We start from the raw sequence: 72089 nt of genomic DNA, 5'->3' as shown, positions 1-72089 counted from the left end.
CTAAAAGTTCCTAGTACACGTTAATGTAATGCTGTTTGGTAACTAGTGTACACCAGCAATGTCCACGTGGGCCAGTTAATGCACAACACATCAGTGTGCACTAGAATTCACTCCCATCTGGGGTGGACTAACACACTGCGTAAACAAGCCCTGAGTCTGCGCATCCCACTGTAGGTGCCTCATCTAGAATTTACACCTCTCTAGTACAGACTAACACACCATGTAGACAAGCCCTTACAGTCAAAGAAAAAATCCTGCTGGTATAGGAAGAGATAGGCAGGGACCCCATTCCCTCTGCATGTCAGAAATATTAGCAGTTGCTGTGCTATGATTCTTGGGTGTCTGGCATACCTTTGCTGCCCTGATGAAGCTAGATGCAGACTATGAGAAAGTAACCAAAGAGTAACTGGATGACCATCTCATGGTGGCCACCTCCTAACAAGAGCTAAGGCTGAAGTGAGACGGCTACCTGCTGAAGACAAAGGAGACTGACTGGAAGTACGTCCCTACATGCACTGACTCCCTTTTCCTTCTCCTCCCAAACTGATGGCCCCTGCCCATTCTAAAACTGACGAACTGGTTCCTATGGGTAGGTGAAGACAGTGCAAACACTGGCACCGCCTCCTCCACCCATCAGCCACAAGCAGCAGAGCCGGGCTCTCAGGGATCTTTTGGGTTTATTTTGATGTACCTTTTCTCTTTGCAGTTTGAAAAATGTGATTCATTATTCCCTTCCCAAGCTATTCTGTGCTCACCTCTGTCCGCAGAGAAAACTAGGGAAACACAATACTGGCACCCACGGTCTCTCGTCACCCAGCAACATTTCTGAACGTTCCTCTGGACACTCCTGGGCTAATCTAGCGGCGAGGCACAAGGAAACCAGTGGGACTATTCAGGGGTTCAAGTGACAGGCTGAGATGCTTGGACAGTGTAGCAGGGCAGTCTGCCCCTTTAAGGTCCAGGGAGCAGTGGGCCCTGTTCTGGAAAGGGGCCAAGCGGGCAGGTGCTGGAATCATCTGACCCAAGCTTGACAGCACTTAATCGATTGGGGCTGATGATTCTCAGCCAGAGATATAAAGGAGGGCTCAGCTCCATGAGGCTAGGGCCAGGAAAGGAACTGGAGCCCACTCTCCTGGGGCTGCAGCAGAAGGCTGTGAGAGGGAGGGCAGAAAGCCCTGAGGATCGCCCTAGACTGGGGAAGGTCCAGCACATTGAGCTACCAGAGGCAGAAGGCCCCACAACCCTGGCTGAAGAATAGGACTGTTGCTTTTTGTTATTGTTCCACTTCCCTTTTCATGTGTATTACAGAATAAACAGAGCCCCCAGGAAAGGGCTACAGACTAAACAGGGTGTGGCCAGTTGTTCGTGCCATGCTCAGTCCACCAGCCTACAGGCAGCTTGGGTACCGTGGGGGGATATGCCAAGAAATGGAGGTTACTTGGTGTAACTGGAGAGTCTTTGAGATGGGTGGTCCCTGTCTGCTTCCCACATGTGGGTACATGTGTGCCCGAGTCCGGAGATTTTAACAAGCAGTGTCCATAGGTCTTCTCATGCTCCTGAGCAAGGATATAAGAGGCCGCGCGGTTGATGCCACCACAGTTTCTCTTCTCACCACAAATCCAACCAGATGTGCAGCAAAGGGGAAGGAGGGCGGGTAATGGAATACAGATATGGACCACACATCTCAAAGAACTTCCAGTTACAGTAAGTAACCTCCATTTCTTCTTTGAGTCCTGGTCCCTACGTGTATTCCACACATAGGTGATTGACAAACAGTGTTCAGACTGGAGGTGGGTTCAAGGAAGCCGGTGGCAAAGATGTGTGTTGTACCACAGATTCCACAGCTGCATCTGCAGCAGAGACCTGGACTAATGCATAATGTTTAGCAAACGTGTATAGAGCTCCAGATGTCTGCTCTGCATATGTTCTACATCAGGAACTCCTGCAGGGATGCTACTGTGGCAACCTGTTTTCTCATGGAGTGGGCCATTATATCACCAGGAGGTGGGATGTGAGCTAGCCTGTACCACTTGATAATGCAGCCAGAAATCCACTTAGAAATCCTTTGAGAGGTTATAGCTTAACCATGGGATCTCTTCAGAATCGCGATAAAGAGTCCTGGAGATTTTCTGATGGATTTGGTTCTTTGCAGGTAAAAAGCCAGTGCATGCCGAACATCGAGGAAGTGAAGTCTCTTTTCTTTGGGAAAAGTGTGTTTTTTTGGAAAACAGACAGGTAAGTGAATGCACTGGTTAAGGTGAAATTCAGAGACAATGTTGGGGAGAAATTTAAGGTGAAGACAAAGAGATACCCTGTCTTTCTGAAATACCAGAATGGGAGGGTCTGCCATAAGGGCTCCCAGTTTGCTGACCCTCCTGGCTGAAGTGATGGCCATTAGAAACACCACCTTAATGGACAGGTGGGACATGGAACATGTCACTAAAGATTCAAATGGAGGTTTAAGACGTTTTGACAGCATGAGGTTAAGACCTCCTTAGTCGTGTTGGTTTAATGCCTGGCAGGAAGGCCTTGATGAGGCCTTTCATGAATCGTGTTGTAGTTGCATGGGTAGAGAGAGTGCCCGGATACTGGAGGAAGGAAGGTAGTAATGGCTGCAATGTAACAAGCTGATTGAGAGACCATATTTCTTTAAAGACAGGAGAGAATTGGGATGCTTGAAGAGACTGGGTAAGACTGACTGTGCTGTACCTAGGTGGAGAAATGCTTTCCTATAGCCAAATAGCAGGTCCTAGTTGAATCTTTTCTACTCTAATCTTTTCTAATTATAGACTAGATGGGGGATGAACAAGAGTGCTCTACTTCTGAAGCCCATTCAAACATCAGGCTGTGAGGTGGAGTGAGCCTGGCTTGGGGTGTTTGATTTTGCTCCCGTCCTGCATCAGAAGTTCTAGGAAGGGGTGGATCTTGATTGGAGGGTGAGCTGAGATTGACAGAACCAACCCTGTGTGGGCCAGTATAGTGCTAGAATGACGCTGGTCTTGTCACCATGTACCTTTCTCAGGACCTGTGGAAGCAAGGGGATGGGAGGAAAGACATATCTGAAACCATTTGTCCATGATAATAGGAGAGGGTCACCTTGGGAGTCACAGCCTCTAGCTCCCCTAGAACAATATATGGGGAGGTTTTGGTTCATTTGTGATGCAAAAAGGTTCCATAGAGGTGTGCCCCACCATGTGACTATGTCTGTCAGAACGGAGTCCTGGATTTCCCACTTATGGTCTGCCAAGAAGTGCCTGCGGAGATTGTGTGCTAAGGAGTTGTGAATATGCAGGTGGTATGCCGCCTGAATAATGATGTTGTGCCTGATGCACCAGTTCCAAAGCCTGACTGCATACAGACAAAGTGGGAGAGACCTCACTCCTCCCTGTTTGTTTATGTAGACCATGGTGGTGATATTGTCTGACATCACTTGGATGTGCAGGGAGTGAATGAGTGGGAGGAAGATGTTGCATGCAAGATAGTTTGCCCTCAGCTTCAGTATGCTGATATGTAATCTGGCCTCCCTGGGGTCCGTGTACCCTGCGCACTATGACTGTTCAGGTGGGCACCCCACTCCAGAAGGGACGCATCTATTACAATGGTGACAGTCAGCGTGGGAGCAGAGAAGGAGACTCCTAATTGTACCTTGTTTGGGTTTGATCATGAAGTTGAAGGAGGTTATCATCCTGGTGGGAATGTCACCTTGGAGTTGGTGTGGTTTTTGTTGGGTGAGTAGACTGAATTGAGCCAGGCCAGCAGGCAACGTAGATGAAGCCTGGCAAAGGATGTTACATGAATACACACTGTCATATGACCTAAAAGCAATAGGCATATTCACACGGTAGTTTTTGGTTTGAGGCAAATCAAAGAAATCCAATTGCACATAATTTGAAACATTTCTGAGGGATCAAAGCTCTTGCAGAAACAGAGTCCAACATAGCTTCGATAAAGTGTTTTGTCCTTGTGGGGAATAAAACAAACTTTTCTCTGTTCACACAAACCCCCAGGGCTGCAAAGCTCTGGATGAGGAATTGAATAATCAACCTGACTGTTGAAAGTGTCCTACCAGGAGCCAGTTGTCCATATATGGAAAGACAGTGTGGCCACCATGAAGAAAACTTTCATAAACACTTGGAGTGCTGTCGCTAGACCAAAGGGAAGCACTAGAAGTGCTCCTGGTGCACCAAAAATCATAGGAACCTCCGGTGGGAGGTATGAATGTCTATATGAAAATGTGTCCATTGTGACACTCTCTACCTCTGGAGAACACCCTGCACACCCATGTTCATCTTTATAATATGATTGTGTGATTTCCAATGCAAAGTTTGTCATGTCGGGTGTCTTCAGAAGGCTCATAGTGCAGCATTGTTTTTATAGTAATATTATAGGTTGTAATTTCATGTATATAGTTATGAGGCTGAAAATGAGTCCTCATGGCTTAAAACAAATCCAGGCAAAACTCTCCAGGAGCAGACGGGCAGTTCACACCTCATCGGGGCATATATGGGACAAACCCAGCCCAGCCTCACAGGAACACAGGATACTGGCTTAGGCAGCAACAAAGGATCTGTTGGACTCTCGAGTGAGTCACTCCCCTTCCCTTGGTCAGTTTGGGACTATGCTCACCTGACTCTGAAAGGGGGGGGGGCAAAGCCAAGAGGGAAGAAAGGACATGATAAAAGGGAGAGATGTTTGCCATGCTCTCTCTCTTCCACCTCCATCTACAGACACCACCACCAAGCGACCGAAGTGCTGATCAAAGGGGAGAGTCTGGCTGAAGGGCAACCAGCCAGTCTGTGGTGAGAAGCATCTAAGTTTGCAAGGGCACTGAAAGTGTTAAGATCAGTTTAGGATGCATTTTGCTTTTATTTCATTTGACCAAATCTGACTTGTTATGCTTTGACTTATAATCACTTAAAATCTATCTTTCATAGTTAATAAATTTGTTTGTTTATTCTACCTGAAGCAGTGTGTTTGGTTTGAAGCATGTCAGAGACTCCCCTTGGGATAACAAGCCTGGTACATATCCATTTCTTGTTATATTGATGAACTCATATAAACTTGAAGCGTCCAGACGGCATAACTGGACACTGCAAGATGGAGGTTCCTAGGGTTGTGTTTGGGACAGGAGATATTGGCTAGTGTCAAGGAGATATTGGCTAGTGTCATTCAGTTGCACAATCCAAGCAGCCGCTAGTCAAAAGTGCTCACTCACTTAGCTGGGAGCAGCTTTCATGCTAGAAGCTGTGCACGAGCAGCCCGGGAGTGGGGTTCTCACAGCAGAGCAGGGTAAGGCTGGCTCCCAGAATTGAGGATTGGAGTGACCTAGCAGATCACTGGTCCAGACTACACCAGGGGAACTTCATAGTGGTGCAGCAAGCAGGGTGTATGAACAGCTTGTTACTCCAAGTGGAGTTCACACTTTAAGTACTGATATTTGTGATTTTAAGTGAGTCTTAAGTGCAGTGGCTAAGAATAGTCAGGAGGAGGTCACAGTTTTGTTATTTCCTGTTTGTTTATTTTGGGTGAGGGAAATAAGCACAGGGAAGCAGAAAAATAACTACCAGTGAGGCAGCTACAAAACTAGAGCTGACCAGACTGGAAGTGGTGGAGAAGACAAAGGACCGCGAGTTTCAAATGTGGCAGGCAGAAGTGAGGCTCAAAGAAGCAGTTACGGCCAGGCAAACTATGGGGGCAGAGGCAGCCAGCCAGAGGCCCCAGACCACAATGATTCCCATCACTCCAAAAATCCACAAATGGGAACATGTATGTCCTGTATACAGTGAGAAGGATGATATTGCTGAATATCTGATTACCTTTGAAAGGCTGTGTGTAATACATTAAATCCCTGATGATAAGAGAGTTCCTATCCTGATTGTGAAATTAATTGGTAAAGCTTGAAATGTATTCAATGGAATCCATATTGAAGATGCTTTAGACTATTGTAAATTTAAAGATACTGTTTTGTGAAGTTTTCAGATTACCCCCAAAACATATAGAATTACATTTAGGAATCTTAAAAGGGATATTGGGATGAGTAATGGGGAATGTGTAAACATCCATATCAAAAGCCACAAACCACATCCCCTCTTGAAGAGAGGGGGTTATTGATGCCAACATAACTATCCTGAATCTTGACTTCTGAATGAAAATATTGAGTTGCCGGAGATCCAGAATGGGTCTCCACTCTCTGTTCTTTCTGGGGACTAGGAAATATGGAGAATAGAATCCTCTTCCTTGATATTGAGGTGAGATGTGTTCTATTGCCCCTAAGTGTAATAGGGATTCCACTTCCTGTTGAAGAATTATCTTGTGAGAGTGGTCCCCAGGAAATGGGGTTGGGAGGAGGGAAGGAGAGGTACTCTGTGGAGTATCCCTCATGGATAATCTCCAAGACCAGGCCATCTATCGTGATTAGCTCCCAGTTCTGGTCAAAGAGAGTAAGATGGCCCCCAAAGGTGACAGAAGAAGGGGCAGGTGGTGTCAGAGATGGTAAGCAGGTCTTGACTAAGACATCAAAAGTGGCTCCTAGTAGTGGGCTGGGAATGGGTCATGGTCGTGGTGGTAGAAGGGGCTGAAAAATGGGGGTCTTTAAGTCTTCTGTCACTTGCAGTGAGGCTCAGCAGGATGCTGGTAGTAGAAAGCATGAGGAGGTGGTCTTGGTTTATAGGACTGCCTCTGGTGCCTCCTCCTTGGGGCAGGTGTGTAGATCCCAGGGAGCAGAAGGTAGATCTCGAGCTCTTTAATGAATGAATAGAGTCATCAGTTTTCTCATTGAAGAGGTTCAACTCATCAAAGGGAAGATCTTGGATAGTTTTCTGCACTTCCCCGGGAAGCCTGAGGATTACAGCCAAGAATCCCTCCTTATAACAATACCAGTGGCCAACCTTCTGGATGCCATATCTGCTGCACCAACTTGCCCTCTTTAAGAAGGGAGAGGAATTGTGCTGTCCTCAGGGGAAAGTTTGTCCTGAAAGACCACCAGCCCAGAATAGTTGTTGAAGTTGTACTTGGCTAGCAAAGTCTGGTAATTGGCAATGTGGAATTGCAAGCCCACAGAGGAGAACATCTTTCTCCCCAGAAGGTCCAATCTCTCGGTGCCCTTGTCTGACAGGATGGTCCTATTTTGTTCCGTATCAGCCTGTACCAGCAGAGAGTTAGGAGCAGGGTGGAAAAACAGAAATTCAGCTCCCTTTGCTGGGATGAAATAGTGCCTCTCGGCCTCCTCAGCCCCTGAAGCTGCAGGAACCTTGGTAAGGTCATAACAGGTATGGATGCAGTCCATAATCCAGGAAGAAATGCGTTGTGAGGAGACTGGAAGCTCCTTCATCCGGTCTGTTACCACTACAAACAGCTGATTCGACTTCCTGAAAGGCTTTGTACGCTCATTGTAGAATGGTTGCCTCTGTAGCATCAGGGGCAGGTCTATCTGCTGGTGACTGTGCAAGATGATGCCCTGATGTCATGGACCTAGAAACCCGGGAAGAGGTACCCTGGGCCTGATGGTAAGCCCAGGGGGTCCAGAAGGGCCATTGCATAGTGGGTGGCCACTGTGGCTTCCGGGTGGACTGTGCGTGTCTCCGGCGTTTATCAGACCTGTGCCTACTGTGCCATGAGTAGTAGGAGTCGCCCTCAGAGTCTGAGGATCCCGAGGGTGATGACCATGGTGATGCCAACGGTCCTTGAGCTGGCGGTCGGTGCCGAGAAGAGGAAGTTGGGGATTGGTGCCGTGGCGATCATGTAGAGGATCGGTGCCAGCTGTCCCGCGATCGAGACCGGTGCCACGAATCCGGTACTGGAGAATGGTTCCTGTGTTCTGGTGCCATGTCTCAGTGCCAGCCAAGAGAGGGTGACTGTGATCGGTGCTGATTCCTCGGTGCCAGAGACACAGATTGTTGCATTCCCTGCGCTGGGCGATTGTGTACTGAGGTTGGTGCCGGGGAGATGTTGCGGCGATGTAGACAGGAAATGGTGTCCCTGCAACGAAGAGAGCCTCTAGATGGCATCCGTCAGGGCGGTGCTGGAGGCTTCTCTCTGACAGCAAGGGGCTGAGGTGCAGTACTTTCTATCAGTTCCTTTGCAGCCTTGAAAGTGTCTGGGGTGGAGGGGGGTTCAACTCCTCCACCAAGCACTGCCCCGCCGGAGAGTCGCTGAGTGCCAGCTCAACGGTGACAATTGGGGCACCAGAGTTGATGGCACAAGCTCTTGCTGCTTGGAAGTTGAGTCCTTCCTCTGAGGCACCAAAGTCTCCTCAGATGGTCTTCTCTGAGGAGAGCACCCTTTGTCTGTCTTCTTATGGTGCTTGTAGGGCATCGGGGATGTCGACTGGTGCTGGGGCACCACTCCATGCTGCGATGCCGGGGATCTCCAGTACTGAGGATCTCTAGCACCAGAGTTGTTCCTCGGTACCGATTCGCGAACCGATGCCAGGGCACTCTGCACCGAACTCAGGCCCGGGACTTGACAGTTGGGTGCCACTGGACCGAGTGCGACTTCCATAAACAGCTGCTTCAAACTGAAGTTGCATTCTTTCCTAGTCCTGGGCTTGAAAGCCTTACAAATCTTACAGTGCTCAGACTGATGTGCCTCCCCTAGACACCTCAGGCACGAGTCATGAGGGTCACTATTGGGCAAAGGCTTCTTGCATACACCACAAGATTTAAATCCTTGGGCTTGAGGCATGCCCCGAAGCACAAGGCAGCGTGAGGGGAGAACGACCCACTCATCAAGTCTATCCTAACTACAGATAACAATAAATTAACTACAAAACAAAACTGGGTAGGACTAAGTAATAGCTAAGGGAACACTTGCAAGCAAGCGAAACACAGTTCCAACACCGCCACGGACAGTAAGAAGGAACTGAAGGGGGTTCAGGTCGGCAGGGTCATATATTGAGCGCCATGAGGGCGCCACTCCAGGGGGCTCCCTAGCTGACCTGACGGGTGCTGCTGAGAGGAAAAGTTTCTGACGACCACGCACACAGCGCCCGCACACCTAATTGGAATCAACGTGAACAATCACTTGAAGAACAATCGTTGCTAATCACAACTGTCACTATTGTAAAGTGTCAAAGACTGCTTCCCCACTCTGAACTTTAGGGTACAGATGTGGGGGCCTGCATGAAACTTCTAAGCTTAACTACCAGCTTAGATCTGGTCCGCTGCCACCACTCTCAATGCTAATTCCCTTCCCTGGGTAGCCTTGAGAGACTTTTCACCAATTCCCTTGTGAATACAGATCCAAACCCCTTGGATCTTAAAACTAGGAGAAATTAACCATCCCCCTCCTTCCTTCCACCAACTCCTGGTGGATCAAGATCCAACCCCCTTGGATCTAAAAACAAGGAAAATCAATCAGGTTCTTAAAAAGAAGGCTTTTAATTAAAGAAAAGGTAAAAATCATCTCTGTAAAATCAGGATGGAAAATAACTTTACAGGGTAATCAAACTTAAAGAGCTCAGAGGACCCCCCTCTAGCCTTAGGTTCAAAGTTACAGCAAACAGAGGTAAACTCCCTAGTAAAAAGGTACATTTACAAGTTGAGAAAACAAAGGTAAACTAACACGCCTTGCCTGGCTGTTTACTTACAAGTTTGAAATATGAGAGACTTGTTCAGAAAGATGTGGAGAGCCTGGATTGATGTCTGGTCCCTCTTAGTCCCAAGAGCGAACAACTTCCCAAACAAAGAGCACAAACAAAAGCCTCCCCCCCCTCCAAGATTTGAAAGTATCTTGTCCCCTTATTGGTCCTTTGGGTCAGGTGTCAGCCAGGTTACCTGAGCTTCTTAACCCTTTACAGGTAAAAGGATTTTGGAGTCTCTGGCCAGGAGGGATTTTATAGTACTGTACACAGGAGAGCTGTTACCCTTCCCTTTATAATTATGACACGCCCCCCAAATCACAGATAGTGTTGGACAGCCGGTTCCACACTGGCTGTGATTTCTTCCTGGAGCTCTAGGAGAAAACAGAGTTAATAAGACACATGCACCTTTAGACATACTACTGATTATATAAAAACTAACAATATGTTCCACATTCCAAGAACAATGTTTAATCAGTTGATTCTGGGAAACTTTCCCGGGAGAGTGCATCAGCCACTTTGTTAGAAGCCCCTGAAATGTGTTGTATTTCAAAATCAAAATCTTGGAGAGCTAAACTGGAGAGCTAAACCGAAGAAGTTTTTTGTTATTCCCCTTGGTGGTATGAAGCCACTGTACCGCAGCATGGTCTGTTTGTAGTTGGAAACGCCATCCCCAAACATATGGGCGTAGCTTTTCCAGCGCGTACACAATGGCGTAGCATTCCTTTTCGCTGATTGACCAGTGGCTTTCCCTCTCAGACAGTTTCTTGCTGAGAAACATGACAGGATGGAATTCTTGATCCAGTCCTTCCTGCATTAAACTGCTCCCACGCCCCGCTCGGACGCATCTGTGGTTACTAGGAACGGTTTGTCAAAGTCTGGGGCCCTTAGCACAGGGTCAGACATGAGTGTCGCCTTAAGCTGGTTAAAGGCCTTTTGACACTCATCAGTCCACTGAACTGCATTTGGCTGTTTCTTTCTGGTTAGGTCTGTCAGCGGGGCAGCGATTTGGTGTAGTGTGGTACAAATCGCCTATAATATCCGGCCAAGCCTAAGAAGGATTGGACCTGTTTCTTTGACTTTGGAACCGGCCACTTTTGGATAGCATCCACTTTGGCCTGTAGGGGATTTATCATTCCTTGATCCACCTGGTGCCCCAGGTAAGTCACTCTGTTTTGGTCTATTTGACACTTTTTAGCCTTAACAGTTAATCCTGCCTGCCGGATGCGCTCGAAGACTTTTTCCAGGTGCTCCAGGTGTTCTGTCCATGAATCAGAAAAAATGGCCACATCATCGAGGTAGGCAAGTGCAGATTCTCCCAATCCCGCTAGGAGACCATCTACAAGTCTTTGGAAGGTGGCGGGTGCATTTCGCAACCTGAAAGGGAGTACATTGAATTCATACATCCCTGCCTGGGTGATGAAGGTTTCAGAGTAGCAGCCGTGTTAGTCTGCATCCGAAGAAGTGGGCTGTAGTCCACGAAAGCTTATGCTCTAATAAATTTGTTAGTCTCTAAGGTGCCACAAGTACTCCTTTTCTTCTTTTTGGGTGATGAAGGCTGACCTTTCCTTAGCGGGTTCATCTAATGGTACTTGCCAGTACCCTTTGGTTAAGTCTAAAGTAGAGATGAATTGGACATGTCCCAATTTCTCCAATAGCTCATCTGTGCGTGGCATTGGATAGTTGTCAGGACGAGTTACAGCATTTAGCTTACGGTAGTCCACACAAAAGCGTATTTCCCCATCTGGTTTGGGAACTAGAACCACTGGAGATGCCCATGCACTATTAGAGGGGCGGATTATACCCATCTGTAGCATGTCCTGGATCTCCCTTTGTATAGCAGTTTGGGCATGAGGTGACTCCCGGTAGGGTGGGGTTCTAATTGGGTGAGCATTACCTGGCCAGGAGGGATTTTATAGTACTGTACACAGGAGAGCTGTTACCCTTCCCTTTATAGTTATGACATAAACCCTGCCCAGATCCTGCAATGTGAAGTGGCAAAAGGATGGAACACGTGGACTGCGACACCCCCAAGTTATGGTAATAAGGCAGGTAAGGACCTTAAGGGTCTACCCATAGAAAATTGTACCGCTGATCCCCCCATGGGAATTTGGCAGTGTTGGTATGTTGTGTATGGATGGTCATCTGGACATGTGTTTTGTCACGGAGGGCCCAAAAAACATAACCCTCTGGTCTCCTGGGGTGTTTGGGTTATGGGGTCCCACAATTAGGGCGTGATGTTACCATATGTTATCATAATGGTACCTGCACAGAGGAAAATCCCTGGATGTACAGTTGTTATGTGCACATCACACTGGGCATACAGTCTCCCTTGGGATGCTGGGTATGACAATTTAACCGCTTTGCAGAATGTAACCCCACAGGTAATATGGATGCCAAGCTGGAAGAATCCTGATCTAAGCTGGCCACAGCCTGGAGCCAGAAATACTTCCTGACAGGTGAATGCATGGGAGCCACTGTGGGAGCAGGTGCAACCAGTGCTTTTCAACGCGTCTTTCCAGTCCATTACTTGGGTGGTACACCCCAGAGAATGGTGTACACCCCAACTGCAGTACATACATAGAAGGGTTGAAGCAACAATTTAATTGGTGGGTGAGGGGACATACATGGAATCGTCGCTGGAAAAGGGATTTGTGGGCTGCAAGAAACACAGGGTTGGGAGTATGAAATCTGGGGGACCAGACTGTTGGATAACTAAGTAACTGATAAGCCAGAATGTAAAATTGCAGCAGCAAATCAATGAGCTATTAGCACAGCAACTGTCAGCAATCGCAATGGGATGGAAAAGGGCGGCAAAAGTCAACCTGTGGCTAACTCAATGGACAGGAAACCTCATGACATGGATGGAGGATGGCTTCAAAAACTAACTTGGGAGGAGGAGGTATGTATGGGGATTCAAAATGCTCAACTCTGGAGCTAGCCCCTGTGTAATAGTTACTGTTGTATCTTGGAATGGGATGGCTATTAAGGTGGTCCCCATGAGCCCTATGGGAACAATGAGAAAGGGAGGAGCTCACAGGGAACCACTGGGAGGTAGATGGGGAGCATAGAATGGTATAAAATGGACAATAATTCAGTTAAGTAATTGTTTGTCCAGAGAAAATATTTGAATGTGTCCCTCCTCAATGGCCATGGAGGAGCAGAATTAATGGTCTGTTGCAAATGGGGGCCATTAGGGGTGATATATATGGGGTATGGGGTGTTTGCTGGGAATGTACACAACACTTCAGGACACAATTTCACCAGCATCTGGCACAGTTACACACATCTACACGCTACCATCAGGACTATGGTGCACGTATGGATCTGTGTAACTCATTGCTGTGCACAATTGAACCAGTGCATACTACCCAATTCCATACCAAGTGGTCGAGCCGTTTTGGACAATACCCCATTTTTCTGTGAATATTTAGTGGACTTATGATATGGACAAAAGCATACAAAACCTGCAGGGGCAGCTCACTGCAATTGCCAACAACTGGACACATTTAAAATATACACTTCAGGATGGTGTTAACAGGGTTTTAACTCTGTCAAAGGAGAGAAAAGAAAGTTACTCACCTTGCAGGAATTGAAGTTCTTTGAGATGTGTGTCCCTGTGGGTGCTCCGCTCTAGGTGACGGTGCATCCTGGCGCTGTTGATCGGAGATTTTCGGTAGCAGTGCCTGGTCGGGATGCACGCACTCAGTTGGTATCTCCCGTCTCATTGGAATCTTCCTGAGTGCATGCATCCTGCATCCTCCTCAGTTCCTTCTCTACCGTGGAGAATCATACTAGTACTCCAAAGCAGAGGGGAGGAGGGCGGGGAGTGGAGCACCCACAAGGACACACATCTCGAAGAACTTCAGTTACTGCAAGGTGAGTAACTTTCTCTTCTTCTAGTGCTGTCCCTGTGGGTGCTCCACTCTAGGTGAATGTGTAGCAGTATCCACTATGGTTGGTGGTACTTTGGAGATGCGGAAGAGAGTAGTGTAGATAATACTGTATGGCCTACTATGGTGTCTGCCATGGTATCTTGCGTGAGAGCATAGTGTTTGGCAAATATATGTTCAGATGATCATGTAGCTGCTTTGCAGATGTCAGGAATGGGAACATTATGTAAGAAGGCTACGGATGTCGACATAGCTTGAGTGGAATGAGTTCTAATGCCTTCGGGCGGTTGAATATTTTGCGTGCAGTAACAGGATCTGATGCAGTCAGAGATCCACTTGGACAGACGTTGTTTAGAGATAGCTGTACCTTTTGATCTTTCGGTAATGGAGACAAAGAGTCGTGGGGACTTACGAAATGGCTTAGTCCTGTCTAAATAAAAGGCAATTGCTCGTCTGACTTTGCGAGTATGCAGGGTTGCCTTGTGCGGAGTCTTGTGAGATTTGGGATAGAAAGTAGGTAAGTATATAGGTTGGTTGAGGTGGAAGGTAGATACCACCTTAGGGAGAAATTTAGGTTGTGGTCTCAGAGTGACTTTGTCTTTGAAAAAGATTGTGTAGGGAGGATGGGTCATCAAGGCACTTATTTCACCTACTCTCCTTGCTGATGTTATTGCAACTAAGAAAGTACCTTCATGGACATATGGAGAAGAGAGGAGGTAGACAAGGGCTCGAATGGAGGTTTCATGAGAGCATGAAGAACGAGGTTAAGATTCCATGTAGCCGCCGTTGGGTAAATTTCACGGTAGAGGTTTTGCAGGCCCGTGAGAAATCATTTAATGTGGGGTGGGTAAAGAGTGAATAACATTCTAATAGGTCATGGAAGGTGGTAAGCGCCGCCAAGTGCACTTTGATGGAGCTGAGCAAAAGTCCATCCTGTTTTAGTTTCAGGAGGTAGTCTAGAATGTTAGGGAGGGTCACCATATTGGGCGTTAAGTGATTACGTGAGCACCAGAGGGCGAAATGCTTTCACTTCTGCAGGTAAGTTTTACGAGTGGAGTCTTTTCTACTGTGCAGGAGGACGTATCGGACTTGCTCGGAATAGGCTAGTTCATGGGTTTGGAACCATGAAGGAACCAGGCTGTGAGGTGGCGCTTTTGGAGCTGGGGGTGAAGAACCCATCAATTGTCCTGGGAAAGGAGATAGAATCATAGAATCATAGACTTTAAGATCAGAAGGGATCATTATGATCATCTAGTCTGACTCCTGCACAACGCAGGCCACAGAATCTCACCCACCCACTTCTGTATCAAACCTGTATCTGAGCCATTGAAGTCCTCAAATCATGGTTTAAAGACTTCAAGGTGCAGAGAATCTTCCAGCAAGTGACCCGTGCCCCACGCTGCAGAGGAAGGCGAAAACCCCCCAGGGCTTCTGCCAATCTGCCCTGGAGGAAAATTCCTCCCCGACCCCAAATATGACAATCAGCTAAACCCTGAACATGTGGGCAAGACTCACCAGCCAGACACCCAGGAAAGAATTCTGTGTAGTAACACATCCCACCCCATCTAACATCCCATCACAAGCCATTGGGCATATTTACCGCTAGTAGTCAAAGACGAATTAATTGCCAAAATTAGGCTATCCCATTATATCATCCCCTCCATAAACTTATCAAGCTTAGTCTTGAAGCCAGATATGTTTTTTTGCCCCAACTACTCCCCTTGGAAGGCTGTTCCAGAACTTCATTCCTCTGATGGTTAGAAACCTTCATCTAATTTCAAGTCTAAACTTCCTGATGGCCAGTTTATATCCATTTGTTCTTGTGTCCACATTGGTACTGAGCTTAAATAATTCCTCTCCCTCCCTGGTATTTATTCCTCTGATATATTTATAGAGAGCAATCATATCTCCCCTCAGCCTTCTTTTGGTTAGGCTAACCAAGCCAAGCTCTTTGAGTCTCCTTTCATATGATAGGTTTTCCATTCCTCAGATCATCCTAGTAGCCCTTCTCTGTACCTGTTCCAGTTTGAATTCATCCTTCTTAAACATGGGAGACCAGAACTGCACACAGCATTCCAGATGAAGCATACCAGTGCCTTGTATAAGGTACTAACATCTCCTTATGTCTACTGGAAATACCTCGCCTGATGCATCCCAAGACTGCATTAGCTTTTTTCACGGCCATATCACATTGGCGGCTCATAGTCATCCTGTGATCAACCAATACTCCGAGGTCCTTCTCCTCCTCTGTTACTTCCAACTGATGCCTCCCCAGCTTATAACAATAGTTCTTGTTATTAATCCCTAAATGCATGACCTTGCACTTTTCACTATTAAATTTCATCCTATTACTATTACTCCAGTTTACAAGGTCATCCAGATCTTCCTGTATGATATCCCAGTCCTTCTCCCAGCTTTGTGTCATCCTCAAACTTTATTAGCACATTCCCACTTTTTGTGCCAAGGTCAGTAATAAAAAGATTAAGTAAGATTGGTCCCAAAACCGATCCCTGAGGAACTCCACTAGTAACCTCCCTCCAGCCTGACAATTCACCTTTCAGTATGACCAGTTGTAGTTTCCCCTTTAACCAGTTCCTTATCCACCTTCCAATTTTCATATTGAGCCCCATCTTTTCCAATTTAGCTAATAATTCCCCATGTGGAACTGTATCAAATGCCTTACTGAAATCAAGGTAAATTAGATCCACTGCATTTCCTTTGTCTAAAAAATCTGTTACCTTCTCAAAGAAGGAGATCAGGTTGGTTTGGCATGATCTACCTTTTGTAAAACCATGTTGTATTTTGTCCCAATTACCATTGATCTCAATGTCCTTGACTACTTTTTCCTTCAAATTTTTTTCCAAGACCTTGCATACAACAGATGTCAAACTGACAGGCCTGTAGTTGCCCGGATCACTTTTTTCCCCTTTCTTAAAAACAGGAACTATGTTAGCAATTCTCCAGTCATACGGTACAACCCCTGAGTTTATAGATTCACTAAAAATTCTTGCTAATGGGCTTGCAATTTCATGTGCCAGGTCCTTTAATATTCTTGGATGAAGATTATCTGGGCCCCCTGATTTCGTCCCATTAAGCTGTTCAAGTTTGGCTTCTACCTCAGATGTGGTAATATCTACCTCCACATCCTCATTCCTATTTGTCATCCTACCATTATCTCTAAGCTCCTCATTAGCCTCATTAAAGACTGAGGCAAAGTATTTGATTAGATATTGGGCCATGCCTAGATTATCATTAACCTCCACTCCAGCCTCAGTGTTTAGCGGTCCCACTTCTTCTTTCTTTGTTTTCTTATTTATATGGCTATAGAACCTTTTACTATTGGTTTTAATTCACTTTGCAAGGTCCAACTCTACATGGCTTTTGGCCTTTCTAACTTTATCCCTACATGTTCTGACCTCAATAAGGTAGCTTTCCTTGCTGATCACTCCCATCTTCCATTCCTTGTAGGCTTTCTGCTTTTTCTTAATCACCTCTCTGAGATGCTTGCTCATCCTGCTTGGTCTACAACTCCTGCCTATGAATTTTTTCCCCTTTCTTGAGATGCAAGCTTCTGATAGTTTCTGCAACTTTGATTTGAAGTAATTCCAGGCTTCCTCCACCTTTAGATCCCCAAGTTCTTCCATCCAATCCACTTCCCTAACTAATTTCCTTAATTCTTTAAAGTTAGCCCTTTTGAAATCAAAAACCCTAGTCACAGATCTATTTTTGTTTATCCTTCCATTTAGTTTAAACTGAATTAGCTCATGATTGCTCAAACCAAGATTGTCCCCTACAACCATTTCTTCTATGAGGTCCTCACTACTCACCACAACCAAATCTAAAATGGCATCCCCTCTTGTTGGTTCAGCAACTACTTGGTGAAGGAATCCATCAGCTATCGCATCTAGGAAAATCTGAGCCCTATTATTATTACTAGCACTTGTCCTCCAGTCTATATCTGAGAAGTTAAAGTCTCCCATGATCACACAATTCCCATTAGTATTTACTTCATTAAAAACATTAAAAAGGTCTCTATCCATATCCAAATCAGATCCCGGCGGTCAATAGCACACCCCAAGCACTATCTCAGGGGAGGCTCTAATAGCTTTCTTCCCCAAAGTGATTTTTCCCCAGACAGACTCTGTCTTATCCATTCCATCCCTTCTTATTTCTTTACAGTCTACCTCATCATTGATATACAATGCTACTCCACCACCTTTGCCTTTATTTCTGTCTTTCCTAAACAACACATACCTTTCAATACCTGTACTCCAGTCATGACTACTATTTCACCATGTTTCTGTTATCCCTATAATATCCAGTTTCACTTCCTGCACCAGTAACTCTAGTTCCTCCATTTTGTTATCTAGGCTCCTCGCATTGGTGTACAAACATCTTAATTCTTGCTGTTTGGCTTCACTCACATTCTTTACCCGATTAGGCCCAGACATTCTACCATCAGTATCATCTATTAGAATTGTATCTACAGTACCCTTCCTCCATATGTCCATTCTCCTACCCACGACAGTATCCTTTCTTGCTTCGTTTTCTTCCCTCTCAATGTTAAAATCCGGCATGGAGATTACCTGGACATCTCCCATCTCCCCCCAATTCCTAGTTTAAAGCTCTCTTAATCAGTTGTGCCAGCCTCCATCCTAGAAGTCTATTTCCCTCCCTACTCAGGTGAAGTCCATCCCAAGAGAACAATCCTCTGTCCATGAATGCTTCCCAGTGACCATACATCCCAAAGCCCTTCTTATAGCACCACTGCCTGAGCCATCTGTTGATCGCCATAATCTTGTCACACCTTTGTTGCTCTTCTCTAGGAACAGGCAGAATCCCACTGAAGATCACCTGAGCCTCGATTTCCTTAAGAGTCTTCCCCAGCCTGGCATAGTCTCCCTTGATACGTTCCAGCAAGAATCTAGCCGTATCATTCGTTCTCACATGAAGGACAATCAGTGAATTCTTTCCTGCTCCCGTTAGGATCCACTTCAGTCTCAGGTCCACATCCCATATCTTAGCACCCAGCAGACAGCACACCCTTCTGTTCTCTGGATCAGCTCTGGTTACAGGCCTGTCTATTCTTCTTAGTAAGGAGTCCCCAATCACGTAGACCTGCCTTTTCCTGGTGATGGTGTGATTCTCCAGTCTATCCCCTGTTCCCTCTGGCTGCAAGTCCTCTCGATTCCTATTAACCCTTGCAATCCTCTGCAACCCATCCCGTATCCTCCTGGGGCTCAAGTTTGGTGTCATCGGCATTGACTCTTCCCCTCTCCTTATAGGGCTAGCTGCTCTTCTCTTCTTCCTTGCACTCTCATCTTCAGTGACCACCTGCTGTGCCCCTTCTTCATTTTCCAACTCTGCAAACCTGTTCCTGAGCTCTATTGCTTCTTCACTAGCTTGTCTTTTCCTCTGCCTGGTTCACTTCGTCACATGCGTCCACCATCCACTTTCCTCACCCAGCAGTCTCTCCCCAGAGTTTTTTGGTCTTGCTTCCATCTGCAAGTCTGAGCTTTTCCCTTCGGCCTCATCACGTCTTTGCTCCATCATCCGCTCGAACCCCCTTCTAAACTCAACCAGAGTTTCCACCTGCATCTCCAATCCTCAGATCTTTTCTTCCATCAGCTCTACCAGGCAGTACTTCAGGCAGACAAAACTCTTTTCAGGTACCCCCTCCAGGATCATGTACATGCTGCAGCTTCCACATCCAGTCCAGTAGCGTAGCTAGCAGAGTGCAGGGGAAGTAGCCACTTCCCCTCAGCACATTTCCCAAAAGCGGCACCTGCCGGGTTGGCGCTGGGGGCAGCATGGCTGGAGGAGCCACGAGAGGGGGGAGGGCGGCAGGTGCGGCTGGAGGAGCTACGGGGCCGGCTCCTCGCCCATCGCGCCCTACGCTCAGCACGGCCCCAACATCGCTGCAGCCACCTCCTGCAGTGGCTCAGGGCTTGGCGGCCAAGCGCTCCCCGCCCCTTGCTAATGCGCCATGGAGCGAGGCTCAGCCAGCGACTCACGAGCCGGAGCTGGGATCTGCCCACGGCGCGGGGACAGGATCGGCCGGGGACAGGCGGCGGCGCAGGACAGAAGGTGAGCGGCAGGGGTCCGGTGCCTTGCACTGGGGGGTCTGGGCGAGGGGCTTCCCGGGGCCAGGCCCGCAGGGCAGGGGTGCAGGCCACGCTGTCTGGACGGGAGACCCTGGCGGGGCGCAGGAGCCTGGAGCCCGGGGTGGGGGGGACGGGACCCCGCAGGTGGGGCCAGGCAGCGCAGCTGGCGGGAGACACCTGCAGAACAGGCTGGGCAGGAGAGACTCTCCCGGGACCATGGGGGGACGGGGGTATCCGCAGCCCCGGGAAGCCCGCGGGAGTCCTGAGCTGGGCCCCGGGGTTAATCTGGGAGGGAAACGGGAGGAGCCAAGGGGGGCATGGCCAGAGGAGGTGCCAAAAGGGGGCGCCTTTTTATGTTTGCTCCCCCTACACTTAGAACCTGGCTAAGCCACTGATCCAATCATCTTCACTGTGTCTTCCACTGCTTGGGTCACTACAACTGCTGCCTCTGTATCTGTCATAGGCTTCCCACCTAAATCCTGTACATCTGGGAAACACAAACCAACCCAAAACACCACCATCCACAGCAAAACAAACCCCCAACGAGCACCAAGACACTGCTAGAACACTGCACACTCCCTTCAGTAGCCTGTGTGTTCCTCTGCCTGCCTCTCTTTGTCTTCCCCCAAACTCCACCTGTAAACTCCCACTCAAACTCCCCTGTTTACAGCTCTGTTTGCTGGCTCCTGTGCTGCTGCAGTTGTCTATGCTGCTGCCTGACTGGCTGGCTACCTTTATAGGACTCCTAGCACACTGTCCCTACCAGCCTGGCTCTGCCGCTGCCTGATCTGGCCTGTTGGGGAGAGCCCTGGGATGACAGGAGGACATGCGGAGTAGGTAGGGATACCACGTCTGTCTTGGCCAAGCCGGGGCAATAAGGATGACCCAGGCCTTGTTGTCTACGATCTTCCGAAGAACCCTGTGTAGCAGAGGGATTGGTGGGAAGGCGTACAGGAGAGAGTTGTTCCATGGGATGAGGAACGCATTTCCTAGGGATGTAGTCCTGAGTCCTGCTCTGGAACAAAACAGGGGACATTTTTGATTCTGGGTTGTGGCAAAGAGGTCTATTGATGGGGTGCCCCAGAGGGAGAAGAGCTGTTGAAGTATTGTGGGGTGCAGCTCCCATTCGTGTTCTGTTGAGAAGTGCCTGCTGAGTGCATCGGCAGTAGTGTTGTGGCAGCCTGGTAGGTAGAAAGCGATGATTTGTATGTGATGTTGCATGCACCAATTCCATAGTTGGATGGCTTCCATGCAAAGGGAATGTGATCAGGCTCCTCCTTGTCTGTTGATGTAGTACATACATGCTATGTTGTCTGTTAAGACCCGAATAGATTTGTTCTTTATGAGGGGATGAAAGTGAAGGCATGCTTGCCTCACTGCTCTGAGCTCTAAGAGATTTATGTGTAGGTGCGTCTCTGATGCAGACCACCGGCCTTGTGCCCCGCGTCCCCCTAGATGTGCTCCCCAACAGATTAGGGAAGCATCCATGGTGACCATGAGCATTGGGGATCATTGCTGGAAGGAAACCCCCATGCAGAGGTTTTCTGGTCTTGTCCACCAATGTAGGGAAGCTATAACATTGGGAGGAGGAGTTAGCAGTGTCCCTAAGGGGTGTGTCTGTTGGGTTTGAAATTGGAATTGAGCCAGCCCTGAAGACCTCTCATGTGTAGCCTGGCATACTGAACCACGAAGGTGGTGGCTGCCATGTGACCAAGGAGCTGTAGCCAGATTCTTGCCTGTGTCCTGGGATGAATAGAGAGCATGTGTATGAGCTGTGTGATAGCGAGGAATCTGTGATATGGGAGCGAGGCCCTGCTCTGGATTGAGTCGAGATGAGCGCCGATGAACTCGATCTGTTGTGTAGGTGTCAGGGTGGATTTTTGGATGTTTATTTGGAGGCGTAGGCTGTGAAAGAGGGAGATGGCGAAGCGGGTAGCTTGAAGTATCTCGCCATAAGAGTCGCCCTTGATGAGGCAATCATCCAGGTAGGGGAACAGCGTGATCCCGTGTTTGTGGAGGTGAGCCACTACCACAACTAGAGTCTTGGAGTCGCCGTTCTGGAAATCAGTTGGCCCTCAGTTAGGATTGATTTGAAGTCTGCTCTCCTATCCTCTGGAATGTAGGAGGCAAATTCAAAAAGTTTATTGTAATTATCAAAGTCGTAGCTGGCGAGGAGGGCAGAATAGTTCGCAATTTTGAATTGTAGAGTGGATGACAAATAAGCCTTATTAACCAAGACGTCCAGGTGTCTAAGGTCCTTGTCTTGCAAGGTGGGCTGATATTGTGACTGTTTCATCCTGTGTGCGACTGCATTCATGACAAGAGAGTTCAGTGGTGGATGAGAAAATAGGAAGTCAGTGTCCTTAGCAGGGACACAGTATTTACGTTCAGTCTTTTTGCAAGTTGGTACTAAAGAAGCTGGGGTTTGCCAGAGAGTGTCAGCTGGTTCCAGGAGTGCTTTGTTTATAGAGAGCGCAATCTTTGAGGGCACAGACGGTTGAAGGATTCTGAAGAGTCTGTGTTGTGGGGATATCTTGACTGAGTGCCACCCTCCTGAAAAGTTCTTGGAATTGTTTACAGTCGTCCACATTCTGTGGAGGCAGAGGGAAGAGGGCTCCGTCTGGGGCTGATGGAGAGTTAGGGGTCGGTGAGTCAGGAAATGGTGTGTAGCTCGCAGTCTCAGGAGGGGGCTCAGGCACCCTAGAAGTGGATGGAGCTGGAGATCGAGGCACAGAAGGATGATTGGTAGGAGGATGTGGCCAAGGGTACCACTGAGGCCAAGGCATAGGGTAGGAGAACCCAGGTGCCGCCCACAAAGAGGGTGAAGTAGGGAAACTGAGGCTGGCGGCCTTGAGCCGTGACCTGATGTGGGAGAGGTTCCGGTGGAGGAGGAGAAGCAGGAGGGGAGAACTCCGCCTGCTGCTGTAAATCGAGCTCGCTGTCAGTAAAGGTAGCCAGTTCAGGTGGAGAGAGCGGCTGTTCATAAAGTGAGCCCTGTGTATCTAGGAGCGGAGAGTTAGGCTCAGGTGGCACTGAGAGGTCACATTGAGTGAGAAACTGTTGCTCCTGCTCCCTGGGCTGCACGGAGCCTGCTCTGTGCTCTAGCGCGTTATCAAGAGAAAGTGAAAGTGACAGCGGTGCCGCGGATCACTTGGAGTGCCTTGCAGGGGGTCCGCTGCTGGTGCCCAGGCGGAAGACAGGCTCGGTGCCAATGTTTTTCTCGGTGCCAAAGAGGAGCGCGCTGTCGGCACCGCGTCTGTTTTCGGTGCCGAGGAGCGTGCTGTTGGCACCGCATCCATTGTCAGTGCTGAGGGGACTGGTGCCACGGGAACCTTCCCAGCACAGGAAGTTGGGTCCCTACCTCTGCGCTCTATCAGAGCTGCGGTTGAGGCGTTAGAAAAGGCTGAGGCGCCTGCCTTTGGCGCTGTCAGCATAGAGGGTAGGGATCTCGCGGGAGAGCCCCTACCCTTGTTAAAGTCTCTCCTCTGAGACTTGTTGTGCTTCTTGCCTCCGCTCCAGGGAGAGTGAAGCAATGCCCTCAACTGGTTTTGAACTCGCTGGGGAATGTGTTTAACTTTCCCTGTCTCCAAAAGCGGCTGTAGCGATTTTTCCATCAGCAGCATTTTAAGTCGCAGGTCCCTGTCATGCCAAGCCCTGCCCTAGACTTGAGGCTCGTGCAATGGAGGCGTTTTGCAGGGATGTGAGTTTCTCTGAGGCACTTTACACAATGTGAGGCCCATCTGACCTTGGCATGGAGTCTTACAGGAAACACACCTTTTGAATCCTGAAGCCCCTGGCATTGTGAATTAGAAATGGCAGGGGAGAGTCTCAACGGGAGACAAGCGTGAGGCAATTTTTTTTATTTTTTTAAACTAAGTAACTATGTAACTATACTAAAGGAAGGGAAACAACTGGGATGTAACTAATAACTATTTCTATGTTCTTTGTTACTGTTTCCAATAGAGACCAGGGAAGAAAAGGCAGCACTGCTCCGAGTCCTGTCTTCAGGTGAGGATGGTTGAGAAGGACCTGAGGAGGGTGCGGGACGCATGCACCAAGGAAGATTCCAATGAGATGGGAGATACCAACTGAGTGGGTGCGTCCCAACCAGGCACTGCTACTGAAAATCTCCGATCAATGGCACCGGGACACACCGTCACCTAGAATGGAGCACCCATAGGGACAGCACTTGAAGAAGAAGCAGTGTTTTTGGTGGTGGCCAGGATGTTGGACTATACCACAGTGGTCAGGACTCTCGGTGTTGTTGTGGATTATCATAGCAGCTGGTGTATTGTTAAGTGTACTTGTGTTATGTTGTATATGGAAACAGTCAAGAGGGGCACAACCCTCTAAAGAATGACCACTAATTATAACCTATAAGTAATATAGTAAGCCCCCCCCCCCCCCAGTCTACTAGACAAACCGGACCCAACCTTCTCAGCCCACTATAATGGGAAGTCTGGAACACCAGTTGGAATAGGTGTGGTATGCCTGTACGAGAGAAGATGCAGGGCACAGTACTACACAAGGGGCAGTGGGACAGATGGAGCATTGACACATTCCACCTTGGTGCCTGGCCCTATCAGGAAACATGTCACCGTATGTCCTATGCTTTTCCAGGGATACTTGGCAGGAGGATCCCAAAAGAAAAAGGAAGGGGATGGAGTGTTAGAATATAGATATTCAGGCCTGCCTGTAAAGGCCTATACTTTAAGAACTTGTGTATTTTTATCACTTAGCTAGTTATAGAGGTTTAAAAACAAAGAATCAAAATCACAATCCACCTGTGTATGGGCCTTCTATCACTAGGAGAGTCTGAGGCCTTGTTCTTAGGCTAAGGCCCTTGGCTAAGCAGCAGGGGCAGCCATAAGCTGGGAAGCATATGGTCACATCCTCACATCCCAAACCAGTCACATTGAAATAAGGTGGCATTGGGCTTTTAGGAAGACGATCCTGTCCTCATAGCACCCACCACCACCAGAAAAAGAAACAGATCTTAAGATGGTTAAATAAAACTTAGTTTGATAGCATCCTGTCTCCAAGAAATCACTTCTCAATGGTTGTGGGTGCGAAACCCTCATTTCTCTATCTTTATGGCTCCCTCTTTTTTACTGTTAATCTGTCTGGTTCTCTAATTGTTTGTCTGCTGTATAAATAATTTTGCTAGGTGCAAGTTAATTAGTGTAGTAGGATATAATGGGTTAGAGAATAATGTTACAATATCTTAGGAGTGGTTAATAAATTTTCAGTAAAATGATTAAGGTATAGCGGAGAATATTACTATATAAATCGGTGGAAACAGGAAGTGGAGGGGAAATTGGAATCATGCTTGCTAAGGGGGGGAATGGGAACAGGGACACAGGCAAGGCTCTGCAGCATCAGAACTGGGAAGGGGAACACGGGGTAAATGCTCTGCGGTGTCAGAGCTGGGGATAGAACAGTGGGGAACTATTGACACAAAGAGATACGCCCAACCCGTATGAAGGACTTCGGAATATGCTTGCTTGAAAACTAACCCCAATAAACATTGCATTGTTTGCACTTCGGTCTTCTGCTTTCTGTCTATGTGAAAGGAAAGCCCTCTAACACTGCCTATGGTCATCAGGTGGGGAGGCAAAGAGGAAGGAATTCCAGTTGGAACGTGCAGTTCCGGTATGACATCCTCCTCCACCTATGGAACCGGTGCACTGAGTGGGTCCCAGGTATCTGCTATAGGGATCCCTCAGCCCCCAGTAAGGCCAGAAAGAGGGGCCAACCATTTGAGGTGGCTACCATGAGGAATCATCAGTCCCTAGGAAGGTTGCATCCACAAGGGTACTGACTAAAAGACGGTTACTCACCGTTGTAACTGTTGTTCTTCGAGATGTGTTGCTCATATCCATTCCATTAGGTGTGTGCGCGCCGCGTGCACGATCGTCGGAAGATTTTCTACCCTAGCAACACCGGCGGGTCGGCTGTGGAGCCCCCTAGAGTGGCGCCTTCATGGCGCTGAATATATACCCCAGCCGACCCGGCGCCCCCTCAGTTCCTTCTTGCCGGCTACTCCGACAGTGGGGACGGGGGGCGGGTTTGGAATGGATATGAGCAACACATCTCGAAGAACAACAGTTACAACGGTGAGTAACCGTCTTTTCTTCTTCGAGTGCTTGCTCATATCCATTCCATTAGGTGACTCCCAAGCCCAACTTAGGTGGTGGGGTCGGAGTGAGACATTGCTGTGTGCAAAAACGCTGATCCGAAAGCAGCATCGTCTCTGGACTGCTGCACTAGTGCATAGTGAGCTGTAAATGTGTGGACTGATGACCAAACCGCTGCTCTACAAATGTCCTGGATCGGAACTTGTGCCAGGAAAGCCGTCAAGGAAGCCTGGGCCCTCGTGGAGTGAGCGGTGAGGTGCGGTGCTGAGACACCTGCCAGGTCATAGCAAGTCCGGATGCAAGACGTAATCCAGGAGGATAGGCGTTGTGAGGAGACCGGTGAGCCTTTCATTCGGTCGGCCACTGCAACGAAGAGTTGCGTCGTCTTTCTAAAGTGCTTTGTGCGGTCAATATAGAAGGCCAGGGCCCTTCGTACGTCCAGGGAATGCAAACGTTGATCCTGGCGAGTGGCATGTGGTTTGGGATGAAAGACCGGGAGAAAGATGTCCTGGTTGATATGAAAAGGAGAAACCACCTTAGGGAGAAAGGCAGGATGTGGACGAAGCTGCACTTTATCCTTATGGAAAACTGTATAAGGGGGCTCGGATGTAAGCGCCCTGAGTTCAGAAACGCACCTTGCTGAGGTGATGGCTACAAGGAAGGCTGTCTTCCAGGATAGGTACAAAAGTGAACAGGTGGCCAGTGGCTCGAATGGAGGACCTGTGAGCTTGGAGAGAACCAGGTTGAGGTCCCACGTCTGAACGGGCTGACGTTGTTGTGGGTACATCCGGTCTAAGCCCTTGAGGAATCTAACGACCATCGGGTTAGAGAATACCGAGGACGCGAGTTCCCCTGGGTGAAAGGCTGATATAGTGGCCAGGTGAACTCTAATTGAAGATATCGCCAACCCCTGCTGTTTTAGGGAGAGGAGATATTCCAAAATGAGAGGAATGGGTGCCTGCAACGGGGACATGGCTCGTTGTTCGCACCAACAGGAGAACCGCTTCCACTTGGCCAGGTACGTGGTGCGTGTTGAGGGCTTCCTACTGCTCAGCAGAATCTGTTGGACAGAGTGCGAGCATTGCTGCTCTGCCTGGGTGAACCATGGAGCAGCCACGCCGTGAGGTGGAGTGATTGCAGGTCGGGGTGACGCAGCCGGCCGTGGTCCTGAGAGATGAGATCCGGACACAACGGAAGCGGGATCGGTGTCTGAACCGAGAGTTCCAACAGTGTGGTGTACCAATGTTGTCTCGGCCACGCTGGAGCGACCAGAATTACCTGTGCCTGGTCTCTGCGCAATTTGAGCAGTACCTTGTGGACCAGAGGAAACTGAGGGAAGGCATAAAACAGGTGGTCTTTCCAGGGAAGGAGAAACGCATCCGAGAGGGAGCCCGGAGCTCGACCTTGTAGGGAGCAGAACACGTGGCACTTCCTGTTGTCTCGAGATGCAAACAGGTCTATCTGGGGAAACCCCCACTTTTGGAAGATGGAATGTATGATGTCCGGACGGATAGACCACTCGTGCGTCTGGAAGGACCTGCTGAGTCGGTCCGCTAGAGTGTTCTGGACTCCAGGGAGGAACGATGCCGTGAGATGGATTGAGTGGGCGATGCAGAAGTCCCACAGGCGAATGGCCTCTTGGCATAGAATTGACGAACGTGCTCCTCCTTGCTTGTTGATGTAAAACATGGCCGTGGTGTTGATGAGAACTAACACACATCGGCCACGTAGGAGGTTGAGAAATGCCTGGCACGCCAGGCGCACCGCCATCAGTTCCCGAACATTGATGTGCAGGGCTAGCTGGGGTGCAGTCCACAGGCCCTGGGTATGGTGTTCGTTGAGATGGGCGCCCCAACCCAGAGATGAAGCGTCTGTGACCAGATGCAGAGAGGGTTGTGGGGCGTGAAATGGCATCCCCTCGCAGACCACATTGTGATCTAGCCACCAGGTGAGGGAGGTCAGGACCGAGATCAGGACCGTGACCACCATGTTCAGGCTGTCCCGATGTGGTCGATATATTGACGACACCCAGGTCTGGAGTGGGCGAAGCCGAAGTCTGGCATGCCTGGTTACGTACGTGCAGGAAGCCATGTGACCCAGCAGGGTAAGGCACGACCTCACCGTGGTAGTTGGGAACGCCTGGAGCCCTTGAATGAGGCTCGTGATGGTGCCAAATCGGTTGTCTGGCAGGATGGCTTGTGCACGTCTGGAGTCTAGAACTGCGCCTATGAATTCTATTCTCTGGGTAGGTTCTAGAGTGGATTTGTCCTTGTTGAGTAGGATGCCCAACTCGTTGAATGTGTGCACTATTATGTGGACGTGAGCTTGAACTTGCTCCTTGGTGCGACCGCGTACCAGCCAGTCGTCTAGGTACGGGAACACCTGTATCCCTTGCTGACGAAGGTACGCTGCCACGACAGCCATACATTTCGTGAACACTCTTGGGGCCGAGGATAGGCCGAAGGGAAGGACTGCAAATTGGTAGTGCACCGCGTTTACCACGAATCGCAGGAAGCGTCTGTGAGGTGGGTAAATTGAGATGTGAAAGTATGCGTCTTTCATGTCGAGGGCGGCGAACCAGTCTCCAGGATCGAGGGAAGGGATAATGGCCCCCAAAGAGACCATGCGGAACTTCAACTTTACTACGAATTTGTTGAGTCCGCGCAAGTCCAAGATGGGCCGCAGACCTCCTTTGGACTTGGGGATCAGGAAGTAACGGGAATAAAATCCCCTGCCCCTTAACTCTATCGGAACCTCCTCTATGGCCCCCATGGCCAGGAGCGTAGAAACCTCCTGTATAAGAAGTTTCTCGTGAGAAGGGTCCCTGAAGAGGGACGGGGAAGGGGGGTATAGAAGAAAACTGGATAGCGTATCCCCTCTCCACCGTGCGGAGGACCCAACAGTCCGAAGTTATAAGGGACCAAGCGCGGTGGAAGTGGGAGAGACGATCCTGAAAGGAGGGGGCTGGATCCTGGGGGATGACTGGGGCGCCGTCCTCGACCGCACCTTCAAAAGTTCTGTCTAGGACCTGAAGGTGGTCTTGGTGGCCCCTGGTTCTGACCGGGTTGAGGGCCAGCCCATCTTCTCCTACCACCTCGCCCTCGCCTCCGGGCCGAGTCTTGTCTCTGACGAGGCGGGGGGGGGTAGAAGCGCTGAGGCTGCGGCCTAAATGGTCTGCGCTGAGGGCCCACAACATGCATCCCCAGGGAGCGCATGATTGTTCTCGAGTCCTTGAGGCTCTGCAGGCGAGAGTCCGTCTTGTCTGAGAACAATCCATGTCCCTCAAAGGGCAGATCCTGTAGGGTTTGCTGCAGCTCCGGAGGCAAACCCAAAACCTGAAGCCAGGAGATCCTGCGCATAGCGATACCCGAAGCCAGGGTCCTCGCAGCTGAGTCTGCTATGTCCAAGGAGGCCTGCAAGGAGGTCCGAGCCACCTTCTTGCCCTCCTCTACCATGGCTCCAAACTCTTCCCTGGACTCCTGGGGAATCAACTCCTTAAACTTCCCCATAGAGTTCCAGGAGTTAAAATTGTAGCGGCTCAGTAGCGCCTGTTGGTTCGCCGCTCTAAGTTGCAGCCCTCCGGCTGAGTAAACCTTACGGCCAAACAAATCGAGCCGCTTAGCCTCTTTTGATTTAGGCGCTGCAGCCTGCTGGCCGTGGCGCTCTCGTGCGTTCACTGATTCCACCACCAGTGAACACGGTTGGGGGTGGGTATACAAGTACCCGTAGTCCTTAGATGGGACAAAGTATTTCCTTTCCACCCCTCTCGCTGTGGGTGGGATAGAGGCAGGAGTTTGCCATATCGTATCCGCATTCGTTTGAATCGTGCGGATCAGGGGTAACGCCACCCTCGATGGGGCATCCGCTCCAAGGATATTCACGATCGGGTCGTGCACCTCCACTATCTCCTCCGCCTGCAGGTCCATGTTATGGGCCATCCTGCGCAGAAGATCCTGGTGAGCCCGAAGATCTATTGGAGGTGGGCCTGTGCACGATGTGCCCGCCACTGCCTCATCCGGAGAAGAAGAGGAAGATGCCTCCGGTGGAACAGGATCCAAGGGCTGGTCCTGGTCTCCCTGTTCCTGGGCTGGAGCATCACCTGTGCCTGGGTCCAGGGCGTCAGGTGGTGCGGACCCAGAAGCCTCCATGCCCCCTGGCGGAGGCCGAGAAATGGTGGACTCCGGGGCCCCTCTGATGGAGTGACCGGAGCGAGAGGTCGAAGCAATTGGAGCCCCTTGCGCCTGATGGTACGCCCACGGGGTCCAAAACGACCAGTGAGATGGGCCATGAGAATGGTCCCCTGTCGTGTCCTGCCAATGTCCCAAGTCCTGTTCCTCGGCTTGCCCCTGAGGGGGGTATGCCGATCTCGAGAGGTCCTCCGAGGAGTGGGACACCAATCTCGATGGCCACGGCGGTGCCGAGAGCGTCGAGACGATTCCCATTGGCTGCGGTGCCGCACGGTGCCGGTCCGGAGATGATCTATCTCTACGCGGTGCCGGCGATCGGTGCCGGGACCGCGACCGGTGCCGATGACCTCGTCGGTGCCGGGAGTCGGATCTGGACCTCGACGAGGACCTGGAGTATGCCCGGTGCCAGGAGCGGCCTCTCGACGTCGAGCGTCGACCGTAGCGGTGCCGAGAACTACGTCTCCACGTTGATCGGTGCCGACGATCATAGCGGTGCCGAGACGTAGAGCGGTGCCGCGAAGAAGATCTTGGCCGCGAGTACGACCGGTGCCGAGGCGATATTCGGTGCCGGGACTGCGAGCGGCGTGGGGACCTGCTTCGGGACCTGGATCGGTGCCGAGGTTCCAGCCCTTGCGATGGAGGGCGCATCAAGGCAGGTTTCCCCCTCGACTGGACCGGGCGAGTCAACGGTGCAGTCGGTGCCGGTGGTTGAGGCGGTGCCGGCTCCGTGAGAGCTATTAAGTCTCTCGCCGCCGCGAAGGTCTCTGGAGTCGACGGGAGGCACTGTATCACCGCCGGTCTCGGTGGAGACGCTATCTGCACCGGACTCAACGGCCTCGGCGCCAGAGTCAACGGTGCTGGAGGCACCTGTTTCTGGTGCAACACCGGCGGACGCGGCTCTACCCCCGGCACTGGGGGAGCCGGCGTCTTCGGCACGGATGTCCCCGTCTTATGGGCTTTTTTATGCCCCGGGGATAATGACCGGCGCCGAGGCACTGCTTGCGGTGCCGACGAGGTCCGGTGCCGGGGAGGCTTGTCTGACGCCACTCGCGTGGTCGTCATAGCCGGTGCCGCCGGGGCACTGCGCACCGAGGTGCTAGGTGCCGGGGCCTGACTTGTAGATGGAGCGTCCGGACTAAGTGCCGCCTCCATCAGGAGTTGCCGGAGCCGAAAGTCCCGCTCCTTCTTGGTCCTTGGTCTGAAGGCCTTACAGATCTTGCACTTGTCTGTTTGATGGGACTCTCCCAGGCACTTCAGACAGGAGTCGTGCGGGTCGCTCGTGGGCATAGGCTTAGCGCAGGAGGCGCACTGCTTGAAGCCGGGAGCGTTGGGCATGAGCCTGGCCCCGCGGCCGGGGGAGAAAGGGGGAGACGACCCCCTTAATCCCCTGAACTACTTAGAACAACTAGAACAACTTTTAAACTATTTAACTATTTAACTATAAACACTAGAACTATAACTATAACTGTGATACAACAAACTAAGCTAGGGAGAGTGGAGAACAGCTAAGCAGCGCTCCACAGTTCCAACGACCGTCAGGGGCGGTAAGAAGGAACTGAGGGGGCGCCGGGTCGGCTGGGGTATATATTCAGCGCCATGAAGGCGCCACTCTAGGGGGCTCCACAGCCGACCCGCCGGTGTTGCTAGGGTAGAAAATCTTCCGACGATCGTGCACGCGGCGCGCACACACCTAATGGAATGGATATGAGCAAGCACTCGAAGAAGAAGTCCTGGATCTCCTGTCCAGTCTTGGTTCTCTCCGGGGGGAAGGAGGAGGGATGCGCTTGTGAGATGTCTAAATATGAAAATTGCTCCTGTTGGAATGGCAAAATCATTGGTAACAGGGCAATCAGGCCTAACCATTGTAAGTGAGATGGTTCCTGGTGTGGTGACATGCTTCAGGAGGACTGGGGAACAGGTACCATTCTACCTAGACTTTTTTAGGCTGCTCCCCACCCCTGGCCTAATTTGCCTTGCCAGTGGTTTACACGGCATTATCCCTAGAGCTAAGCAGGAAAGTTTTCCTATCCTGCTAATATTTTTAATGCGTTTGTCCCAATTTGGAATGGGGAAAATGTCCAAACACAGACCTTTTACATTTTTTTCTAACAGAAAATGTGAGAGACACCCCCCCCCCCCCCCCCACCATAACCAAGTTTGGTGGCTAGGGGACTAAGCTGGGATGGGAAGAGCTAGGTTCAAGTCCCACGTAGAGGATGGAATGTCTCTTCCCTCCCCCCGCAAGAATTCCTACCAGCTTTAGTCATCCAATCACATCAGTTTCCTCACATTTCAGACACGCTTATTTATAAATAGGCCCCCCTCTGTCACTGCCAGGTACCTTCCCAATTTTTGCTTTTAACAGGCTAATTTTGTATGCCTAGATAGGACCAAAGCACACTACATATCTGGCCTTTACAAAGCTGTACCAGGATTTAACTTTTGGGGGCTAGATGCACAATAAAGACCCTCTTGTTTTAAGCATGGTGATTGGAACACCCTTTCAAGTACAAATGTAGGATAGGACATAGCATTAGGAGGCCTGCATTCTATTGCCAGCTCTGCCACTGAGTTGTAGCAGGGTCTGGTGCATCTACCAATGTACAGTGTAAGTTAGCACAGGACAGTAACATACCATAAAACCATATGTATTTATGTTTCTCGAGTAACCAAATCTCTGACGTCCCCTTTAAAAGATCCATGGCTGCCTCTCCCTCTCACCTTACTATTCTGTTCAATTTAGCTTCTTACAAACAAACATCCCTGGTATCTGTACACATTACAGAATAAAAATACCATATGGCCTGCATCAATACATTGTTTCTTTTCCATTTCCCCCTACTTTGAGGAAAAGGTAAAAAACTTGTGTTTTTTTGCTCTATGTAAATGGTGATGTTATTAGTTCCTTTGTAGGAAAACAGATCAAACATTTGTAAATGGAAAACTCCCAATAGAGGTGTTTCTAGTGGAGTCCCATAGGGATCGTTTTTTTGCTTATTGGTATTCAAAATCTTTATAAATGACTCCAAAAAGGATATGAATCATGGTTAACCAGGTGATCTTAAGCTCCTAATGTGATGTGGTGGCTTGGAATGGTAATGTCACCTTTGGAGGTATAAATGGAACATTTGAATAGGAGTAGGGTTGTGGCATTACCTCTGTAGATAGCATTAGTAAGACTACTACAAGAATGCAGTTTCCAGTTCTGTTATCCATACACACTGCAAGTCAAGTGGTGATTTGACCATGGTCTCTTAAGTACCTATATAGTGAGATCTCTGACAATAGAGGGCTCTTTATGTTATCAAAGACATAGCAAAATTCGAGTGACGGTAATGAATCACTGGAACACTGCTGGATTCTCCATCACTTGAAGTCTTTAAATCAAGACTGGGTGTCTGTTTCTAAAAACAATTCCCTAACTCAATCACAAGATATGGGTCTGACACAGGAATTACTGGGTGAAATGCTTTGGCCTATGTTAAGCAGGAGATCCCTTCTGGCCTTAAAAATCTATAAAAGCAAGTCTGGAGTAAAACTTTGCAATTTAACCCAATAATAGTGAGATTGTGATCATACTTTGTACTGATCACTCCTACAGGAACACTGGATAAAGCTACGAAAGCCAACTCAGGATAGTTGCCACCTTCTCTCCATTTTCATTCTTGTTTTACCTCTCTCTATCCCCATCCCCACATATTTTTCTTTTCCTTCCTGGTGTTGTTGATCCTTTAAGTTCCCCACCTCATATGTAGGCCATATGCTGCTCTTCCTACTTGTGAATGGGTGAGAAATCCACTGATGGCAAGCAGTGTAGCAGACAAAAAACCAAATAAAAAAAAACTTTAGTAAATAGAAGAGTGGTAGGAAAGCTACTTTGTAGTTTGAGAAAGTAGGGAACTAGTAGGCTAGTTCTGTACATTCATGGTCTCCAATACTTCAGAGATTTAAAAGCTTATGCAAATCCCTGAAGTATTACAAAAGCTACGCTTTCAAGGAATAACTCCTTTTTTAAAAATTGAAACAGTTTAGCTGGTTACCTTTGGTAAGTGAAAACCTCACAGCTGAGCGCCTCGGACTTTGTATGCTCATTAGTTGTGTACGTGTTGTCTACTCCAGTGAAAATCTATTCCCTGCCTGGTCCTAATAAAGCACATGGTCTCATTCACAAGCCTTCAGACATAACATGTTCGGAGGTGTAGAATGTATTCCGTCACCCCATGACAGCCAATTAAAAGCTCAAACATCACCATATAACAGTAATTTATAAAAAAGCCTTCTCCAAGTATACAATAGTATTCAACATACCCCTCCCTCCTGCTAGTGTACAAGTTACACATAAGGCTTGACTAGTCAGACCTTTAGATAAGCATCTATTTACAAGCCACAAAGCAGCAATTTCGTAGAAGTAACTTTTGTCCAGATAAAAGCGGTATAAACTTAACATTTTATTAATGGGCTTCATACTATGCATATTCTGGCGGGCTGTGAAGAAGGGCGATGACTGTCTTTTCTTAGTTAATTAGCTACTGAATTTGAGAATTGGAGGAACAGATTACTTTGGCTATGCATAAGATATGGGAAGTAAAAATCAAACTGTTTATTATTTTTTACCATTTGAAAGCATTTTACACAGGTTTTGATCTTCAGAATATCCTGGAATCAGTAGAAAAAACTTTAAATGAACAGTTTTGTATAATAGAAACCTTTCAGCAGTCAAAATTCTGACTAAAAAAATACATGCAAAACATACTCCTCTCAAAAACACAACTTTGAACAAAGCACCGAACTACACAGATATGCAGAATGAAACAGCATTTTAACTTCACCAAAAAGTAGTCTTCATAAAAGGTGTAAAAGTCACCTATTCACTAGGCACTGCTCACTTTTTAAACAGAATAGACAATAAAAATATTGTCCACATATCTGCGATCCCAGCTCAAGGGCTGTAGTTAGAAATTCCTCTAAACTTCATGTTTTAATAGCGACCTGTAAGAGGAAAAAGTAAACATACATTAATTCATTTTGTAATTACTAATAGGCTAAATCTTTAAATATATCAATCAAAGCCTTTCAACATCTGTGATCACCTTGTTCAAGTGGGTAACAGAAATTCAAGAGCTAAGGGCTTGTCTGCATAGGGAAATTTACCAGTATTAACTAAAGCACTGATCTTCCCTGTGTAAGCAAGCCCTCAGACACTTGACATATGGAGGACTAGTGTCTCAAGGTACTGACAAAGGACAGATACAATGCAGATTACTATGTATGTTTATTAGCAAAGAATATGGGAACATCATTAACATGTATCCCTTATGACCAAGTAAAAATAATTTAATGACATTCTATTTTAAACAGAACTTACCCATATAAACACCTCTCCAGAATATGTGCTGATATAGTGAGATAATCCAGAGAGAAGCCCTCATTTTAGCAACTTTTGGATATTAAATATACTAATACAAAAGCCATTACTCTGACTTTAATCTCAGATTAATTTAAAAAGTATTATCTATCCTATAGAAGGTACCGTGTTGGGAAACAGTTACAACATGTTAGCCTCTGCCGAGATTGACCGTTTGATCTTGGGCATAACCAAAACGTTAACCGTGACACAGTCTCCCATGACTTTTTAAAAGGAAAGTTATGCATGGCAAGGACACAGTAAGGCAAGGAGGCAAGAGTAAAACTGACATTTGCCTTGTCCTTAAAAGGTGGTCACTTGCTTGGAGAACTCAGTTTTTTTTCAAGGGGCATTAAAGTAGATGGCGAGAATATTAAAGATCCAGTAGTTTTGCTCTCAATTTTTTTTTCTACGTGGAAGTCATCATCCAATAAATGACACAACCAATTCTAAAACAAGACTTACGAGGTGAATAGGATCGAGATCTGGAGCGAGATCTGTAACCTCCTCGGCTGTAGTATGGGGATGGTGATCTTCTCCTGTGGAAAGGATTAACATGATAATTAAGCTAATTCAGGTTTTAAAGTAATTAATACTGATATACACAAATTCAAATGATACCAAGAAATACCATATTATAATTCTCCTTCAACACCCCTATTGCTGATTAGTCTACATCCCATGAATACTGGTCACCAGAAATTTAAGGTTAATCCGGTCACACATGCACTGTAGCTGCCTGTGCAACATTCTTAACTACCAGTTGATTCACTGAAAACCACGCATTGCAGAGCTGACAGGAGCATCTGTATACTGTATTGATAGATGCTACCTAAAAGTCAGTAAAGGTACTAGAACATAATGGCCATACAGGGTCACACCAATGGTCTACCTAGTGAAATATTCGGTCTTCCAACAGTGCTGCATGCTTTAGAGGGAATGAACAAAGCAGGGAAGTTATTGAGTGATCCACTCTGTGTTGTCCAGTCTCAGGATCTGGCAACCAGCCACTTAAGCACACTAACAGCATGGAGTTTGTCCCTGACCATCTTGGCTAATAGCCATTGATGAACCTATCCTCCCAGAACTTTTCCAATTCTTTTTTGAACCTAGTTATACTTTTAGCCTTCACAACATCCCCTGGAAATGAGTTCCACAGGTTCACTGTGTGCTGGGTGACTGCATGCCTATAAAAACTAGTAGTCTATGAAGAAAGCAAGCTTGAGGTACTTAATATTTCCGGAGAAAAGGTTTCATTTTATATTTTAAAAAACAAACCATGAGTAATGCCAATGTTAATTTTTGGACTATTAAATATTCAGAGCCTGAGAAACATTAATCTTATCTGCAATCAAACAGCATACCATATGATAAGCAACAAACCAATACTACTTATCTTCGATTTGTTTCCAATTTAAATATTTATTTGGAGATGAACACCAACAGCTGCAATCTCCTTCCCCCCAGTCCCCAAATCAAGGTTCTCTACATTTGTTTCCCCCCCCCCGCACTGGGTCCTGTCCCCCAGCACTAAAGTTCACAGAATAGTTTAAGAGTAACTGAAAAATTCATAACTCTTTGGCACAGATTGTGAATTTTCTACGCGTAAAGCTCCATCACTAGCCTATGTTATCACCAACCTATATAATTTTAATCAGGTGGACTTGTTTTAATGAGTTCTGTGGCTTGCTGAAAAATTGTATTCATTTGCTAGTGACTACTCCACTTTCTTTTAATGCTTTTGGATGTACATTAGGCCTCAGCTGTTTGAATTTTTTAGGCAGGCTGTTTCATGAACATTTCTACTGTTCTTTGGATATTAAAACCTGTCTAAGCATACCTGTAGATCTGATCCCTGTCTTGGGCAGCTCTCCATCCTCCTCCTCCTCCTCCTCCACCACCTCCTCTGTGAAGACAGAAGCAAAACAACATTTTTCGCACTTTATTATTTTCAAAGGTATAAAACAAGGAAAACAAAGCGTTATATCGAATATAAAACTACAGTAGGATCACACAGGAAAGACAAGAAAATACCTAAATAAAATTTGCTGCATTGTGTAAGTGTAAGCTACCTGTCTCATCACAGTTCATTCATGTACTATGCCCAGCATGGCTTGGCAAAAATCACAAAGTGTCTGGGAAAGTTGAGGAAATCTCATGGTCCAGTTTACCAATATTGTACGTTATAATTTCCTATCCTCCAGGTAGCAGCAATTTGAGATTATCTTCCATTTTAAATTGAAGCAAATGCAGTCACACTACTCTGTGCAAAAATTTGTACTTGCTCACTCACCAGGGAGCAGTAGTTTTGTTTCGAAATGAGACAAGTAAGATCAGTTCATTCTCATGATAGGATTTCACGCATTAGCTAGTAAAATTCTCATTATCATTTTAATGAAACTGTCTTAATTATGTAGTGGGGAAGTGGTCACATTTGGTATAAGGTAGCCAAATAAAATATACTGTAAATGTTATACATCGTACACCATCTACAAACGTTACAGGTATCTTGCAATGCAAATACTGTCTCCGGTCCAAAGACATTATAATCAAAGTTCTAGACAAGACTCAAATGATGGAAGGAAGGAGGAAAGGAAGAAAGTGTTAGAAAAATAAGGAGATGATTACTTTGGAATGAACACACTATTTTGGTAATTTTTCTGTTTGAAGTTACACAGGTAGTCTAACATACATAGGTCTGTCCATTCTGCTTTCCGCTCTGCCCCTGCTCATCGCTGCAATCTCAGTGCTTATTTGCAGCATAGATGAGGCCACAACTCTGCCCTTTCACAATGATCCTTTGGGCCTAATGAAAAACAGTGTACATGGAGATGTCAAAGGCTGAGCAGGTGGCTAAATGGTCAAACTGGGAGTTTGGGAGTCATCACTACAAAGACTCAGACAACACCTCTGGGTGAAGGCCAGTCAGCTTGTAATTTAGATTACAGAGGATAAGGGGGAAAAGAGGGGATAAGTGGATATTCAAAGACCTTTAACTTTACTGCTCAAAGGCCAGAAGCAAAATGATAAAAATTAACACTTCCAGTGAGAGGCAGGCAGGAAAGGAGACTACATACTGAATATTTCTAATTAGGAATTCCTTATGTATTTTTTCTAAAGACTGAATAGAATTTTATTCAAATAAGATCTCCTAGTACAGCACCAACGTATGTAATTAGTGTCTGCTTGCAGCAAAAATGTTATTTATATTACTTAATTTGTGACAACACTCCTAGTTCCATAAGATCTGGCTAGGCGAGAGTACATTTCCTTAACACAAGGGGACCTGCTCCATGACTAGGGTTCCTAGGCACTATGGTAATACAGTACAAATAAATTATAGTGTGAGGGAGTTAAGTTTAACACGTCAAAAAGAGATCAGGCATTTTAGCTATAAGGACAACTGATGGATTCTTAAACATCCAGACACAGGAAGTAAGATTGTGGCTTAGCCTCAGCTTCAATTATGTTAAAGGCTGTAAATATGCTGCAGAACAAGGTAAAATCCAAAAGCTACCTGCTTATTTTTAAGTAAGGGTAGGTGGAAAAATTGAGGCCCAGACAGTTTGTTGAAATTACATAAGGTGAGCCCCTGTATTCTTACCAAGCATTTCTGTTCTAAAAGCACGACACTTCTAGAACAAGAGTGTATGTAATAGGTAAAGGGGAGGAGAAAATAGTGGATAGGAAGATGAACATATGGAGAATGTGTACAACTTATGAATTTTGGTTGATATTGTGAGGTTACGAAAATTTCTGTATGATGAAATGCCTCTGCCTGTATGTATCCACCGCTGCTGACAAGACTGTAAGCACATATCACCCAGATGAGATACAATGGAGAGTAGGTAAAGTTAGATACTATACTCTGGCTGGTTAATAGTTATGCTAAAGAGATTGGCCAGAGCTGGGAGAAGCCATTTGGCTGTAGGAGGGGAGTTCTGGAGAGTGGAAAAATTATCAGCAGCAGAACAAAAGCAGGTGTTTGTGGTGAGACATAAAAACATGAGGGACTCAGAGCCACACAGGATCCTCTGGGCAGGAGAAGAGACAGGCCTGGCTTTCATGGGGTTGGGGATAGCTGTAGGACCAACCAAGATGAGAGAAAGCAAGCTTGTTGGGGGGGGGGGGGGGAGGGAGGGGGGAGAGAGAGAGAGAGAGAAGGGAAGAGACTCCATCATTCAGAAGTTAAAGCCATGAGGTGCAACAGACTGGTCTGAGACATCCCCAGAGGACCCAGCTCCCAGCCCAACAAATACTCTAGAGTGGTAAGGAAACTGAGCATGGAGTTTATTTTTGTATAAATCTGTGCATTTCTCATGCTACTAAAGGATGAGCAGTGGTGTTTTAGAATCCCGTGCAAAGTCTGCGTACATTGTGTATTATACCTATTACATGTCCTTGAAGAATTAACTTGTGGGCCCAAACAACCTACAAAGCTGGAGTTGTGGGAGCTACAGGAGCCTGAGGGGCAAGGCAGCAGCTGTCAAGAAGGAGTGCTGGATAGAGCATCTACACCCCAACAGTGTCTAGATCACCAAAGATAGGGCAATGGCTGTACTCTGCTCAAACTCTGCAGGCTTAAAGCACGTGGGATACAGGGGCTGTAACTCCTCACAGCAGTCTGGTGAGTGACCACAGGTGTGCTTGACTAGATGACAGTGAACACTGTCTACAGAGCACCTACCACTAGCCAGGATGCAGAGCAAAGAGAATGGTCCTTAATTCTAACAGTGACGCCACTAAACCACTGGTCCAGTCTTTATGTTTGTGCACATCATTCCACTCTTAGTTAACATATTTCCCTTGTTTTAGTCTATGCTCTCTCTAGGCTCCCATTCCTGTTCCCCATGCTCAGAGCCATGCCTCATACTCTCGACACCAGTATGAGCACTGCCAAGAGTGAAAGTAGTTAGTTTCACACTCCTGCTGGTATGCAATGGTCAGGAGCATAATTCACCCTAAAGGAATTCTCCTGCATGAGCAGTTTCAAATAGTTGGTGAGATTCTATCTAGCCTGTATTTAATATAAGTTTCTGTAAAACCAGCTACAACATAAATAAAGGGAATAAAGCAAGTAACATTTGGAGGATTTGTTGACTCTCTAAAATGAGAAACTTTCAGATTTAGAAAAAAAGAAAGCATGACCAATTTTGAGTGATTATTACAAAAGGAGACAAAATAAAGTAAGGTTGTCCTAGAAGGAGTGACAGGAAAAAGGACTAAAGGAAATAGTTGCTCAGAAGGGATATTTTGACCCAGCTAAGGAATAAAAGATTTAAAATCTTATAACTGCACAAAATCTGCCTTAGGCCTGATGATAGGAAGTCATTAAAATACACACAAAGAAAATGAACTACTAGATATTAGCTTAACATTTAAATTGTGTCTTGACTCTATTACGTGGTCCAACTTTGTTCATGCAACCAATCTGAAAATTCAGATTAACATGACATTTTTCATCAAGACCCACCACCAACTAGCTATATTCAAGTGTGTTTTAAATAAATTTCAAACAGTTCTACAATTTATCCATGGCAACATATGTTAACTATGAACTTTCAGTTACATGAAGTACAACCACGCTAGGTTTGTCAGACTTAAATCCTCTGCAAAATAAAACCGCTATTAAGCCTTGTTAGCACTGCCGCTTTAAACAGTTGCCCTCTATCCTTTTATCTATATCATAGAATTCAAAGTTCCTACACTACCCCTGCATTCTACAGTTTTATCTACAATTCAACACTGCATGTGTCTAATGTTTCACTTTCTCCCTTAATTTGTTTTATCTTCTCATTTCCTAGTTAGTAGCTGTGTTGGTGTATCCTGAAGCAACTGTTGTCCATAACAGGCTTTACAACAGGAAAATCCAACTATGGGTGCCAAGGAGTTAGTTGATAGATTTGAAGCTGTGAAATAGGATTGCCCTCTTTTGTAGAAAGGCTATGTGACATTTTCATAGTAGATCTGTCCAGTATAAGGACAGGTTTAATTTATGACCTCATCTACACTCTAACTTTCAAAATAATCTTCCACTGTTGTACGCCAAGTGGCAATAACTTTGAGCATTGGTGGTCACTACTATTTTTACCGCTGTGTTGACTACGTTTCTCCAGAGCATGGCTAGACCACCAGATGGGAAAATGCAAGTGGCAGAGGTGTATACTAATACTTTCACCACTGCTGTCTCTTGGGAGATTTTTTTCTTCCCCTTTTGGGCCAGCAGACAGAAGAGGTGTGCTTGCTCTTAAAGCTGAAGTATTCACAGCATAGACACTATTAAGCAATTAAAATTATACAGATATACATGTAACTATAGCATTATGAACTATTTATGTTGAAATTAGATCTCATTCAAACTGAAATTCTGATCGGTCACACTGGCTGTACATCAAAAATAACAGATGGCAAACAACAATTATTTGCAGCAAAGACCAAAGATTTCAAAACCAGAGCTTGGATGTAAAATAGTGACTTCAAATGAGTTTCAAAGGTACAGTTATAACATTTAATAAGTTAAAAAGAAATGCAAATAATTTACTTCCAAAATGGAGGCGTTTCAAGAGAAACTCTAGCCCAAGGTGATCTGCACATATCTTGTATTTGTTACTAGTGGCTCACCTATAAGATCTGCTGTAATATTCACGATCATCATATCCTCTGTCATACCCTCTGTCATAGTAATCTCTTCGTCGGGAGCTGCCACTGCATGGAACAGTGAAACAAAGTTAGAAAAATACAAAATACTGCATACAGGCAAGTCTGGCTGAGCTAACAGTACTGTCGGAATCTTCAAATAAGGTGGCCAGGAAATGTAACTGCAAACTTAATCTGGATTTAACTTTTTGACATGAACATTAAGTTTAAATATTGCAGGAGAAATTCTTTTCTAAGACAACTTTCACCTATTCGTAACTTTCACGGGGGAAAAAAGTCCCTTTTGGAAGGATTTTTCCTCAGTGAGCCCAGTATCATAGAAGATTAGGGTTGGAAGAGACCTCAGGAGGCCATCTAGTCCAACCCCCAGTAGTGACTTAAAATGTACCAGCTACTAAACTGACTTTTCAAAAAAGCTGTCAGCTGACAAAAATGTATTCTTCAAGTGTTTCAACTTGAGATCTTAGATCTCATGTGCCTTTCACGGTATGAAACCAAAATTTTTAATGCAAGCTTTTTAGATCGCAAGCTCAGATTTAAAGCTACAAGTTTAACATTTCTGGGTATGGCCTCTCCTACTGTTGGCCTCCAACTGCCCATGCCCTCTTGGTTTTCCAGGCCCATTTCCCATGGAAAACAATTATGCTGATAGATCTGGACAAGTCATATCTGCCAACTAGAAGCAAGTTAAGAACTGACTAAATTAAGGAACATTAGACAGGTGGATACAAAGTACTGAAATTGATGCATTTTTGGTGCATTAGTTTTTTTTTTTTTAAGCGTTCAAGTGTTGTATTACCAGTAAGTGAAAAAAGTTTATGTAGTTTTATTTCTATTTATGGTTATACAAACACAATGTTACAAGTCACTAAATTATTGTACACAAATGCATCTTGACTTTTTACAGTTGGAAAAAGCATACAACCTTTGAGGGTTACCCACCAGTAAGAATTAAATAAAAGTTATGGAATTTGCTTCAATGATAACTATACAAGTTTGTCATTTTCGTAAACTGAGTGGCAGTTACTTTGCTAATAAGTGCCATCATTTGACATTTTAAAGGTTGCTTTATCTGAAAATAGAATTTTTAGATCAATTACATTTTTTCCTGACAGTGTTGTCTGATATGTAGCCTCAATGTTGACTGGCATGATTTTAACATTTGGTGCAAGTACACAAATCAAGATGCACTACTATTTTATGCCCATATACCAAGAGTTGCATGTGTATTTTTGAAAGTCTTTAACAAAAAGCACCAATAAATAAGTAAAAAATAAAAATCAGGATTGTGTTGATACTGAATTCCTATAAGAGCACAGATAATTTAGCAAAATAAAACAGACTACGTGGTAAACTAAATGTGCATTTCCTTTATGCCACTTGTGCTATTCAATGTCTGAAGTAACTTACTAAGTTGGTCTCCCCATATAGATTCCAGGTGTAGGGGTGTGAGGCCTTTTTGTTATGGAGAAATCTACCCGGATTCTTCTCCCATCAAGTTCCATTCCATTGGCACGCTCTTTAGCCTATACGGAGTGAAACAATCATGATTTAGACAGTTTTAACTGCAAATAAATTAACTTCAGCCTAATAACTGCTAACAAGTTTCTATCAACTACTTCTCCTTTCCTAACTAGCTGGGGTTGTATTGTTGATCTGTCTTTTCCAAGCTTGCCAGTCCAATGCTTGCTCCATATTCACTTCGTCTTCCCTTACAGTCTATCCACCGTTTACTTGGCTGTCCTCTTGTTCTCAGCCCACAAACTCTAGTCTCAGATGTCTCCCTAACGGGATGCCTTTCATCCATCCTTGTACATGCTGATACCATTTCAGCTTCTCCTTTTATAGCTTCTCTGATACTGCAAACCTTGGTTTCATGCCGGAGGACATCTTTCCACATGTGGTCCTGCAAGGTCTCCCCTCAAACATCTCATTTCAATAACTTCAAGTCTTCTCAAGTGCCTCTCTTTGGTTACCCATATCTCTGATCCACACAGAAGAGCTGGTCTTACCATGGTTTTCTATAGTTGCTCCTTATGTAATCTGGGCATTCATTTATTAGAAGTCACTTCATTTACCTTGCACCAGACTTCCCCCATGCTCAGCTATCTTGGTTATGGTTCTCAGATTTCTCTATTTGTCACTAACCAGCCCCACAAGATAAATACAGATGATACCCGATTTAGGCGCTGGCCCTCAATGTTGATATTCATCTGTCTTAGTTCTGAGCAAGTCACCCACATGATCTCTCTCTTCTTTACTCATTTTGACACTATAGTTTATTAGTTCCCTATTGCCTGGACCCAAATCTTCCTTGCCATTAGCAAAATTTAATTTGTATAGATCATCTTCATACAACCTTCAATTTGTTTTTACTTACCTATGAAGTCTATCACAATTATAAATAGTAATGAACTAAGCACTAATCCCTGGTGGAGTCCAACCCTTCACCTTGAAGCCTTCCTTGAAACACGGAAGGGCAACTGGCTCTTGTGTCTTGGAACCCTCATACAAATCCATCACCCTCTGGACAAGATCCTACAGTGCCTCTCAGCATTAGAGAGAGAGAGAGAGAGAGAGGGTGTGTGTGTGTGGGTGTTCCCCCACGCACACCAAAAAAAGCCCAACAAATGAACTATGCTAGATATTTTCCTCCACCTTCTTAATCAACTGTCAGTCAATGAATACACTATCTATTGTGTATTTTCCTTTTCTAAAGCCAAACTGCTTCTGTCCTTAAAGGGGCTTCACATTTCAGAGAATGCAGCTATGATTCTCAGTTTCACACAGTGGGACAGAAGCTTCAAACAGTTGTGTAGGTACTTTTATGTTTGTATATCGGTACCAATATGGAATTCTCTTTTCTTCCCAGACTGCAGGATGTGTGTGAGCCAATGTACCCTAGCCTCTCTCAAGGCTTTGATCATTTCCACCATCATTTCATCTGGACCTGCTATTTTTCCAGGTGACCTGTGGGCAGACCTCAAAGGCATCTACATTCATAATTATTGCTTCGCATGACAATGCAGCATATAAAGGGTTTTCCACATTAAGTAGACCCCCAGAATTTTCACTGTCAGTTACATACAAGACCCCTGCATCCTTTATGAATGATGTGTTCACTTTGTCATCTTCCTTTGGTTTCTTGTCCATGAGATCATATATATTTTCTTTTTGGCAAATTGAGAACAGTTGTGCATCTCATCATACAGCGTATCCAAAACTAGGTTTCTTGCCTTCTTAACTGCTTGTCTGGAGGCTCTATAGGTAGCATCCACTTCTTCTGAAGGGTTATTTTCCTGATGCATGTTTCATTGGCGCAAAGCTCATACTGGATCCATTTGCCAGTTGCGACCATTATAACCAATGTGCTGGGGGTACCAGTGGTTTGCTTGGGGTAACAGTACACGCATCTTCAAATTGAGTTTGTATTTAGGAGGGTAACTCTGGTACAACTGGAGATTTACCTTGTATTTTTGTTTAAAGCAAAACTCACACCTTTATTTTGTTCTGAGATACCAACAAGGGACAGGATCTAATAATTCCTCAAGATGGCTTACAGCTCTTATATGATGAATAAAGTTAGTCTTCTGGGATATGTGTAAGTTACTTTCACCTCCAGCTGTGAATGGGCAACATTAATAGTCTAACTGCCATGGTCAGGTTCTAGTATTTTAAACACAATATGATTGTGGCTTTGGGCACATATTTGATTAATTACTCTAATATAAAAACTAAAACCATATAAACCTTTTAAAATATTGTTTTAAGACTATCATATATATTTACCCATTTGCCAAGACCTACATCCAAAATCAAATGCACCCCATGGGAGAATTAAAAGTTAACTGGTTTGTAAGCCTGATTACATATTAAAATCCTCCATTCAGTTTATTTAAATACTAAAATAGTGTTTCATTCATCCCAGAGAATCACAAAGCAATTTACAATTATATTCATACAAACAATACTAGTGAAATGCAACAACCAACCAGCAGGAAAAAGCAGCTTTGGTCAAAAACATAACCAGCTGTGTGGAACTATTTATTTCTCACTAACATAGAGGCTGAATTGACCATACTGAAATTTTAACCTGTGGTATTTGAAATAGTGATCACTAAATCATTCCTTTCAGAAGCTTGCTTTTTAACCACTTGGTCAAATCAGTTTGAGTAAATACATTCATAAGCCCATCAGTTATTTTGAAGAATCGTTAATAGACTACAGAAAACAAATGCCAATGCTTCCAAGATTGCTATTCTTGTTTTTGTCCAGGTGCATATTTTCCTTATAGCAGTTTCAAATATTAATGAATACTGTACCTTAATTCCTTTTCTACATGGTCTCAAACAAAGGTTTTAAAAAAACCACATTTTACAGGGCTATGTACTAGTTATGCAGGAATAAGTTTTTAACAGTTGGGAATTGCAAATTTTAAAAAAGTGTTATATATTCTAGCTTACCTCCTTTGCATCATCAACATTTTCAAAATACACAAATGCAAATCCTCTTGAACGCCGAGACTGCTGGTCATACACAATGGAAACATCAGCAATTGGGCCATACTTGGAGAACACTTCTCTCAGGTCCCTTTCTGTGGTGTATAGACTTAATCCAAACACACCGAGACAACAGTTTGGGTCAGGATTTGCCTAGAAGAATAAAAAAAAGCTTCTCATTTCAAACTTTCAGCAATGCAGTGACTTTATAAACATGCGTTGATTTGGCATGACTTCAAGACAGATAAAAATCTACTGCTATCTAAGAAGCTAGTTTTACTTACAGACATGTCAGACTTAGCTTTCACAAAAACATATTTTGCATTTCTCACCACAAGAGGAGCACACAATTCCCATGCCAAACTTTTGTAGTGGCATCACAACTTTATTTCCAGAAGTGGGTACTCTCTGGAAGCACCCAATAGTCTAGCCACAGAAAAGGGTGCTGCTGGTGAATACAAATATCTGTATATTGGTCTGCAAGCACCTCTATATTGGAGTAGTTTGGCATTTATTTTAGTCCTCATTTTAGACAGTTGAGAATGAACATGACTTTTTAGTCTAGCTGATTTGTTTTTGTTTATTGAAGACATCAAGGCAGTTTTCATTCCCCAACCTCCCCTCCAAGCGTCCTCCTGATTAGGAAACTTTGGAAACTCAAAAATGAAGCCTATATCTCAAGTGGGTATGTACACTTATTTGTTATTGTAGGGATGTTCTTGAGTCAGGACTGTATTGGTAGCTTTTTTTAAGTAGAAGAAAAAAGCATTTGTTTGGCAACAAAAATTACATGGACTTTGTAAACAAGGCAGATAAATTAAAGGGCCTACCAACTTTGACTGTACCCTTTAAAAGATTTTAATAGAAAGCTTCAGGGTTTAAGGTGTCTGAATCTATGACAAAATGCTGTGTATTTCAAGAGACTGATACAACAAATCTAGTTTATTAATTTTGAAACCTACATACAAAAGGTATGTGTCAATCAGACCTGTTTAAGAGAGAACTACCATCTCAATTTAATTGACTGTGTTAATAGTCAATTAACATTTGTTTAGAAAAATTTCTACATTAATGTACAACTTTCAGTGAACAGGCACCTTAAGTTACTGTAAGCACTGTGAAACTTTAAAAATTACAAGCTCAAATGTGATCAAATATGGAATATCCAAACAATGTACTGAAGTATGAGTTACCCCCCATAGTAAATAAAAACACAGAAGACAAAACTTAAATACCTAAGATCACAATTTTCTTCCACAAATTATTCAAATCATCATAATGTAACATTTTAAATGTGATAATTTATAGTTACAAACAAAACTTCTCATGTTTCACTGTGAATTTTTATTAATGTAGTACACCATGAAAATAAATTTAGTTTCCAAATCTGAGAAGAGATGGAAGCAGATTGCTTTTATAGATTCCTTAGTTCAAGGGGGAAGACAAACATATTAAAAATTGCAATAAACCTACAAACAGCTAAATTTAACAATCCCAATGTGTTAAAGTAACAGTCTTACCCTGTTTCCAACATGACGCCTACGAGTAGACATAGGGGAATGGCTGTGACTGTGTCGTCGTCGATAATCCCGACTGTAAGACCTGCTCCGGGACCTCCTGTGAGAGCGGGAACGAGAGCGTGATCTTGTATAGTGTCTACGAGAACTCCTCCTTGACCTAGATCTGTGCAGAGAAAGAACGAAGTTACTTCTGACGGGTTACCATGTTGCAACTACACATGAACATGAGGAAATCAAATAAAAATTACTTATAAATAGAAAATGTGTAACTTAAAAATCATGTTGTACTACATCTTGTAGGGCAATACACATACCTATTTCATCACCAGTTCTCAAGTTTCTCAACTCAATCTTTACAGTCAGATTAGATTACTTTAGGGTATTCATCACTATATCAGGCCCCCCATATAATTTCCACTGCAAAAACAGAATTCCAAACTCCATTTCAACCCCGTTGTCCGGTCATTCATAATTGTTGGTTTGAAGCAGTTCATGCATAATCTAATTCCAAAAGATGAATGAATGTTTCCACAAAAAGAAGAGGGAAATGGCACCTTCTTAGACAAAAACAACAAAGCAGAGGACCAGAGATATGAGACACAAATATGACTGCAAGCACAGAAAGGTTTTTTGTTTTGTTTTTTAAAATGAGGCAAGACTGGGGAGATGACTATTGTTCATTTCCAGAGGGGACATGAAAGAGGTTTATAAAACATTGAAAGATAAACCAGGTACTCCTATTTATCCTCAATACAAGAGGCTACTTAAAGAAGCTGAAAAACAACTACTTTAAGAACTGTAAGGAAATCATCATCACAGTATAAAACCATGCAGCACTTGGCCAAAAGGCATTAAGATAAAGAGCTAAGTGGGAGTTGAAAAAGATTAGACATTTATATTGAGTATGAGAAAATCCAGTTACTCTAGCTATTAAAAACTCACCACTAATCGTAGTTTTGACTGTTGCCATTGTAGTCACACTCATGGTATGGACCCCCTGTGCAACTGAGCTTCTGGAACCTTTCCAGAAAAGCAGTACTTGTTGGGACAGTGCAAAGGCCCTCTTTCAGCACTGAATATTCAGAGATCATAAGAGGCTGTGCAATCCCAATCTGCTTTAATTCCTTCCATTAAACCTTCTAGGGCTCTTAAGACAGTAGAACTGTTAACTAAAAGGGGAAGTTGGGCGATGAAGCCAGGTAACATTGCTTGAGGTTTGTCTTGTGTTAGAACTTAACTAAGCAGGGAATTAGCTTAATATAGTGCTGACCACAACCTGTCCATGTCTACACTAACTAACATAGGATTCAGCATATTACCTTACTTGACCCCTCAACAGCAATGTTTAAGAAATTTGTAGTTGAGAAACGCCCTTGAAGAATAGAAGTTGATGGTCAACCTCTCTTCAAAGTAGTCTCTGCATATTCCCTTTTGTGACTTAATCTCCAAAAGGACAGGGGACAAGAAGGGACTAAGGGAAATGCAAAATTGGTCTAGACTATTGGGCAACCTGTCAAATTTGAAACTGGATCAATGTTGAAAAAATATGAGCCAAACTTCACCTATTTCAAGTGTCTTTATACTCAGTTGCAGAGACTTCTGGTGAAGGGGTAATGGAGATAGATTCTAGAAGTAATACCCTTCATCCAAAAGGGAATGGAGGGGGGAGGAGAGAGCTAACTTTATTCAAGTTGGAGCAACCCCTTAGATGGTGCTGCAGATCTAGTCCTTCTTTTGAGTTTATTTCTAGGCAAAGCTTGCCATTAAAAAAGGAAGGTTTCCTACGCTGGCTTGTGACTAAACCAACAAGCAAGACAACTTGATCTAAGCTCAGTTGACAATGTCCAATGTCACAGTTCTGACTTATCTGATGGTATCCAGAAAGCATGGAGTGCATGCCCTGGAACAGAGTGACCCATCAGTTACAATCTTAATGGGCACTGGGAAGATGGGTCAAAAAAAGGGAATACCTGATCCCAAACCTGCAACTGATATCAAAATACCTTAGTCACTGGTGACATGGAAAATGCCAAGTCAAGCTTCCTGGCATCTGTCAGAAACAGGTGGATAAAAATCAATGCTTTTTTTTTTTTTTCAAATCAAATCTGAATTTTTTTTTATTTAAATTGGATTTTTTGATAAAATGCTTTTTGAGGAAAAAAACCTACCTAAAGAGAATTTTAATTAAGATATCTTTGAGCTATAATGTATCTCATCATGGAATCCGGATTATAAATTCTAATTCTATAGTATGAGACAATATATTATTGTAATGTTTAAGAAAAGGTTTGTAAATGAGTTCCAATAGTTCATGGATTAGGGACATAATCTTATGGGGTTCCAGGGGCTTCTGTATAGATTTAGGTTAATCTTTCTATCTACCCAATGGGACTTGGTATCTTCTAGACTGAGCACTATCAGCGCTGCTTAGTTTTGCAATTCTCAAACTGCAAATTTGTGTCTCCAGAGATAACATACTTGTTAACAGCAAAAATATTTTTAAATAAATATATAGAGGTGGGAAATAAAAGACCTCAACCCTATTGTCCCTCTACAAATGTATATACACAGAGTCAATCCCTTACCTCTTTCTAAAATTGTTGGGGGCGGAATAGATCTGGACAAGGAGAAGTCTGGAGATAAATGTGAGAAGGGAGGGACAGGCAGTAGAAACAAAAGTGAAACTGGTTGAGCACCACATTCCAGAAGTCTTGAGGTCTGAGTGTAGCCTTCACTGATTTGAGATCTGTCATACCATTCTCTCACTAGAAGGGAAAACCCATAATGGCAGCAGGCCGTAAAAGAGACCCAGTTTGGGAATATTTTAATGAAGTTACTCTACCTGTGGGTAAGACAGGCATGCGTGCAAAATGCAAACAGTGCAACAAAGAAATGTAAGGCCTGGTTGCCCGAATGAAACATCATGAGAAGTGCTCCTTCTCAGGAAGAAGCTGCACTGAAGATGAAAGGAACACGTCTGAAAATGCAGGATCTTCAGGTTGGTAAACTTTTTTATTTCATACTTCTTTCTTAAGGACTGCCTGTCTTCTTTCTGGACTAGTCTTGAATTCTCATGTTTGGGCAAAAAAATATAATAGTTACTCTATGGTACTATCATTTTAGGTGCAGTTATGATAAAAAATAAAAAGCTGAAGTAGGCAAATCTTCCTTTTATAATTTCACCTTTAAAGTAGTACTGATTGTCAGTGAATGCAATGAGTAATACTAAATGAGCAGTATGGTAATAATAAATAACTGCATTGACTTATTTTGTTTAGGAGAATCCATCCTCAACATACAGGATTCTGAAGACTATCCACCTTCAAGGTCACCATCGTTTTCTATAGTTTCAGAGTTATCTGCCAATGATAGTGTTTCAGTCACATCATGTATGTCATATAGCCACAGTATATCACCCGTAGCACAAAAAAGGAAGAAGTCTCCATCATCCAGAAACAACCAGAGATAAGTTTGTGATAAGAAGCAGCTGATTACAGAAAGAGGTAACTGATGAAAAAACTGCCCAGTTTGTTTATGCAACAAACTCTCCTTTCCGTATGACTGAGAACCTACACTTCATTAACATGGTTCAGTCATTAAGACCAGGATACAGTCCACCCAACAAAGCAGATGTCGCAGGCAAATTGCTGGATAAAGTGTACGGAAGAGAAATTGAGCAGTGTGCAAAAGGTCTAGAGGGTAAAATTGTTCACCTGAGTCTTGATGGGTGGAGCAATGTCCACAATGATTCTGTTGTATGTGCTTGTGTGACAACAGAAGAAGGGAATGAATTCCTTACAGAAACAATTGATACATGAGGAAATGCACACAACAGCAGAATACTTACAAGAAGTAGCAGTAAAAGCTAGAACAAACTCTGGAAAAAAAAAAAATCAAATGTCTAGTATGCAGCTTGGTCACAGAATGCTGCAAATGTATCCAAGGAGAGAAAAAAATTTAGGAGAGAGTGAAGAGAGTCCCAAGCTAATAACATATGGTTGCAGTGTTCATTTGATGCACCTCCTAGCCAAAGACTTCAGTGTGCCAGAAATAAAGGCTAATGTTGTTGAAATTGCAAAATACTTCTGTAACAACCACTTTGCAGAGTTGCTCTGAAAAAAGTGGGAGGAACCAAGCTAACTCTCCCACAAGACGTGCAATGGAACTCAACAGTGGACTGTTGAGTTTTCAAGAACTGGCCTAATCTGATAACAGTTTGTGAACAAAACTGTGAAAAAATAGATGGCACTGTCACAGCCAAAGTTCTCAACATTGGACTTAAGAGAAATGTTGAACACATGCTGAGTACCCTGAAGCCTATTTCAGTAGCCTTGAACAAAATGCATGGAAATAGCTGTTTGATTGCTGATGCTGTTGAAATCTGGAAGGAACTGAGTGAGATCTTAAAAAGAGAAATATGCAATGGCAGAGTTAAATTACAAGCCTTAAAAAAAAAAAAAAAAAAAAAATGAAAGTGCTTGTCCCAATCTCCAACTCATTGTATTGCAAATATTCTCAATACTCAGTACCAGGGTCAAACCTTAACTGCTGAAGAGGAGTTGGCTATGACATGGACATCCAATCATCCCCCCATAATGCCAACTATAAAAAACTTCAGAGCTAAGGGTGAACCATTCAAGAAATATATGTTTGCTGATGTTTTAAAGAAAGTCACACCAGTGAACTGGAGGAAGTCAGTTAAGCACTTGGATTCAGAGACTGCTGAAGTGATAATCTCTCTTGTAACAGCAGTAGCTTCTTCTGCCTGTGTAGAAAGAATATTTTCTTCCGTTGGTATAATTAATTCCAAATTGAGAAATCATGTGGGACCTGAAAAAGCAGGAAAACTTGGTTTTCTTTTCCAGATTGTGAACAAACAGGAAAATGAAGGTGAAGATGCCCGAGTTAGCTGCAGAAGCCAATATTTTAAATTTCTCATGCTGACCGTTCATTTTTTTTTTTAAATATTTCATTTAACTATTTTAAACAATTTTAACAAAAACAAACCTGATTTTAAAAAACTTGAAGGTTTAACTAAATTCAAAAATTCATATGCTTGTTTTGTTAAAATATTATGTTTTCTGATGAAGAAAAAAAATCCAGAATACATAACACTGTTGTTTTAGTTAAATAAAACAATTTAAAATGTCTGTCTGGTGATGTCCTCCTAACACAGCATGGCAAGAAAATCCTCCAAATATTAATGATTAACCTGTTGAATTGGAGAAATATATGAAGTCACTTGGAGACGAACTATCTGCTTCAATTACCGTTGGTAAATAAAATAACCAAACAATCATTCATTTTCTGATATAGCTGTAAAACTAATCTGAAAAGTTTTCAAAATAAATCACTTAAAAAATTTATAGTGTGTACCTTCTAAAACTGAAACCTATATCTCTGAGATGCGAAGAATATGTATTAAGGTTATAAAAACCAACAAGACTGCACTTTTATGTAGAAATCCATGATTAAATAGAGTCTTCCTGACTAGTGATTTAAATCAATTTGATTTAAATCAAGTCTACCCTGGGAAACTCTTGAACCCCTAACATTACTGTTATCTGCCGACACAACCAGGAATCAGGTGTGGAAAGGCATAGTGGAATCCCTGTTGCAGGACCTAGTGCAAATAATCTGCCTTCTTGGTGACAACCGGTGCAGATGGTGGGGTTGTCTGGTATCTCAAACAAGGTTCAACAAGCTGTCATTGTCAAGCAAAGCCATCTTTCAATGCAATATGACAAAAACAGGTGGCACGTCTTCTCTTGAATTGTGGTGACTTCCAGTTCTGATGCCAGTCTCACCCACAAAAAATTCTTAAGGAATCAAAGAAAAAAGAAGTTTGTCATGGAAAAAACGGTTCCCTCCACCTGCAGCTTGCCACAGAAGGAAAAAAGCCAAGGTAGATGGGAAACACACAACTTCATAACCCTTTCTCTGAACACTCAGTACTGCTAGGGAGAGTTCAGGTGGTCCCAGAAAGCACTGCTTTTCTAGAAATTTCCCAAAGCTGAACCACCTGAGGAGAATCTTACAAATGGGAATATGCTACAGTCACCTTGAAAAAAATAAAAATAAATCATGCTTCAGGGCATAATCCAACCATGAATTGTCAGGGTAGAAAGAAATTTCCTTAAGAACAGGTTTTTTGCATCTTCTGAAGCATCTAGCAGTGTCCACAGTCTGTGGCAGGATATCAGAATAGATCAGGACTGGGCAACCACCCTCTCACATGCCATTCATTCTGCAAATTAAATTCAAAGCAATTTTTAAATTAGTCTCATTGGGATGCTAATTTGAGAGCTCATTATCACATTAATGTTAACAAATGTGATCACAATTTAGTCCATGAAGCTGGGAAGAGGGTAGGCAGTGAATCCTACATGGGGGTGCATTTCAGAAGTTGCTGCGGGGATGGAAATCCAGAGGAAAGAAGATGGGAAACAGAAGAGGGCAAGAAACAATGGAGACTACAGAAAGCAATAGAGGGCAGAAATAATGGTGGTCAAATTTATGAGCATTCTTTCTCACTGAAAGTGAAAATAAGGTACTGAACAAATAAGGGTTAGTAACTAGAGGTCTAGCTGCTACATGAATGCCATATTCTACCCTGATCTTTGGAAGTTCTGCAGGTCGAGAGAGTATTTAATCCTAAACAGATATGCCGGCCCACAGACCATAGTTAACAATGGAGTTAACCCTCTTCAAAGAATGAGCTGTACATCATTGGACAAGATGGACCACTGAGCTGAAAAACTCCTGTCTTATAACAGATTTATACCCACTTTGCTTTTATTCTGCTCACATTGCAATGCCAAGAAAGCCAAAAATCCTGTGCTCAGAACTGTTTACTAATGGCATATCTATACTGCAGCAGCACAGCCACAAGTTCTTCTGTTGATGTAGTTCTTCTATCCTTCTAAACTACTGTATCCCTTTCAGGAGTCTGATTTGTCTTGTGTACCCTAAGTTTCACCTCACTTAACTACTTGCTTACAAAATCAGACAAATACAAAAATGTCACAGCACACTATTACTGAAAAACTGCTCTCTCATTTTGTCTGTACGAAATTAGTTTTTAGATTTTTCTAGTGCTTTTTATGTAGCCTATTGTAAAACTAGGCAAATATCTAGATGAACTGATATAATCCCAGAAGAGCTGCGTGTACCCCTATGTGTATGTATCCCCCGGTTGAGAACCACTGATAAGAGTTAATCTGACAGGCTGTAGTCATATCTACACTGGAGTTGGGTCAACCTAACCACAATGCTCAGGGCATGAAATTTCACAACCCATAGCAACGTAGTTAAATTGATCTAATTTTGTGTGGACAAGGCCTTAGCACCAATCATATACGCTTGTACAAACCAGCTGAAGGCATTTTGCTCATACAGGTGTCAAAGAGCACCATTCGAAGACAATGAAATTGCACAATTATCACTTTGTGCATTATCAGATTATTGCCTCTCTCTTCTACAGGTGTGTCAGAAAGAACCCAGTCTAGCTCTCAGAACTAAAGCTAAGTTTGTAGGGCTGTTTAGTTTCTGATCAGAATCACATTTAAAATGACTTGCCAATGACCACGTTCAAAATCTGACCAAGCTGGAAATGGAATGTAGGTACCTTGGCTCCCAAGCACACCTTAACAGAAGGCTGTAATTTTACTCAAGTTAGATGGTTAAGCCAGTGGAGTTCATAAACTCTGAAAACTGAGTATTTCCAGTTCAAGGCATTTAAAGTTTATTACAGGTGCCTCTGTTCTAAGATCATGAAGCCACAGTGGTCAAAAGCTCCCAATGAGAGAGGGGACATGCTGTAAAGCCAGTAGGCTGATTATAAATTCCATTATAATGCTTGTGATCTTCCCAAGCTCAATAGTTATTGATTTCTTATTTTCTTTAAAAGCCACGAGATTAAAAGCTAATGTTGCCACAATATTAAAGCTGCAGTATCAACCATAAGAACTCAGTAAGTCTCCAAATTTATATTAGTTCCTTTCAACATTTGGCTACTTCTTATTAATGAACAACAAAATACAAATTAACTGATATTCTTATCCAAGGATTTTTGAATCCTCCTGTTGTCCTCAGATCTCTCATGGCAATGAGTTCCACAGGTTAATTATAAACTGTGTAAAGAGGAGTTTTCATTTTGCTTTTCAATTTCAGTTGATACCCCCTTGTTTTATTACAGTAAAGTGTAAACGGGTGTGTAGGATTTACCATTGTATGCCATTTGTCATTTTGTACACATTTATCATGTCCCCTTATTGGACTCTTCAGAGAAGAAATTAAATAACTTCATACAGAAGCCTCTCCACACCCTTAAGCATTTCGTTGCTCCTCTCTGAACTTTTTTCCTTTTTTTTTTGGCAAGGTCACCAGAAGAAGTATTCCAGGCAAAGGTGTACCACTGATATACATAATGGCATGTTTTCCGTATTTTTTCTATGAATTCTTTATACAGCCTAACATTAACTTTTTTTTCCTGTATAAAAGCGTGTATGAACAGCTCAATGAAAACCACCTCTGCTCAGCAACACCCAAGTCTTTCCCAAGTGTTCACAATTAAATTTAGAACCCTAGCAACATGTATGAGTAGTTCAAGTTATTTTTCTATTTGTTAGCATTGAATATGTAGATCAGTACCTATTCATACACGGAAGTCTTATTTACAAGTTTTGCAGGTTTACTGTTCAGCCCTTTCTAAATAATATATGAAGCACCAATTTCTCATATAGTCCCTTTGGGTACCGTTAAGCCACTGTGATACTGAAAGCTGCAAATTTATTCCTACTGTTTAAGTTTTTAATCCATGACAGTACTTTATGTCTCATACCATAACTACTTTCCTTGAGAGGGACTTTGTTGCCAGTGACAGCAGGAAGTTGGCAGCTCAGATTGTTTTGTAGGGCGATACGTCTCAAACAATGTTAATGTGGCACTAATTACATCTTAAAACAGCTGCAATATATACAGGTTACTTCCCTCCCCCAATCTTTGATAAGTCTTACAAAGCTTTCAGGGAATTTTAAAAATAATCTTTTCAGTTTATTGTACTAACGTTAACACTTGCTTTACACTTGTCAGTGTATTATGCAAGTACATATGATGAGGCTGTATTAATGCACTTGAGAGCAAGCTGGATATTTATCAGTAGGAGCAACTCATGCTCCATGTTTTTTGGGTGGGAACATACAAGCAGATCCTCTGAACAGGTTACTACTAAAAAATTGGGAATCAGAACACTGTACAATAAGCCACCTTTATGTACATTAAACAAAGAAAAAAATTGGGAATTGTGCTTGTAAAAAAAGATACTGTTTAATGTATTAAGACAGTCTGAAAGGTGTGTAGTTTGTAAAACCTACCTCCCCCAGTCTCCCTTCTCTGCTTTTCTATTTAAATCTTGAATTCAGGCCATATGCCATGGAAGATGCTATGGTGACTGATGAACTAGTGCAATGACATCATAAGAGTCAAGAGAGTGAAAGCTGAGAGGGGAAGGAGTTTTAGTCAGACCATTTAGCAATTTGACGACATTTAACTATAAATGGCATAATATTTGAGAGACAGGAAGCATTTTGTTAAACTGATAACACACATCCCCTAAATGAAGTGGTGAGCCCGTACATGAAAAGACAGCAGATCTTCCAGAAAAAAAATAAGGAAGACCTAACTTGATATACCTGAAGTTGAAAGAAAAGCAAGTCTTCACATCTCACACTTATTTTTATGTCATACAGCAACTGAAATGGCACAAGATTGTTTTTATTCAAATCTTCTGTAGGTCTGTTTTAAACTTTTGGTACCAGATTCAGGCTTAGCTTGAATAGCTTCCACCCCACCATTGTCAAACAAATTCAGACAGACATGTCTGTGTTGAAGGTAAACTCACCTAGATTCAGACCTGGATCTAGATTTTGATCTGGATCGCCTGGAGTCCTCCTTGGATCGAGATCTTGCAGGAGTGTGCCTTGCAGACTTGCCGGACCCATGGGCACTTCCGCTTCTGGAAGCAGAACGGGATTCCTGCATGCAGATATTGAAAGTCTAATTTGTACACAATTTCTGGGTGATCTAAACTCTGTAAACAAGCTCCAGTGAAAAAAAATGGTAAAATTTGCATCTCAACTATGTGTCCGGGCAGTTGAAATTAGAACTGCCTAGATTTTAAGAAGTTTTTTCCCCTGGTAGGCACTTTACCCTGCATATGCTTTCTCTATTAAACAGATAATGCATGCATGTTTAGCAAAATATACAGGGACACATAAACAGACTAGTAATTACTTAGCGTAGTGCTTTCAGATTCCAGATTACTTCTTATCTTAACTTCATTTTTATTCCTTTTCTTCATTCTTCCGTTTCAAATTCTGACTTCTTTCATCTTCCCCACTTCACACAAATTGCTCAATATTCTATAAGTGGGACTTCTGGTCTGATAATTAGCATGCATTCACTTTCTTTTTTTTTTTTCAAATTTCAGCTTCACTTATTCCTGAGCTTCAAATAATTCTCATTTATAAAACTTGTCAAATGACGACTTCCGCATTTTCCTTCTTCAACATTAACCTTAATAGAAAAAGAACAGGATGAAGAATATTTTAAAACTCCAGGATAAAATCTAGTGCCAAAACTGAAACTAGAAAAAAATGCTACGTTTTTGGACTTTTTTTTTATTATATATGCAATTCAAGACTTGGATCTATCAATTTTTCTATTACTTTTTACATGGATGTCAAATCAGTCTTAGTATTGGGTAACTGTGCATTCTCTATTTATACCTAATTAAAATGAAGTGTGCAATGGATGAATTGAAGATTTACCGGTCATTTTGACATGAAAAATTTCAAGGAATATTATATTTCACACTTCTTTAGCCACAGATTTAGATCTTAATCAACAAAAAAAATGGTTAAGTGTCAAAAGGTCACCACTGCACACACATCTAGTTAAACTGAGTAAACCGATAATCTTTTTGAATTCAAAAGTACAATTCAAATGTAGATTAAATGACTTAACCTTTAATGTTCCCTTATGTCACTAATTCCACGAATATACACTATTAGAACAATTTTGAAGGCGTGATTTTAAAAGTTCGGTGTGTGCATGTTTAGTTTGCCTGCAAACTGACCGCACATGCAAGTTTTGTATTTCCATATGCAACCATGGTAATTCTGCACACAAACTGAAGATGCAATTGTGCATATCAACATTAATTCTGGTTCTCAAAATCTAATGTACTATTTATACCATTGTTTACTACTTGTATTTTTCTCAATATGGATAATGAATATAGCCTAGTTACTTACATTTTATGATTTAAAAGTTTCTAGCCAGTGCCACGTTCAACTTTCATACACAAATCACAAGGCTGTAACATTTGGGTTGCAAACACTGGAGAGGAATGTTAGTTTTGAAATATTGGTTGGGGAAGTTTTTTGTTTTAAAGCTCGTGGAAACTTTCCTATTGATAGCCAATTTGGAAAACGCTTGCAATTTTATTTAAATAAAATCTAAACTTTGAGCCATGTTTCACCTATCAGCAACCGATTAATAACATTTTGGGGCCAAAAATTACTCCCACTCTTGTCAATTCTAAGGATTTTTTCCCCCTTCTTTTTAACTTCATATTCCCAGTGTTTGGAAATTCATACGAAAAGGTGTTTTCATACTGGATACTCATTAGCTGAGCCAAATTAGTTTTAATTTTAGTTGAAACCACCACTTCCACAGAACCCAGAGGAAAGCTTGTTTTGCTGTGAGTTTGTTTACGGTGACTACCATTAATGTTTAAAATATTATTATGAAGTGTTAAATGAGAATTTATTTCAAATCAACAGCAATGGCACTTATGCTAGAAGTCAGATATTCCACTTATATTTGTGAAAATGTAATCAACTATACTACCTAGCTATGAAGAAATAAAAGCAGACCTTAAGTCTTCTACACTAAGCAGTATTTACCGGGAGTAGTGCTTTACAGTTTCATGCAATGAAAACTAATAGGATTTTTCTAATTAGTTGTGAACATTGTTTAATCTGTACTCACTACTCCATTTAAAGAAAAAAATCTTAATCCATCCCAGAACTCTGCATCATTTTAAGTTTCTATGAATTCAGTTAATTTTTAAAAAAAATTCAGAACTTAGTTGTCGCTTCAAACACAATTTCCTTTTACAACAGTGTTCCTTTTATGCACAACAGTGATAAAATCAGTATAGGCTAAAATGTCTTGGAGATGAGGCTTCCTAAACCTAGCTCAACTTACTCAGGGTTTTCCAAATGTACTTCTTTTAGGCCTGGCACAGAAAAATATTGAGCATTAAAAATTCCCATTGCTTCTATAATCCTAGTTTTAAAACCACTAGACTTCAGAAGAATTTGAGAATTTGCTTCCTTTAGTGACGTTTGACCAAAAGCCTTAATCCACTTGTTAACACAGAACATTGTCCTGTATGTAGTTCATACAGACTTTGCTATATTCTCCATAAACTAAGCTCTCATTTCTAAACAAATTTATAGTTCTTTGTGGGTCTCAAACTTCCAGACAAAGAGCAATACTATTGTGTGAACTCCCAACACTCATTTTAATGGCATAATTTCTAAGCTTACATTTTATCCAAGAAAGTCATGCCTCAAAAAGATGAGTCACTTTATCTATATTACCCAGTGCAACAACATCAGAGGTGGAACATGTTAAACCATTTAACAGTGCCAAGACTATTACAAAGGTTGGCAACAGACTGGTTCATACAAATGCAGAGGTAACCATAACTAAGTGGAATTCCTTTCAAAAAAATCACAGGAGAAGGAAACCTAAAAAGAGGAAAAAGATAATTGCTTAATATCTACATCCTAAATTAAGCAATTGGCTTCTCTCTCATTAGGCTCCTTTGGATTTTGTTCGCTCTCTCCTGTAATTCTTTCAACCTAAGTCATGATTCTATGCCATTTCTTTGCCCAACCCCTAGTTTCAGTCAATCTTTCTATACATTCTCCCCAGGTTCCTTTCTGGGAGTCTTTGAAGAATCTATTCCCCCTCAACTCTAAAGAGCGCACACATTACTGCAATAATCCTTAGAAGACCGAGGAAAACGGGACATGATTCCAGTAGAGCTTGTCAACACTACTCCTTCACTTGGCAAGAAAGGAAGCACTCCCTTCACAGTCAGAGAATATTGCCTCAAATACTAGAAGCCCATGGAGCAGAGAATCTGATAGTTCCCTACTAGATCTTTATCAATCTCCGCTCATTTTGGTGAAAGCTTCTCCCACAGGTGAGTCTTACATTTTTCAGCTTCTAGTTTGCTTGGTTTTGCTCTCCCCAGTCTGAGTTTTCCTCTCTTCATACTTGTATTGCTTTATGCTCCCCTCTGTATTAAGATGTCTGCTGGAGGCTTGCTATGCACAGGAGCAGCAAAGGCAGGGCAAGTTTCTGCTTGTGCTATGGCTGGAGGGGAAGGGTAGCAGAAGAGAAGCTGGGTCCTTCTCCCCCTAACTCTAAGCAAGAGTGAATCTGTCAAGGATTGTATTAGTTTCATACCACTGCACATCCCATTTATGGAAAGAGCAAAAATTCCTAATTGGAAATTTGTTTATCCAATGTTTTACATCTACATAGTTTTCTAAATCTGAATTTCAGAGGGGGCTTATTTTAGGATTGTAACTCCCCCACCCTTTCCCTGTATCTGCTACTATATTCATTCACATTTTTCCTTCCTTCATTCAAGTTTGGATTTTGAGAGTGCATGGGAGCCAGCAGATTCAGGGTTGTAATTCCTGTAGCAGTCATGCCACATATTTTTGGCATACACATGATAAAAAATACACTTAATGCACTTAAAAAGGGAATACAAGAGGCCAGAAACTCAAACCTATGCCTTCTGTGTTTTCATTATTATTTGTAGCATTCCATTAATTACGATGATAGTTATGATAATAGAACAATTAACATGTATTTTACTAAAAATATGGAAAAGTTATAAAAGCAGAAATATCTCTAAGAAGGTAGATTGGTTTCAAGCGTTCTCCATGTGGTGAAAGCTGTAAGGCATAAGGCAAGCGCAAACAGCTAAAAAAACCCTGTTATTTTAAAGTTTTTGTGGAAATACAATCTCACATTAATTTCTATAATAATTAAATGACAAGTAGTAGGGCTTCAGTTATCTTAAAGGGATAATCAACTTGAATTTTAATTTAAAAATATAAGCAGTTTCAGATAATGCACTTAACCCTGATTTCCTGTTAATTTGTGAGTTTACAATCACATTTTCCCAAGTGTTTTTCTTATTCTTAGTTACTATGTAAAAGTTCCAGTTACGAGGGGAAACAAACTGAAAATCTTTCAGTTTTAGTAATATTAGTTACTTAAAACTATAGCAGATACATTCAGAGGTGTGATATTTAAGTTGATTGTGGCCTCATGTTCGGAATGAGCCATGCTTAAGTATTTTCACCACATGGAGTTGACAGTTCCTCTCATACAACTTGAATACTATTGAAATTACTTATAACAATTTCTTATTCACAACTAACATTGTGACATGTTCTGTAATTATTAGTCAGAAATTTAAAATTGATGTGTAAGCATGCTATAAACAGGGCACCAGCAGGATATGTTAAGTGACAACTAAAGGACAGAGGGCATTCAGTACAAACTATAATTATCTTTCACTGGCTATGTCTTCACTAGAAAAAGGTGTTTTGTTTTTTTTTAAAGTTGGTAAAAACACACGCAAACACCTTTTTCCATGTGAAGACAAGGTTAGTAAGTCCTATTCTGAGAGAGGTTCAGTGCCTGCAGCTCTTATTTGGTCATTCAAAGGAACAAGATCAGTATTTGCAGGTCTCAAACATTACCAAATAAAAGTACACAAACCAAGGTAACCACCCATTTTCCAAAAAGGAATGGTATACTTCAGGAGTGACCAGAACACCACTGAATCAACATTTGGCATAAAGTGACTTGAAATAAAAGTAGGAACCATTTTCAGTGTTCACTGCGAAAAATGTTCCCATTGATTTCAAATCCTGGATTTTGCACAATTTATATAATCTCACTTCATCTTGGGCAGTTTGTCAGTGAATACACTTCAGGGGGATAATGCTGGGAGGCAAGAACATGCTATTTCCATTGAAATAAATCACATCTCACTTGATTACTGGGCCCACAGCTTTACTACTATGAATAAAGCGGGGACTCCCCAACTTCCAGCTTGAAACAGCAAAAAGCCACTTCTCGCTAACCTTGCAAACAAAAAAAAAAAAAAAAAAAAAAGTACTTAAAAATACTAGAAAAATGTCACAAAACCCAGTGTTGTTGTAGTCATGTCAGTCCCAGGATATTAGAGAGACAAGGTGGGTGAGGTAATGTCTTTTATTCACCTTCTGCTGGAGAGAGAGACAAGCTTTCAACCTTACAGAGCTGCTTTTTACCTGAAGAGCTCTGTGTAAACTCAAAAGCTTGTGTCTCTCACCAACAGAAGATAGCCCAATAAAAGATATTACCTCACCACCGTCACATAAGACAGTTTAAAAGAGCAAATCTGTTATAATCTAGTCTAAAATAGCAGAATTGTGGTAGCTAGTTGGCTATGTTCTCCATTTTTACTTTTAAAAAACCCCAGCCCCAAGTTAGTAATACTACTCCTGTATGGCTATGTTTTATAATTAAATGCTAGTGAGACATACCTGATTTTACGTCTTGTTCATGTCTATGTCGATAGGGGGTTGCTTGCATATGCAATTTTCGGAAAAGCCCCAAGGTCAGGGTGATGTATAATTTAAATTTCACACATTTTCTATGATTTCATTATTTAAGGTCCTCTTCACACCAGTGTTTTGTGTTTTCACAAAGTTGTAATATAGTTTCCATAAACACTAAGCAAAGATGCAAAGTGGTTATGTTGGCAAACTGTACTCAAACCCTGCTAGTATTTTCTCAATCAAGTAGGGGCTTCTGCTAGTACACTCACATACAGCTACCAGTTTGGCAGCCCAAAGTGAACAGGGATTAAATGGTATAAATGGTAAATATGTTCTTTTCTTTGCAGAAAAGTGCTTGGTCAAAGTACAAGATGTAGACATTATGAAAAATAAGATTGGAAAAACACTAACCTAAAATTTGATCATTCAGAAGGACACCATCTGATAATGTCTAGCATCTTGAATGTACCCTAAGTTTAAAAAAGGATCTTGCCCCTAATTGTTGAACATTTAGGGCGTACACACTGCAATGTAAGCCTGTGTTAGAGCCTGGGCTCAAGGCTAACGCCATTGTGTCTCCACTGTAATTGTGTTAAGCCAGGACCAGGACCCTGCAGGGCTGGAGGATCCTAGTTCGAGTCAAGCCCAGGATCCAAGCCCTATTGCTTTGAAGTGTAGCTGCAGCCCGGCTTGACACAGATCCCAAGAATCAGTTGGAAGTATCCCCCAGTTCCATGCAACAACTTCCTGAGCCCTCTTACCTCCAACAATCTGCAATCCACCCTATTGAAAAGGGAAGCTGCCCTCATCACCTCTTTTGCAAATGCATTCTGTTCTGATCATCATTCTGCAAATACACTATCAAAATTTCCTGGATTTGCAGTGGAAAGTGAGTTGATCAAGCCTCTTGCAGAGCAAGCTGCTTTCTGGTAATGTGACAAGTGGGTAGTAAAGATGTCCCACACTGTACCACAGTCCTAGGGCTAGATTGGCCACATTTCAGGGGGGAGCATTAGGGACTCTAGGATATGGTTACTTTGACTTAGGACGCTGCAGTGTGTATGCCTGAGCCCTAGGTTTGAGCACGGGTTAGAAAAGACTTGAATGTAGGGTTTAAATACAATGTAGATGCTCAAACCCGGAGTTCCTTAATACTAGTCAGCTGACTTGAGTCCCACTAACCCCAAGCTTATACTGCAGTGTAGCTATACTCTTAAAGATCAGTACTACTGTCCAATACTGGTAAATCTGTGCCACTGGAAATTCTACAGACACTACTGGAAAGATGAGCACATGGATAAAATTTAAGATTTCATACTAATACCCTACATATTGATTTCTATGGAAAGCTAAAGTTTTACCTTTTTTTTTTTTTTAATTATTAAGGAAATGAAAAACCCTGTGACAGATTTAAAAACTCAATTACCAATCAAGATGTAGAAACAAACAGCTACATAGGTCTCAAGCATAACAAAGTCAGAATATTTCATTTAAAGAATATGTATTTTTGCAAGGTTTCAATTTAAACTAATTTACTCTATTTGGGTTACATTGACAAGCTTTTTTTGGGGTGGGGGGGGGGAGAACACACATATCTAAGTAATTCACCTCTCCTTTTCTGATTACCTTCATTTGTTATATTTGACCCAGCTAAAGAGAACATTTTTGCAGTAAATGCTACTTGTTTCTGAAGATGTCGTTTACTGTACCATAATTGCAATATTACTACTTGGCTTTTATAGCTAATTTTGTACCCATTGTGAGCATTTGTCCCAATAATCCAATGGTCCGCAACCTTTTTCGTCTGGCGCGTGCCAGACAACGAGCCACGGAGGACCGTAGCGGCGGACGACATCCGCCAAAATGCCGCAACGTTAACAGGTGTCGCTGCCGACAAGTAGCGTCATCCAGAGGTGGCGGCATTTCGGCGACGCCTCTTGGTGACGCTGCTTCTTGGCAGCATTTCGGCCGATGCTCGTCCGCTGGCCAGTACGCAGGTGCACTTAGATGCCATGGCGCCCGTGGGCACCGTGTTGGGGACCCCTGCAATAATCACTGTTCGTTGCTTTTTTTTTTTTTTTTGGGGGGGGGGGGGGGGAAGGAACCCACTTCAGGGCTGGTAATTTCAAGTCAGATGCTACTGTCCAGATATACAAGTCACCTTTAAACATGGTTCAGGAGGCCAAAAATATCTGTACAGACTAAAATTGCTATCACTTGCTGGGCAGTTCAGCTGTCCCTCCCTCTCCCCACTGCCTTGGAGCTGCTCCCAGGAGCCTCCTGCTTCCTGTGCAAGGGTGGGGGGAAGAGGGGTGCTAATGTGAGGGCATCCTCCTCTCCCTGCTCCCTATCTCCAAGGGGGGACAGAACAGGGCTCAGGACAGATCCACAACTTGCAGACCTACTTAAAAAGGCAACCTACTTAGAGTGGGGTCAGCATACTTAAAGGGGCAACGCCCATCTCTCTCCCCCACACAAGGTGTGTGTCTCCAACTCTCTGCCATGCTGTCTCCCCTCCCGCCATTTGTGCTGCCTTGTAGAGTGTGAGGCTACATTAACAACAATGTGTTAACCCTTGAGGGCTCGGCCGAGTGCTAGCAAATCATTTAGCAGTAAGGCATTCCCTGGGAAATATCCCACTGTCTTCCATCCTGACTCCACCACCTCAACCAAGCTTCACAATTGCCACTGATGTGTACAGTATTAAATTGTTTAAAACTTATATTGTGTGTGTGTGTGTATATATATATATATATATATATACACACACAGTCTTTTGTCTGGTGAAATTTTTCCCCCCTGCAACCTAACTCCTCCTATTTACATTAATTCTTATGGGGAAATTGGATTCACTTAACATCGTTTCACTTAACGTAGCATTTTTCCGGAACATAATTACAATGTTAAGTGAGAAGTTACTGTATTTTGATCTACCAGTGATCAAAGGGGCTAACTGTATAATGCAAAAGTCTACAATATTCTTGTCTGAGCAATTATGCTATTCCAGTTTTTGGGAAAAACATTCTAAGACTCAACCATCCTTGACAAGCCCAGTAAACTATGAAAAGTTACATCGTGTTTACAAGCAGCATAAGGTTTGAGACAGTGCTCCCCTAATAGTTGTAAACACAGCAAGAGCTCAGATGCAGCCTCATTCCGGCATCCCCTTGACTCAGGTTCTAGCAAATGCCAGTACTGATGGTAAAGCAGGCTGGCCCTCATAAGCTATCCCTCTTCCCTCAAGCGCTCTATGCATTTTAGGCACCATCAACAGCTTCTGGCTATTGATAGTTTGTCAAAAGCGGTCACACCCAACCATTCATAGCAAACCAACATGGACACTACAGGCAGCGTCAGTGCCTCCAGTAGTGAGCACAGGAACTGGAGCGTGGAGGCTTCAGTTCCAAACCCGTCTCCATGGTGGCTGGAGTGGGACTGGACCCACGTTACTTAATGTCGTCTAAATACCCCCATCCCTTACACGGAAACACCAATGCAGAGGAGAGAGAAGGCTATAGCCATGCTGGCTGCCCGGGCACCCGAACTACCAGCCCCCGACAGATGCCCTGCGGCAACGATTGCCGGCAGACGGGTGGCTACGCCCCGGGGCAGCGCCGGGAGAGGTGCTGGGCCGGAGGGGGCAGATGCCCTAGCCGAGCTCCGTGCTTCACCCACGATTGACTCAGCGGCTTCAGGGCGAAGCCCGCTGAAGCTCCCCGCTGCCACCAAGCGCAGGAGACGCTGGGGAAAGAGCGGGGCGGGGAAGGGGGTTAGCCTGCGCGCCCCTAGCCGCGGAGCCCGCGCAAGGCATGTCCTGCCGGGGAGAAGCTCGGGTCGCGCCCGTGTTCCCGGGGCTGCCACAGCCCAGAAAGCGGCTCGCCTGCCAGGACCCCGGCCGCAGGCCGCCTGGGCACGGGACGCGCCTGGCCTCTCGGCCATTTTGTCCCTTTGGCGGGTCACCAGCCCAAGATGGCGCCGGGAGGACTCACCATGGAGCACGCAACCGAGCAGCTAGAGTGTCCCCGCCTCCCCCATTAGCGGCCCGGCGGCCATTTTCCCGCGCCAACCCCAGCCAGCCCTAACAGACGGGCCTCCCAGCGCGCTCCCCGCGGAGGCTCGGCCGCGCTCCACACCGCCGCCGCCTGCGGGTTACAGGCCAGCTCCTGCCTCGCGGGGCCGTGGAGCGGCGCCCCAGGCCAGCCCCAGACAGGCCAGGCCGCGCTGCCGCTTTGGAGGCCCGGCCAGCTGTGCTCTCAGGCTCCGTGTATTACCCGCTCGCCGTAGTTCTGCTCCCCGCTGTCGCTCATTGTCCCTCGAAGGCTGCCAGCAACCGTCGCACTAACCGCCACCACCGTCCGGCACCAGCGCTCTCCACCACGGAACGGAAGTGACGTGCGTCCCTCCTTCGCTAGGCCCCGCCCCTATTTGAGGCGGGCGTGAGTGACACACCCGGTGACCTGAAATTCCCTCAGTGATTGGATGAGCCTAGCCCCACCCCCCCGCCTGCTCCTCCCCCCCGGACTGAGCGGTGAGACTAGCCCCCCCCCGGGGGGGATGGCTGTGTGTGTATTGGGAGGGGTATTTGAGGGGCTGGAGTGTATGTAGACTGAGAGGGGTACTGAGGTTTGTGTGTACTGGGAGGGATATTTCGAGTGTGTGGGGAGGGTGCATGTGTACTGGGAGAGGTATCTGGGGGAACTCGGGTGTGTGTCCTGGAAGGCAGTGATTTCCCTACACCCCTCCCCACTAGTTTTGTGAACTAGTTACATGCCAGTTTAGTGACTGGAAATTTGAATTGAAATTGAAACATTAATACACACTTTAAAAGCATATACAGTGTATGATAAAATACATGTATCTGAAAAAGTATAATAGATTTGAAAAGTATGAACATAGACTAGCTGCCTTATACAGCTTTTGTTTTATGACAATGTCAGTGCATTCATTTTGGTGATGTTGGCCAACCTAATAATTTCAAATGGTGTTTTGTAACCAAAGTCTAAATGAGCTCTCCCTGACAGCTAGTGATGAGCTGGGACTGGAGGGAAAGGGTTCAGGACCAGATTGTATTTACATTATTTTTTATTATCTAGGTATCCAGCAAACAGAGCTGTGTTGCCCAAGTGATAGATTTTGGTTGGGGTTGGGTTACAAATCACTTGAATACGGGGGGGGGGGGGAAGAGGGGCAGGGGATGAAATGTTGTTTTTATTGTATGAGTAAAGGGCAGTAGAACTGTACTTAGCCTGTGCTGATTGAGGGCATCAAGAGAGAGGGTGGGGACCTGTCCCGCTCCACTGTTTAAAGACAGAGCTGATTAGGCTCCATAGATAGTCTTTTATTCTGTTAAGTGACCACTGCAGCTGAAATCACTGATAATCAGGTCTAAAAGTGCTTAGTCGTGCTGTGGGGTCATGTTTCTGTGGAAGAGATGTCCCAGACTGCACTAGCAGCGAGGTCCCCCCCTGAGAGCTCAGCTGAAATCACTGAGAGCTGGGTGGAACCTCAAGAGACCAACTCGCAGAGGTCACAGTGGCAGGTGGCAGCAGAAGATGACTGCGCAGGGCCATTGGCAACAGAGTGGTGCAGTGAACGGTGGCACAACAAACAGCAGTGGCCAGAGGAACAGTGAGCAGCTGGAGGAATGAGCAAGGTGCCTTCTTGCCCCCCACCTGGGAGGTGTCTGTACTCACGTGAAAGCACCTCTGAACTTTGAGTCTCTGCTGACCAAGGACAACACCGGTGAGTGGGGTGCGGAGGAGGGAAAAGTGAGGGGCATGTTAAATAAACATTTGTTTGTTGGACTATATTTTAGTGACTTTGCTTCAGAATGCTAGATTTGTGACTGGAAATGGAAACTTATATAAATATGTTTCCTAGTAGGCCAAGATTTTTAAAATGCATTATTTGCCAAGGTTGTTATCTCACATCGTTGATATCTTGAGAGGTCATTATGTTGGGGAGTTTCTGTACTAAACATTTTTATTATTATAATTAATTTTTACATAAGAATGGTCATATTGGGTCAGACCAATGGTCCATATAGCCCAATGTCCTGTATTCTGATAGTGGTCAAGGCCAGGTGCTTCAGAGGGAATGAACAGAACAGGGAATCATCAAGTGATCCATCCCCTGTTGCCCATTCCCAGCTTCTGGCAAACAGGCTACGGACACTCAGAGCATGGTATTGCATCCCTCCCCATCCTGGCTAATAGTCACTGATGGACCTATTCTCCAGGAATTTATCTAGTTCTTTTTTTTTAATCCTGTTATAGTTTTGGTCTTCACAGCATCCCCTGGCAGAGTTCCACGGGTTGACTTATGTTGTGTGAAGAAGTACTTCCTTTTGTTTTTTTAAAACCTGCTGCCTATTAATTTCATTGTGTGACTGCTAGTTCTTGTGTTATGTGAAGGATTAAATAACATTTCCTTATTCACTTTCTTCACACCAGTCAAGATTTTATAGACCTCTATCATATTCCCCCTTAGTCATCTCTTTTCTAAGATGAAAATTCCCAGTCACTTTAATCTCTCCTCCTGTTTCATACCCCTAATCATTTTAGTTGCTATCTCTGTACCTTTTCCAATTCCAATATATCTTTTTTGGGATGGGGGACCAGATCTGCACACAGTATTCAAGGTGTGCACGTACCATGGATTTACATAGAGGCAATATGATATTTTCTGTCTTATTATCTATCCCTTTCTTAATGATTCCCAACATTCTGTTTGCTTTTTTGACTGCCACTGCACATTGAGTGGATGTTTTCAGAGAACTATCCACAATGACTCCAAGATCTCTTTCTTGAGTGTTGTTAGCTAATTCAGACTCCATTATTTTGTATGTATAGTTGAGATTGTTCTCCACTGTGCATTACTTTGCATTTATCAACATTGAATTTCATCTGCCATCTTGTTGCCCAGTCACCCAGTTTTGTGAGATCCCTTTGTAATTCTTCGCAGTCTGCCTGGGACTTAACTATCTTTAATAGTTTTGTATCATCTGCAAATTTTGTCACCTCACTGTTTAACCATTTTTCCAGATCATTTATGAATATGTTGAACAGTAATGGTCCCAGTACTGACCCCTCAGGGATACCACTATATATCTCTCTCCATTCTGAAAACTGATAATTTATTCCTACCCTTTGTTTCCCATCTTTTAACCAGTTACTGATCCATGAGAGGACTTCCCTCTTATCCCATGAGGGCTTACTTTTCAAAAGTCAATTTAAATTAAATACATTTTTTTAATTATATTTTTTTAGAAATCTAGACCTGTTATGTGTTTTGGTGTAACTTGCATTATCCTTATGTTAAATTTGCATTATCCTAACAAAACATTTACTTTATTCATATCTCTTTTATACGTTGCAGGTCAAAGTGAAAATGAAAAGACAAAAAACAATAAAATATTTTTTCCACTCAAAGGCTTCAAAAACTAGCTAAGGTGAAGAACCCATCAAGAACCAAGAATATATCAATATGTCATCTGAAGGTTCAAGTGGTATATCTATTTCCGACCAGCCCGAAGCACAAATATAGCTACCTACTGAAGAAACAGTGTCTCCAAAACCTAAAGGCAGTTCCCGATGTTTGTCGGTCAAAGTGTTCCCATTTATTAAAGTTACAAAAGGTGGCTACTGGTGCACCTCTTGCAAAAAAGCTTATGAAGAAGGAAAACTTCCCAATGCTATAATTGGTAAAAGTGGAGGAGCTTGGTTTGTCAAACCGACCAGCAAAGCCAATGCTGACAAACTACATGAAAAGGCTGCAAAACACCAGGCCTCTGGAGTGCATCAATATGCAGAAAGCCTTATAAGCCCACTTTCAAAGCCAATTTTAGAAGTACTTAATGAGGCTGTTAAGAATGCTGGAGACACAACACAGTTCATGCGAACAAACATGGCCGTGGCATCCTACTTTCTATTTAAGCAAGAGATACCACACACTACAAACTGGAGGCCAGTGTTAAGTGCATTGTCCCTTGTTCATCCTGAAGTTGAACACTGGTTCCGAACAAGACCAGCAAATGCTCACTATCTTTCTGCAAGAAACTCAACTGACTGGCTAGAAGCATGCAGTGCAACAGTGAAAGACTCAAGAGTTGAAAAAGTGAAGAACTCTCTCACCACGTTCAAAAAATTTGCATACATGGCTGATGAATGCACTGATGCAAATGGGCATCAAGTATTAAGTCATTGTGTATGTTATCTTGATGTCAGGGGTAGGCCAGTAGATGCATTTCTAGATGTTCAAGTTATAGAAGACACATCGGCTGCATCTGTGACAACCCACATCGTAGAAGAGTTAAATGCTTGTCAGTTGGACCCCAAACAGATGGCTGCTTGTGCATTTGATGGAGCTGCAAACTTCTCTGGAAGACATGGTGGAGTACATG

The 72089-nt window shown here is 43.9% G+C and overlaps 1 protein-coding gene and 1 long non-coding RNA gene across 2 annotated transcripts in view; one reads left to right on the top strand and one right to left on the bottom strand.

Moving 5' to 3' along the window:
- Positions 1 to 34327: 34327 nt before the first annotated feature.
- Positions 34328 to 68109, bottom strand: TRA2B (transformer 2 beta homolog). The gene is made up of 9 exons (XM_054039423.1): positions 67960 to 68109; positions 57880 to 58013; positions 47979 to 48141; positions 46423 to 46611; positions 43370 to 43485; positions 41924 to 42007; positions 37143 to 37208; positions 35768 to 35841; positions 34328 to 34887 (listed from the first exon to the last, which is right to left on the bottom strand). The coding sequence occupies exons 1-9, from the start codon at positions 67993 to 67995 to the stop codon at positions 34877 to 34879; spliced, it is 873 nt and encodes a 290-aa protein (XP_053895398.1). The 5' UTR covers positions 67996 to 68109; the 3' UTR covers positions 34328 to 34876.
- A 786-nt stretch (positions 68110 to 68895) lies between these two features.
- Positions 68896 to 72089, top strand: part of LOC128843206 (uncharacterized) — a 3345-nt gene continuing 151 nt past the window's right edge. The window contains exons 1-2 of the long non-coding RNA XR_008446197.1: positions 68896 to 69430; positions 71066 to 72089. The exon at positions 71066 to 72089 is cut by the window's right edge and continues 151 nt beyond it. This is a non-coding gene — a long non-coding RNA (uncharacterized LOC128843206). The remainder of the gene's footprint in view (positions 69431 to 71065) is intronic.

The sequence above is a fragment of the Malaclemys terrapin genome, chromosome 9 (assembly GCF_027887155.1).
Source record: "Malaclemys terrapin pileata isolate rMalTer1 chromosome 9, rMalTer1.hap1, whole genome shotgun sequence".
NCBI lineage: Eukaryota > Metazoa > Chordata > Testudines > Emydidae > Malaclemys > Malaclemys terrapin.
Note: the sequence above shows the minus strand (reverse complement) of the source record. Positions and strands in the feature narration are given on the sequence as shown.

Bases quoted from the DNA above. Each gene is read 5' to 3' on its own strand.
- TRA2B (XM_054039423.1), bottom strand. From the start codon at position 67,995: ATGAGCGACAGCGGGGAGCAGAACTACGGCGAGCGG. The intron at 58,014-67,959 runs GTAATACACGGA...ATCTGCATGCAG, and splicing joins AGCAGAACTACGGCGAGCGG to GAATCCCGTTCTGCTTCCAG. The intron at 48,142-57,879 runs GTGAGTTTACCT...TTCTCTGCACAG, and splicing joins AGATCCAGGTCTGAATCTAG to ATCTAGGTCAAGGAGGAGTT.